At 48.4% G+C, this 60,948-nt stretch overlaps 7 protein-coding genes across 15 annotated transcripts; 4 read left to right on the top strand and 3 right to left on the bottom strand.

Moving 5' to 3' along the window:
* Window positions 1–263: 263 nt before the first annotated feature.
* On the top strand, window positions 264–4,398 carry LOC120957148 (E3 ubiquitin-protein ligase RNF25). Its single transcript, XM_040379196.2, has 4 exons — window positions 264–495; window positions 701–769; window positions 945–1,641; window positions 1,714–4,398. Exons 1-4 carry the CDS (start codon window positions 488–490, stop codon window positions 2,137–2,139), a joined length of 1,200 nt encoding a protein of 399 aa, XP_040235130.2. The 5' UTR covers window positions 264–487; the 3' UTR covers window positions 2,140–4,398.
* A 103-nt stretch (window positions 4,399–4,501) lies between these two features.
* On the top strand, window positions 4,502–17,620 carry LOC120957145 (differentially expressed in FDCP 6-like). 7 transcript variants are annotated; one of them, XM_040379188.2, is made up of 6 exons: window positions 4,502–4,689; window positions 4,798–4,914; window positions 14,642–15,238; window positions 15,727–15,915; window positions 15,984–17,240; window positions 17,310–17,620. In XM_040379188.2, exons 3-6 carry the CDS (start codon window positions 15,140–15,142, stop codon window positions 17,430–17,432), a joined length of 1,668 nt encoding a protein of 555 aa, XP_040235122.1. In that variant the 5' UTR covers window positions 4,502–4,689; window positions 4,798–4,914; window positions 14,642–15,139; the 3' UTR covers window positions 17,433–17,620. The 7 variants fall into 7 exon arrangements, with proteins under 7 accessions (XP_040235122.1, XP_049465158.1, XP_040235124.1 ...); XM_049609201.1 differs by lacking the exon at window positions 4,502–4,689 and having other exon boundaries at window positions 4,742–4,914; XM_040379190.2 differs by lacking the exons at window positions 4,502–4,689; window positions 4,798–4,914 and adding an exon at window positions 5,378–5,456.
* Window positions 17,621–17,626: 6 nt separating this feature from the next.
* On the bottom strand, window positions 17,627–20,854 carry LOC120957146 (dynein regulatory complex subunit 2). Its single transcript, XM_040379194.2, has 4 exons — window positions 20,696–20,854; window positions 20,373–20,625; window positions 20,079–20,302; window positions 17,627–18,661 (listed from the first exon to the last, which is right to left on the bottom strand). The coding sequence occupies exons 1-4, from the start codon at window positions 20,834–20,836 to the stop codon at window positions 17,636–17,638; spliced, it is 1,644 nt and encodes a 547-aa protein (XP_040235128.2). The 5' UTR covers window positions 20,837–20,854; the 3' UTR covers window positions 17,627–17,635.
* Window positions 18,875–20,081, top strand: LOC120957152 (general odorant-binding protein 71). The gene has a single exon (XM_040379199.2). The coding sequence runs from the start codon at window positions 18,962–18,964 to the stop codon at window positions 19,967–19,969; it is 1,008 nt and encodes a 335-aa protein (XP_040235133.2). The 5' UTR covers window positions 18,875–18,961; the 3' UTR covers window positions 19,970–20,081.
* A 1,383-nt stretch (window positions 20,855–22,237) lies between the features above and the next one.
* Window positions 22,238–23,792, top strand: LOC120957147 (dynein regulatory complex protein 10-like). Its single transcript, XM_040379195.2, has 5 exons — window positions 22,238–22,630; window positions 22,693–22,791; window positions 22,857–23,149; window positions 23,222–23,530; window positions 23,595–23,792. The coding sequence occupies exons 1-5, from the start codon at window positions 22,274–22,276 to the stop codon at window positions 23,776–23,778; spliced, it is 1,242 nt and encodes a 413-aa protein (XP_040235129.2). The 5' UTR covers window positions 22,238–22,273; the 3' UTR covers window positions 23,779–23,792.
* On the bottom strand, window positions 23,776–25,203 carry LOC120957150 (uncharacterized). The gene is made up of 2 exons (XM_040379197.2): window positions 24,908–25,203; window positions 23,776–24,833 (listed from the first exon to the last, which is right to left on the bottom strand). The coding sequence occupies exons 1-2, from the start codon at window positions 25,084–25,086 to the stop codon at window positions 23,933–23,935; spliced, it is 1,080 nt and encodes a 359-aa protein (XP_040235131.1). The 5' UTR covers window positions 25,087–25,203; the 3' UTR covers window positions 23,776–23,932.
* A 9,939-nt stretch (window positions 25,204–35,142) lies between these two features.
* LOC120958333 (protein midgut expression 1-like) lies at window positions 35,143–36,532 on the bottom strand. Of its 3 annotated transcripts, none has more exons than XM_040381049.2 (2): window positions 36,313–36,532; window positions 35,143–35,531 (listed from the first exon to the last, which is right to left on the bottom strand). In XM_040381049.2, exons 1-2 carry the CDS (start codon window positions 36,363–36,365, stop codon window positions 35,327–35,329), a joined length of 258 nt encoding a protein of 85 aa, XP_040236983.1. In that variant the 5' UTR covers window positions 36,366–36,532; the 3' UTR covers window positions 35,143–35,326. The 3 variants fall into 3 exon arrangements, with proteins under 3 accessions (XP_040236983.1, XP_040236982.1, XP_040236984.1); XM_040381048.2 differs by lacking the exon at window positions 36,313–36,532 and adding an exon at window positions 36,117–36,240; XM_040381050.2 differs by lacking the exon at window positions 36,313–36,532 and adding an exon at window positions 35,599–36,046.
* Between the last annotated feature and the right edge of the window lie 24,416 nt (window positions 36,533–60,948).

The following is a 60,948-nucleotide window of genomic DNA, read 5'->3' as shown; positions in this document are numbered from 1 at the left end:
ATTGGCGAGTCCTCCCTTGTCGATCAGACTGGATTTGCGGTTATATTATTTTGTCTCCTTCGATTCAAATCTTTATTGTGCGAAAAGAATGGGAGGAAAATAAGCAGACCGTTAATTACCACAACTGAAGAAATTGTATCGCCAGCAACGGCCGACAACGAACAACAACAGCTATTCAAATCGCGCATCTGTCAGATAAATGTCAAATCTGTACAATCACGAAGGATAGCTGTCAATCGAGCACGTAATGGCGTTACCTGGTCTTTTGCATGAGTTGAAAGTGCACACACATTCACCAGAGACGGGCAGGTTATTTTCGATACCGCTTGCCGTGCAGTATCGTCGGAAAAGTGTGTTTGTTTCTTGTGCTAGGCGTAGGAAAAGTGTATCCCGTGCTGTAATATCACCGACCGTTCCACCAGACCCCCTAAAACTGGTCGGTTTTGGCTTGCTTTGGGTGGAAAACTCGGCCTCGTGATTTTTCAGGATGGACGCGTAAGTATCGATCGGTTGCAATTTCGTCGAAGGCGAGAGTTCAATGAAGGGGCAATCACTTTCCTGCTAATCCTTGTGTACTGTTTAATTACCCGTAAAAGGGCGTAAACCGTTCGTGGGAAGGTTGGCAAAGCTTGCTGTTGGTAAAAGGAAACTGCACGTCCAGGTTTGATAAACATTTCGTATTTGTATTCTCTTTCCGCAGTCTGCTGGACGAAGTCGAGTCATTGGAAGCGATTCTGATGGACGACGTACAGATTACGAAGAATGCAAGGTAAGATGAGGGTGATATCCTGGAATTATTGATTTGCGCCAGTGTCCTTCCGCTCACTGCTCGGTGGAGAAGCCGCGGCACGACGGGTGGAGGTGCCTCGATTGTTGCACAACATGATTCTTTCTCATCTCATGTGTGTGTTGTTCTCTTTTTGCTTTCTTTCAACCTACTGAAGCGGATTTCCGGAGCTGATTGAAACGACCGTGTTTCCGACAGTCGGAGAAGAGCTGGAATCGCAGTACGTGTGCATCACGCTGCAAGTGCTACCCTCGGCCGGCTACCCGGATGTGCGCCCGAACGTGAAGTTGCGAAATCCGCGCGGACTGGACGATAACATTATCGGGCTGATCGAACGGGCCGTACAGCAGAAGCTGACCGAGTCGCTTGGCCAGCCGGTCGTGTTTGACCTGATCGACATCATCCGGGAGCATCTGACGGAGAGCAATCTGCCGTCCGGCCAGTGTGTGATCTGTCTGTACGGATTTCTCGAGGGCGACGAGTTCACGAAGACGGTGTGCTATCACTATCTGCACAGCCACTGCCTAGCGTGCCACATCAATGCCTCGAAGCGCAACTACGAGGAGGAGATCGAGAAGCTGCCGATCTGGAAGCGCAAGGAAGCGAAACCGTTCCAGGCCCAGTGCCCGGTGTGCCGGGAACCGATCGATGTGGAGGTGGAACCGCTGATGCGCTGCCGTCCACCGGCGGAACGGGAAAGTGCGCCCCGATTCCAGGTGACCGATGAGCTGAAGTCGCTGCAGGCACAAATGAACCGGCTGTTTATGCACCAGAAACGGCGCGGCGGTATCATCGATTTGGAGGCGGAAGAGGGTAACGTGATTGCGATCCGAACAGAATCGCCGAATGGAGAGGTAAGCAGAGCGTGCGGAGAGGGGAACAACACGGACTATGGAAACAATAACTGCTGCATCATTGACTTTTAGGTTCCGAAAGGCACGAACGACACTTCCAACAACCCTGGCAGTGTCATGCCCGAAGCTAGGGCGCCCGGAAATAATCACCCTGCAGGTAAGAAGCAGGGCACCAACGCACAACAGCAGGCCAAAAGCTCGTCCAGCTCGAAGGGTGCACGCCAGCGCAACAATGCTCAACCGGTGAATGGTGATGCGAATGACGATCCGGACGCCTGCGCTGGTCCGTGCTGCTCGGGACAGAACGATCATCACCGTGGTCGCAATAGGCGGCACAACAACCACCATCACCACCATAGCAACCGGCACCAGCGTCATCTGCATCATCACTCTCATCGTGGTGGCGGCGGCGGCGGAGCAGGCGCTGCCGGCCCTTCGACGGCAGCTGGTGGAGCGGCCAAAAATTTAGCCACTCCCTGCGCATCCGATGCCAGGTGACAATTGTTGCCGCGGGAAAGCAGCGATCCACACGCCGCGATACAGTGCAATTGGTACCAGCGGGATGCGCTGGATCATCTGTACCGGCCAGACGCCCGGTACGACTCGATGGAGCAGCAGCAGCAACAGCAGCAACAGCAGTGGACGTGTGCTATGCATCCCTATCAACATAATCATCTGTCGAAGCGGCACCAGCAGCAGCGACCGGGGCAGGATGAAGGTTGCGCTCGGTTGCCGATCCTGCTGATATAACATTTAATCCACTGGACACGTAAGCAGATTCTCGCCCGTCTCGTAACTACTCTTATTCGTACCACTATAATCTACCGTATGCATATTCGCAATGTTGTTCGCATATCTGCGAACGGTCGTAGAGTTTCAGATCAGTGTTGCCTCTCCCTAGTGTTGATCCCGTGTGCGGGCGGTAGTAGCAGGCCGCCAAACGATAGGATAGAACGAAGGCATTCTCAATGTTACCCTGTGCAAGCTGCTTGCCTGCAGCGACTGAACCGACACAGCCATGATACGCCGACTAGTAGAAAGCTGCTGCAGGTAGAGAGCGTGAAGAAGGAACCGTTGCAGTTCGCTACTGAGAGAAATCTGCCAGGATTAGTAGGTGTGCAAGATATGGGTGTAAGTTTTTATATGCTCCGTTTGCACTGCTACACAACGGTAGGGTTGAGTTTCTTAGTATGGACTCATTATTTGGTATTATCGAGAACAAACCACTTACCACATTCAGGTGTGTTCCATTTAGCTCGTCGCGTGCATGAAGATATTCTTCGCTCCTTAGGCGACCGTTTGGTGCTGTGTTTTTGTATAAGTTGTAGACTGCATCGATACGATCGGAGAAATGTGCTTCTTGGCGTACTGTCAATAGCATTATGCTTCGTTGCTCTTATCCTGCGACACCGGCTGTTTCTGACACCCGAAGGTGTCGGTTTGGTGGATTTAGTTGTACCGTTTACCGTGATTTATACTAAGTTTACTTCTAATACTTGCAAGCAGAGTGACAGAACGAAACGGAAGGTAGTGTGTGCATCTGTTTGTGAAGTTCGCGAACAGATGCAAAGATTTATATTTATTTGATACGGTTGTAAGTTGTGTATAACGCTTGTGTGTTTCTCAGTGGTGTTTTAATTGATAAAAGGAAGGGTTTTCTTTTGCACTAGGTTAGTTTAAGTTAGTTACGAACGTACAAAATGAGTGAAAAGTTGGTCGTAAATCCCAATATCCAGGATAATTTCCCACACTCGATAGCATTAGAAGCAATTCAAGAAAAGACACTACGCTAATGAATTAATATCCAGTTGTAACAACTTCCTCTATGCAGATTATTTAATTGCCAAGATGGGAAACCATTCCCTATGAACTATTTATTGCTTTTCCGTTTGGTTGACGATTATTTCTTATGAAGAAACGAACGCGTATCATGCGTGCCAAACGACAGAGGGGTAGACAACATAAAGAAAAGCGAGTCAGCGAGAGAGTTGAACCACAGGACTAAGTATAAAACGAAATCGCACACGCTACAGGAAAAATAGTTTTTAATAATATGTGTGTAGCAGAGAGAAATTATTGGTGTGTAAAACTTTCACGATGTTCGTCGTATGCAGGATTCTAAAATTTGATAACCGAACGCAACAGTTAGAAAGCAACGGAATACTAGAAAAGAACTCCTCCACTATTTTACACACATTCGCCGAATGCGACGCCGTACATTCTACTACACAAAAAAAATTAAAACTAAACATGTTAGAGGAATAATACAATCTTATCACAAATCAGAGAGAAAAAGCAACAAAAAAAAAGCGTTGGATGTAAGCGGAACTCCATGTACACTTAATTACACAAGAATTTAAAAATAACTCAGAAATAATCGTCTGTCAATGCACGTAGAGAACCGAATTATCGAACCGAGCTCGCGAAAATTCCCATTTGAAAACTAAATATGAAGTGTGAGACACACGGCGGAAGCCCACTTAATAGTGACGAACTCCCATTATCCCCACTCTCCCCCTCGGAGAGGTAGAGAGAGATGGCTCATGCGTCTTTACGTCCCCAAGAAGAAGCGTTTTCTAAGTCATTTGTAATTGTCCTGGGCGTGAGGAAGGGATCAGAATTGGGGAAAGAATGTCTCCAGTGTCTGTGCTCTCCCTTCTCCCAGAACGACGAGGGTCATCCAATATGATATGTATGTTATCTTAAAATTACAACAAATCAAAAGGCGAACGTTCGTCCGTCTCTGAACTAATGGAACGATTACCGCTCGTGTCCCGTGTGTGTGTGTGTGTTTTATGTAACGTTTATGAAAGAACCCGTCCGTGAGTCATAGTGTCGGCGAGAGCTCTGCATCTGTCCCACCTTTGCAGTAGATGTTCGTTCCGTGCCTGCAGCAGAGTGCGGCACGGGAAAATAATTAAAAATAATGCAAACATGAGCGCACATTTTGCATCCGCAGAAACCCGAAACGAAGGAACGTTTCGACCCACCTCGGCGCGGTATCAGTTGCGACATCCATTACCCACGTGCCGACGACCATTCCAACCGGTAAGTGTGCAGCGGGCCAGTTGGCGTTAGGTGTGCGCGCGGCGGCGGCGGCGGCGGCGGAAACAAAAACCTGTTTGTGATGGCTTTTCTCTCGGTTTTCTTTCGTAGAAGGCGAAACGGCTTTACCGGCATTCTGGTGCGACGAGAAGAGCAAAGGGAGAAGGGCGCACCCGCGGGGAACACCCTTTTAAGGGTCAAAACTGGAAGCGCAGACGCATATTAGAGGTATGTACGCGTTGGATTGATTGCCTTTTCGCTTCACTGTTTATCGGTCGTTATCTAAAAGCCCTACCGAAAGAGAGAGAGAGAGACAGAGGGAGGACGGAAGGGATTTAGAACGTGTGCGTCTCCGTTTGGATCGGTGCGTACATCCCGTGACCTGCCGCCCTCAAGGATGGGCCCTTGCGCTTAGCGGGTTTTGTGTTGTGGAGAACGTGCGGTATGACGCATCCATTTCGGTTGTCACCTGCCATACGTCAGCACCGAAGGGCCCGAAGGGAAGGCCCCGGCTTCGTGTGATCGATGATCGATGACGACGACGACGATGATGATCGTGCGACACGATCGTCACAAAGGACGGTGCGCGCACTTGCCGGAACGATCGTACCCGCGCGGGTTCGTATGATTCATACGCCTCGTGTGTGCGTGTGTGCGTCGCCGTGGCCGAGCGACCGTTGCAGGCGGCAGAGAACGCACGCGACATTTCAGTTTGAATCTGAGCGCGGTTTTGAACGGTTCGCACTTCTCGTTTGCCGCTGTTTAGTGTAGTGAGTGAGTTGGTGCGATAGGAGAAGAAGGAGAGAGGGTTGTTGAGCGTATTGTTTGTTCGTGCCAGGGGTGCGTTTTACGAATTGAAGTGCTTGAGCCGCCGGTCGGGGGCTTTTGGCTGGCTGGCGCTTGCTGCTCTGGTGTCGTTGCAAAAGTTGATGATCACTGCAAATTCGAGCCATTATTGTGTATGTGTTTTTAAACGGGAGGTGTTCCATGAAGGGGTTTTTCAAGCAAACAAAGCTCAGAACGGGGTGTGCGTGTAGTTCGAATTGAGTGTCACAAATTGACAAAGTCTCGTTAACTACTTACCTTGCCGCGTGAAGGAATGGCATTTTTATCTTATCATTTAAGACGTGTTTGTGTGTTTGAGTGTGTGTGTGTACTGTTTGTAAGATTGTGTCACGATCGATGAGAAAACATCGTAAGAACACAAGGAACAGATAATCAGTACGTGCAGCTAGAAGAAAGTGGCAATTACTCAATGTTTGGAACATTCTTTCAGCTAAGTGCACCGTGTACCCTGTCCGATTCGGAGCAATATCATACCAAGTTTAATCAACCTCGCAGCCATCGGCAAAGGCGATCTGAGTCAAGGCATGCCCACGGGGGTCAGCAAAAACAACATCACGTTGGGCGCGTCTGGTTTGCAAATTTCATAATTTCTTGACTAATGGGAACCGATCCGTGTACCTCTTCGCCCACACACGGGCACACGCGACACAACCGGGCCAGTCCGGGTCGGTGCTTGCAAAATGCAAATCCGTCTTGCGATTCTCGAATGAATTGCATTAAGATAAGGATGGCATGGAAAGCTTCTCAGCGAGCGCGTCGGGGGTTTCGTCGCTTGTTGTGAGTTTTTTTTCTTCTTCCATTCATCACGCTTATCAAAGAGGATGGGAATGTTGTTTTTGAATGAGTTGCTTTTTTGTTTGCTAAAAGACAAACCAAACTGTTGCTCATTCAACCAACAGCACTTGAGGAAGTTCTCCATTGATCGTGTAATAGCTTTCTAGCGAAACGTTCTAGTTCTCACTGAGGCATTCAAACAATTCCATTGGTTTGGGGAAATCTCTGTAGCTGTTGATTGATTTTATTGGACCAAAGTGTTACAGATTGAATCGCTTCCCCCTTCTCCGTACTGGTGGAGCCACAAGTGCATCAATTCCGCATCCGTTGTGGCATTTGTTCCGGCCCACCGAAGGACACGTGCCGTTTGCAGAAAGAAATTGCATTCGCAGAAGTGGCTTCGGGCTCGCCCTTGGGCCGTGAGTGACTGACATGGGCAAACACGGGCAAAAGCGTGGGGCAATTTATCTACCCCGGCGCTGGTGAATGGGGCAGAGCGCGCGGCACGATAAGAAAGCGCATTCCAACCACCGTTTCTTTGAGTCAGCCACAGCCTGTCATCTTCGTCATCTCGTGGGCACAACAGCAGGCTCAGCGGCAGAATGGCAGCAAAGGCCACCGCACGGTTCATGGCTCGATCCTCGACGATCATCATCGCCACCACCACCACCACCACCATCTGTTTCGAATCTCGCTCGCTCCCTTGCTCCCCTTACCCGAAAAGGGCAATGAAACCTCTGAGCGCGGTTATTCAAGGATGAGGGGATTTTCATTTCGCACCTCTCGCCGTTCGGCGATCGAATCATCGCGATCGAATCACTGGACGTGCAGCTCGGGGGTTTGCATATTGCGTGCGTGCATGTTTATTCGGCGCCTTGGTCAGAGCGTGTTCGTTTGTGCGATCACGGCGAGGCAGAGGCGGAATTGGAAACACACACGCTGGGTCCCTCCGCACGGCGGGCAGTGGACGGGAAGAAGGGAGTGCCGTCCTGTCTAGACACACCGTACAATGTTGCGCTGGTTGCAACCCGACAGAGACAGAGAGTGGTGCATTTGGCGGCGCACGAGAAGCAAAAAATGTCTCAAGAAATGAAATCGAAAGCAAATAAGCTTAAAAAAAGTCCGAACACCCGACAAAACTGCACATTGCGAGATTATTTCCTGCGCCGATGACGGGGTTTGGAATTTTGCATTGAGTCGCGATCGACAGAAACCGCCGCCGCCCGTCCTCCGGGCTGGGACGGTGCAGGAAGAAGGATCTTTTAAACTCTTCTAGACCAATCTTCAACAGAGAGAGAGCGAGAGGCGCGGGGTTTGTTGTCTGCGCCACTCCGCGTACCGCCGCAAAGCATCCTTTTAATTTGACAGGCCTGAGCGCGATCGACCGCGAAGCTTTACCTTCCCTCACCCCATCCAGGCTACTCTATAGAAACCGTTTATGCTAGGCTGTGCATGATAGTGACAAGGTAAACCGGAAAACCGTATGTTGATCAAAGTACCTCCACACACACACACACGCCGAGCTGCATACGACATTCGACCTGCAAATTGATTTATTGCGCACGGGCCAGACGGCGTACAGAGGCTGGCTGGTCAGTTTTTGTGTGTTTGTTTATCGTGTTGAATGAGGCCTGTTGCCTTCTTGTTGCCCCATTTCGGTTAATCGTTTCAGATACAAAGATCCACTCGAGTCGACGGACGGCGCAGAAAGTTGAGCCACCTTAATGGCAGGAATGGTATGGAATGTCCTGTCTGAAGAGGACGTGGAGTGCGAGACGGAGAACATTCCACACTTCAACGAATTAATAACCCATATCCCTCTCTAGACGGGTCCGGGAACAAAGACCAGCGACGGACACGGAACCAGCGGTCCATCCACAAGGATCAACATCCCCACCGTCGTACACCGGCAATGTGTGCTACTTCGGGGGAACTAGGCCTTGGCGGCGACCTTCGCAAAACGGCCACGAACGAGCTTTAATCGCGTTTCGCGTGCCGAAGAATGCCGTGTGGCGCGTAATTAGATCGCAAACGCCTGGCGTCTTTTTTTTTCTTCTCTGCATTCGCTCCATTCGCGCTGCTCCGTGTGATTCGCGACTGTTTGACTGTTTGTTTGTTGTGCTCGGAATTAAAAGATGCATTTACCCTTCCACTGGCGGCCTTACCCGGGAACGACACATTGCAATCAGCACCGAATGCCAGTGATTAAATGATTACTGCAATGCAGCATCGCCCTTATGCTGGTCAATTAAGGCGTGATCCTTTGGGACGTCAGGCCGTGTGTAACTGGGAGGATCCGATCATTAAGCTCCGGTCGGCTCTATGTCTTATTTTCACCTTGATACGGACGTGCGTAGTAGCTACAGCAAACAACTCGTTAAATGGAATTGGCGGTAAATGATAGTGTTTAGTGCGCAGGGACGCGAAAATGGTTTCCCCCCTCGACAGAAGGGTATTGATTAAATTTACATCGTCAGAAGTTGGCGGAGTCGTCGAGAGTGTAGAATCAAGCAGATGGAAAGTTTCTTCATTACTTTATTAAGGTTTCGCTTTGCTCCGCTTTTAGGCAACGCCGTGTGCAGCGACTTCTAAAGATATCTCTTTTTAACCTTGAAATTCCGTGCGCCTAACCTTTGACTAACGAGATGTCGCTCGAGACACCTTTAAAAAATGTCTCAAATACCTCCACCAGCGGGTATCGGAGAGGGTCAATCACATTCGTCGGAAGAAAAGTATCGGTTTCGGTTCAATGAGTTCATTCATCCGAGCGAAATGCCGATCCGTGACCGTCCGTGACACTCGCGCACCACAACACGAGCATTATGGCGGCCGCGGAGGAGAGAGAGCGAGAGAGGCGATCTTTGGACGAGCTGGAAATGGAACGATCGACCTCCAAAAGTGTGCTGTCGCCTCGCCACTCCAATCGAAACGTTATGCGGCGGCGCCTGGCTCGCTGTCACAACCGAGCCAGGCTCCGAATGTGTCACCGCGGTGTCACAACAAGTTGCGAGGCACCATCGCGCAGGCAGTGGTAGGCTTTTCGGGGGTCTCCTTTTTGGGGCCTACCGACGACCGGGGTGGCGCATGAATCACGCGCATTTTGGGGTTCGCCCGGTTCGAAGCCGTACTGAAGGTCTCTCCCTCGCAGGTCGTGCCATCGAAAACGGCATCATTTGTAGACTTCCTGCTGCTACCTTTCGGGGTGTGCTAGGTAGAAGATCGTGCCAGGGGCTGTAAAGTGTCTGATACTCTGGGGCTCTTAGCTGTTGGGCGACTATCCTACAAGCAGCAGTAAAGAAACGGACTGTTTGATTATGTTTTTTTGCCCTTAGAGAGGAGTTCTTTGGTGGGTCGCTTGCCGAAAAGACGCTTCGAGTCTCCCATGAACCTATGGTAAATAAAGACCCCAAACCAACACACACTGGCTTTGTGTTGTTGATTGGTTGAAACCGGTCGTCCCGAAGGTGGTGGTAGTCAAACGATGACTAGACAACAACAACACACTCCACTAACCTTCCCAGCAGGTTGAGATTACCTAATATGGCACATGGTTTATGATCCGCGGAACTGGGAACTCTTGTGTGCGGAGGCTAACGCCACGCAGCGGATCGTAATGTTTTGATCGTCGACAGATATCCGCTTCCTCCCCCGGTGCGGTGCTCAGAGTCTTGCTAAGGGGAACGCCACTAACGCCTGCCTTTGATTTGACGACGCGTGCATTGCGTGTCAGATAATTATTCAATTATCTCAGGTGTTTGGGAACGGTGATTGACGCGAGGTGTCTCGCACGACGGCGATAATGTCCGGTGGGGTTGTCAACGCTTCCTGGCGTTGATAAAAAACAACAGCAACACACTCAACCCAATCCCTGTGTTAGGGGGGAACTCTTGTGGTTGTCGTCGCTACTTGGGAGATAAGTATAGGGTGCGTGCGGAAGGCATTGAAGTGTGAGGCACTGATGGAGATCTTAATTGGGGGGAGTTGAGGAGCGGGTCTTAGGTGAACGATGTGATAAGTTGTGAGCACAAAGACCAGTTACTGTCAGGAATTGTCGTTTGGTGAAATTCAATTAACCTAGATTTAGGTAGCTCCACTGTTGTCTCCATTCTAGCACTTCCCCGGGTACAAAGACCCTAGTGCCCTTGTGTTCACGATCGTACGATCATCACCATTCATATTTCAACACATTGCATTGGATGCACTTGTGACAACGCGTAAGATGACGCGTGCTGGTGTATTTCCGTCCACTTTTCCCCCCCGCTCTGCTGTTGTACGAAGAAGCGCACACGACCTGTTGAATATCCCATCACCCAATCGCACTGGGTGCACTGGGGCTACAACTCGGATCAACTGTCTGACTGAGGTATCGTTTACGTTTAATGCTAAGATCAAGGTGCTTATCTTACCGACCATCGGGGACAGTAAACAAACACACACGCACACACGTGTGTGGACTTGCGAATGTCCCCGAACCGATCGGCAATGTTTAAGAACGTTCCCTGGATCCCTTGGAGCGGGGGCGCCTTCCCCGAGTCGGTCGTAAAACGGCGCCAAACGGCCGCGTGGTGTCGCTCGTTTGGTTTATGCTTTGGCCACGACACATCGTGATCGGGCAATTTATCTCACACGCTGCCTTCCGCCAAGGGAGCGGGCCGCCCGTGATACACCATCACCAAGTTGGCAGTTGTAACTTGACACTTGGGCCCTGAGTCTTGATCGGTCCGGTGCCCCGCGATCGTGGCAGTTGGTGCGCTTGGAAGAGTTGGTGGAATTCATAATGATCGGCAAGAGGTACTGCTACAGCTCCCCCTTTATAAAACCAAGCGGTAGAAGTGAAGAATGTGCCCCGAAGCGGAGGTGGGCGCGAGCATATTTGGGCATAAAAACTCGTTCCCAGCTTCAGCTTCGCGCGACAATGTGGCGGTGGCGTCGTCGGTCAAGGTCAGGAAGAGAACCCCAGCTTGTGCTTGAACTCCGACTCAGTCGCGCGTGCGGAAATTACGGAAGAGCGTTTGTTTACATTGACGTGGGGCGCGCGCATCCATTCATCTGGGCATACGGCGTCGGCGTTGTGCTGTCAGCCGCGTCCTTGGCCATCGTTCGCGGCCCTTTTCGGATCCCTTCGCCGGCAGGCCCTACTGCTGCGAACAAGGTGACCTTTTTTGGGCACTCTCTTCACGCTGCGGCGGCGGAGCGCCGTTGAGGACCCACCTCAGCTACCCGGGGAGTAGCCGTGTATTGTTCGGTCATTGCCATGGACGGACCTAAGCAAAACGGACAGCGACGGGCCGCCTACGGGGCACACCTTTAGCTGGGCACATTAGAACCGGTTGCTGGAGTGTGTACCGTATTCTATAGACGCTCTTGTGCCGGGGCGCACTATCGGTTTGGTTGGGCACTCGGCACTCGCAAACATTGCTCAAAACTGGATCGTTTTATAATTGCGCATTACCATGGGAGGGTGGCTGGGAGTTGACGGACACCACAAGGAAGTCGTTGTCGAGCGGGAGGAGAGGAGGAGGAGGAGATCTCATTAGAATATGGCCGCAGCGTAAAGGGGTACCGCGGCTTTACTATTAATCTCTACCGACCGATGTCGATCGGAGGGGAGGGATTAAGTTTATGATGCTGGAGCCGCCAGTTGGAGCCGCTTAATGTGCTGCCGCCGATGGGGGGAGCAGCCGTTTGTGGCTGCTTTATTACTTGTCTGCTGCACCTCCTTGTCCTCCTACTTCCCAGAGATTTGTCTGAAGTTGTCCGATTCTGTTGTTGGCGAAGCGCCGAGAGTCCGATGATGTGCGATGATGGGTCGGTCGCGTTTGCCAAGCCGCGAACGGTGAGTTTTGATAAAGAAATGTCCATATTTGGATCGATCCACGGCGGGGGACTCGTCGCTCTGCTCGGTGGCGCCTGTCTTACAAATGGGATTCCGAGCGGCGGTGTTTTATTAGTCACGAATGTCAAGTGCATTTTTATTGTCGACCACGACGTTGTAGATCGCGGCTTCTCTAGCGCCGACGCTTAAGAGCTCAGGTCCGCACCTGGAGTGTTTCCCAAAGTGGCGAGACATTACGATCGGCGGTATTTATGCTAATGACCCACCCGGTGGAGTTGATGAGATCGTTTAAGAGCATCCGTTTACAGAGGACAAGATTGTTGCCAAACACGCAACAGACTTGTGTCGTTCGTGATATCATATCATATTTAATCCTCGATTGAGCTGTCCGAATGTGCATAACTTGCCACAAGGTTACTACGCATCATTTGGACTGGGAGAGTTGGATATTCCGTTGGCACAAAAAGGACACGCGCCGCACGTTGATTGCAGCCGGAAATGGAAGAGATCATTTGTTTTAATTGCCTAACGATCAATTTTGCTCCTCGGTGGGGTTTGAAGGGGAGTATCGGTGATTTTGCATGCAAATAACACGTCCGAACCTTATTTGGTCCGATGGCGAACGTCCTAAATCCTAGACGTTCGGCAGTTCATAACCAACCCCGCTTGATATGAGTTGAGGGCGTGAGAGGAAGAAGTTCTGGCTTGATCGAATCTTGCGACGATCTTGTCGTTGTTAATATTTAATGCGAGCTAATTCTATTGGAGCTCCGCGGATGGGGGTAGAATCCCGTTTGCCGTGATACCAGTTTGTCATTCGATTTCAAAACAAAGACTCTTTCAGCGGAGCTGCCCAAGCGCACAACTGGGCCAATATCTTTCGCTCTTTTGTTCATTAGTTTCGAAGGTGTTTCGAAACGGATCGTCAACAAAATCGGGGACAATTTCCTCAATTGGAAATGGCCAGTGGAAGCCGATTGATGGCGCGACCATCGATCGATCGTTAATATTACAACGATCGCCCACGCAACGCGATCGCCATGAGGACGATGCGTCCTCGTTTGCGGGGCCCGCGGGGGAACAGCACTTTCTTTTTGCGCGTTTCTTGGCGCAAGGTGCGAACCCCGGTTCGATTCGCTTCCAAAATGGCGACAGAAAAGCACTGAAATTAATGAATCGCGTTGTGTCGTTATGTCGCCAGCTTGCGATCATTTCTTTTTCGGCGTGTGAATGGTCCGGGTGTTTTCTGGGCTTGCCACAAATCTGGATCAGAGGTCGGGCTCGTCCCTGGATTAACAAAAAAAAGCCGTTCTGTCCAAATAATGCTGCTCAGCTAAGGAGAACCAACCAGTGCTCGGCATGTCTCTCGCAATCTGTAAAGAAGAAAAAATCACAACAAAAAAACTTAACTGGGTACACGCACAACGGAGAGTTGAGTGAGTTTTATAATCACGGGTTTTGAGCAGCGCGATTGTCGTCGCGTGGGAGGAAATGTTGGGGACCACATGGACACGGACCGGGAAAGCGAACGGCGAATGGTCGGCGTGCGAAATGGTGTTTAGCAATTAAGAAGCGTTACGATTGAACACATCCCCGCAAGTTGTTGGCTGGCTGGCCAGCCAGAGCTCGCCTAATATGGTGTGGGTAGCGGGTTTGGTCGGCAGCACTAATCAGCACGCAAAAATCAAACATTGAAAACGGGACCGATTTGCGTCTCGGGAGCGCTGGAAAAGGAGAGAAAGGCGATCGATACCGTCCGAGAACGCGTCCGCGACTGTTTTCTATCGATCCGAGTTGGGCAAACCCGTGATTCATCGATGATCGCGGGGCAGAGATCGTTACAATGTTGGGAGATTAATTGCCTATAAGTGTTAGAATTAGTTCCGTACAGTGTAATTCCAGGACGCTTTTAGGGACATTCAAAGGGTTGGAGGATTTAATAGAACGACTTTTATGCTTCAAAAAGTGTTTGTAAACATCAATTTCAAGTGCACATATGACGCTAATTGCATGTTGTACCTGTTTGCAATGGGTAATCTCGACGACTCGCGCTGCCTTTGTCGCAATTGATGAAAACGCGCACGTGCGCGCTCACACGCGCCATTGTTTCGGTATCAAATGTCTCGTCAAATATGTGCGCCCTTGTGACATCATTCACATCGGCAATGTCTAAATATGCACACAAACACAGGCCGCGCAGGGGATGCAGTTGGCGCAGCTGCAAAACTGCAATTGCAACAGGGGCCGGCCGAACTCAGCTGTTGTTGTTATTGTGATAATCTCTTCACGTTCTTCGTGCAGCTGAGCCTGATTAGTGGCTATGAATGCGTGAAATTAGTAGCGCGCGCTTCTTCGCAAAGATAATGGGTGGGAAAAACCCCGAGGCACCGCACGTGGCGCCCACTGTTCGCGCCGTGGGAGGCGAAACAATCGGACGAGCGGGGTCTGGGTTGGCAAATCGATGTAATGTCTTCACCTCTAATCGTTTCAATCTTGCAGCCAGAGCTCGTGTTTTAGGTACGCATACGCATGAGAATAAGGGGTTGCGCTCGGAGTTGCCACCCTCTCTAAAGCAGCCGAAAGAACAGCAAAAGCACACTGGTGCCCGACCGACTGTGTTGTGACTGTGGCTGAGTTCTGCGCGAGGTTCGTATCGGCTGGCTTGAAGATATCGCCCCACTCGTCCGCCCGATTGGTGCAGCCGGAGCAGCTTCCAGCGTTGATCGGTGCTGCGAGGATGCGCTCGTCGGACAGTGTGCTGGTGCGTGGCGACGAGTGCGATACGCTGTCGGTAGTGCGCGCGTAGTTGGTACAGTGACACGATTACGGAACGATAATTAAGTCCGCCGAAAGAAAAGAGACGATTAGTGAACATTTTACTGCAAAAGAAGACACACCAAGTGTAGTTTGTGAAACGGTGCAGTAGGCAAAGGAAAGGAAGCTCAACCGACTCAACAATCAAGAACGGCGAGTGCTGACAACACACAGTGAATCATCATGGCGACCTTGCTGAAGAACGTTACCAACAGTATATGCCATGCGTTCAATGCTTTGCAGCAGAACCGGGACGGATTCGTGAGCAAATCGAAGCTGAAGGTGAGTGTTGTCTTCGAACTATTGAAACTAAAAGGCCATCCCTTCGTTTATTAATGATTGGATTCAATATACCTTCCCAATAACTTCTGAACTTTCCTACCGAAGTCATCCGAGCGTAATGGAGGTTGTAAAAGCTGTTTGAAAATGGTTTTTTTGTTTATTGTTGGCACCTCTAGGGTGTTGTAAAACGTCTAGCCGACCCACGAGGAAGTAATAAAAACCGACCGACAAACAACACCATTCACGGAGTTGCTAAAACTAAACGTTTTAGATTGTTTTGACTCTCCCTGGTTCAAAGCTTCCTAGTTCCGTTCCGTAGTGCTTTTTATTTTGAAAATGAACCGTTTAGATGCTTAAAAATAGGTTTTAGAAGTTTGTTATTTATTTAACGTTCCTCCTTTGGCTGTTGCCACCAACGTGTCACGTTTAATGCACACAACAACAAAACCTTGTCTAACGTTTCCTGCTCGCTTGGCTCTTCGCAACAGGTGCTAACGGCTAACATTGCAACGCTGCTCGATCTGTACGGTGTGGAGCGGGGACTGGACCACTTCCGGTCGACGGCAACACTGAACTTTGAGCACTATCGGTACTATCTGGCGCAGGAGGTGTTTGCTGGCGTGTCGAACGAGCTGCCACTGGCGGCGTTGCGCAATTATGAAACCAAAATCGATGAGGTAAGATAAGAGGACACTAAAGGAAGGCTGCTACAAGCTAAATGTACCCATTTTCCATCATCCGCTAGGTCTGTTGGTTAGTGTGCAGGATGAATTTCCCGGCCAACGATCAGTACTATACGGAGGAGGCCGTGTACAAGCTGTTCCGCATATTCTGTCTCGTGGCCGACCTGTCCACCGACGCGTCCGAGCCCGATCTCTACACGGTCAAGATCCACCCGATGGAGGCGCTGATCATCATCAAGCATCTGCTGAACGCGCTCGGGCTGAACTACGACGGCGACGGCAAGTACGACTACCTGCGCACGTCGGAGGAGTCGCTCGAGTTTGGCGAGCTGCTCGAGATGCTGCGCTTCAAGAACTACGACAAGGTGAACGACTACCGCGAATCGATCTGCGAAGCGATCGGCGACATGTACCAGACGCTGATCGAGGACGTCATCAAGAAGGGCTACCTGTCGCGCCGTGGCTACGTGCTGCCGACGTTCCGCGAGTACTTCTTCGTGCTGCAGCCGTGCGAGCTGTCCTACTACAAGCACCCAGCGGATCGGGAGGTTTGCGGCACGATCGTGCTGGACTCGCGCTTCATGGTGAAGCCGGCGGGCAACCCGAGCTCGGGCAAGCAGGAGAAGGTGCAGCGCTTCACGCTCGTGTCGGGCGACCGGACGTACGAGCTCGGGACGCCCGATCACAAGACGCGGCTGCAGTGGATCGCCGCCCTCCAGCTAGCGATCACGTACTCGACCGGGCGGGAAGGGTTCCAGCGCGACACGGTGAACCGGCGCAAGCAGCAGCGCGAAGCGGAGCAGCGCCGTCGCCGGGAAGAGGAACAGCTGCGCAGCCAGCATCTGCGCCGGCTGGAGGAAACGCACGTCCAGCTGGAGCGCGAGAAGCAGGCCCGGCTGGCGGCAGAATCACAGGCCCGCCAGTACGAAGCCGTCGCCCGGGAGGATTCGCGCCGCGTGGCCGAGCTGGAGGACGTGAAGCTGTGCCTGGAGAAGATGCTGGAGGACGAGATACAGGCCAAGCGGGACGAGGAGATTGTGCGGGCGCTGCAGGCGCGCGTGCTGGCCGAGGAGTGGGAAAAGCGCGAAGAGCTCGAGCAGCTGCAGGCGGAGCAGAAGAGCCTGCTGGAACAGGAGCGCCAGAAGCGGATGGAGTTCGAGCATCGGCAGCAGGAGAACGAGCAGAAGCTGCTCGAGGCGGAAGGGATGCTGCGGCAGCTGGAGGAGGAGCGCAAACGGCTGGACCGGGAGCTGAAGCTCGCCCGGCAGAAGATACAGCTGTCGGAGGACAACAAGGGCATCGTGGAGGCAAAACTGCAGGTTGGTAGCCGGAAGCGCTTGAGATTGTTCCGATTTATGTAAAAAACGTTCGCTTTCTTTCTCCCGCAGGCCATGTCTCCCACCTACCGGACCAGCGCAGGGGAGTTCATGATCCGCCGGACGCAATCGTTCGTCGCGGCCGATCGACCAGTGCTCGTAGCCGGCACCAGATCGTCCCATCGGTTTAGCTAGAGAAGAACCAAGTCATCCATCGCCCCTTGCAACACGCTTCAATGTATGCTTCGATGTATGCGATGTATATTTGGTACGGCGTCTACGTATTCTATAGTGTAAGCACTAATCACACCATTCCACATACACACACAAACCCTCGTAAGCTTAGGAAGAATTTATTTAATAAAAGTTTAACTGAAATCTGACACACTCCGGCACGCTCAGGCTCTGTTTGGGACCATGGAGTAAATTTCGGACGACTTCGCCCGCACCTCCAGCAGCCGCTCGTTCCGAATGGCGTTGCTGAGGTTCCCCTCGATGCAGGTCACCGGCCGCCGCTGCTGCTGTCCACCGGCTCGGAATCGAACCGCCTTGCGAGTTCCCTCCGGCACGATCACCTCCTCGTCGACGCGCACCAGCTTCTCGATCCTCATTGAGGTGGGACGTTTGGTAAGCAGATCGGCGTTCGATTCGACCGGCCCGCCGCTGTTCATGTTGACCGTGATGAGGTAATCCTTCAGGTGCGCCTTCAGCTGCTCGTTCCGATCGATCAGCTGCTGCTTTTCCTCCCGCAGGCAGGCCACATCGATGCGCGCTTTGTTGAACCGCATCCAGAAACTCTCGAACAGTTCCGCCGTGTCGAACACTTCGCGCTTGAACGATTCCATCGTGGGATCCAACGTGGCGACAGGGACGAGCGCTCGCTCGCCGGCTGCCGGCTGTTCCGATTGTGCGGTTTCGTTGTTCGCACGTCGGACGAAGGGCAGCAAATCTTCCGACTCGGTTTCATACTTTTTGCAGAAGCTCGCGATCTGGTAGATCGATTTCACCTTCTTCAGCATCGCCTGGAGATGCTTGATGGCGTCGTTACTGTAGACGGCGAGCGTTTTCAGCTGCTCGCGGTCAAGCCGGGTACCGAGTTCCATCTCCTGCTTGAGGTTCTGGACGCGTGACTGCAGCTCGGCCTTGCTTTTCTGCATCTGCTTCATGTTAAAGTCGTGCTCCTCCTTCAGCGTGGCCAGCTTGAGCCGCAGATCCGCTATCTGGTCGCTCAGCCGTGCTACCTCCGCGTAGTGGTCCTGGATGTTCTTGGTGTCGCTCGAGTCTTGGTCGCGCAGCGTGTTGTACTCGTTCCGGTACTCCTCCGTGTTGCGCAGGTAGACGTTGAGTACGCGCTGGAACTCTTTCCACAGACGTTCCATCTCCCGCTCCCGCTCTTTGGTGATCATTTCCAGCTTCAGTATCATCTGCAAGGTATGCAAGGTACAGCGGTTAGGGGGGGAGTTGCAGGTGAACAGTGTACATGGCATGATATGTGTGGCATCTCAAGGCTGACGGCAATTAACATGTCCACTCTGTAGGCATCGCATTGTTATCGCGCATTCTGACAGACCAATTGGCCGATGGATCTGTCCATCAAATGTGGGTCGCTCGGTGAGGTATAAAACCCGTACCGACTCGTCCAACTTCGATGAAGTAGCTCTAGAAATCAGGTATCAGGTAGTTCGGGGAGTCAGAAGCGAAATGTTGAAACACATTTAACGGAGATGGACGAGAACACACCGCAGAAAAGGTGTGTTGGCAGAGCAGTCACCGTTGGCATTTGTGGTGCGATAGTGCTTCTGCTGCTGGTGGGCACGTCTCCTGCGCCGGTCGAAGGTTTGCGCTGTCGCACGGGTGAAGGACCGAGCGCCGACGACGTGAAGCGTATCGTGCGGACGTGCATGAACAAGATAACGAACGCGGGGTCGGAGAATCGTAGCAGTGACGAGTACGCGGACTATGACTCATCGGCATCGGACGAGTCGAACGAGCAGAAAGACAACGGCGACGACAACGGCAGGCAAGGCAGCTCGCAGCCCAAAAGGCAGGGAGGATCGAACAAGGTGTACTACGATCGGCGCTACGATGGAAACGATCGAGGACAGGGACGGATGAACCGACCGGAGGAGGGTGGCCGATGGCAGCAGATGGATGGCAGCAGAAGAGAGCAGAGTCGCAACGGAGAGCCGGATCGAGCGAGAACGATGGGCGAGTGGGGACAGCGCGATCGCAACGACGAGGAGCAACAGATGATGCGCGACTACGGAAGAAGTCACCGCCGACGCAAACGGCAGTACTACGGAGGTCAAACGTCGGGTTCGTCGTCTTCCGGGTCGGCGGGTGAGCATTCCTACAACGGACGCGCTTCGCCCCAGTACGGGGAAGCGGGACAGGGTGGCAATGGAACACGGAGCGGTGGGAACTCCTCCTCCTCCACGATCGAACGCGATCGGGCCTGCTTGATGCAGTGTTTCTTCGAGGAGATGAAAGCAACGAACGCGGACGGGTTTCCCGAGAAGCACAAGGTGCTGCACGTCATCACGAAGGACATCCGGGAGCACGAGCTGCGCGAGTTTTACGTCGACTCGATCCAGGAGTGCTTCCACATGCTCGGGCTGGACAATCGGCTAAAGGACAAGTGCGACTATTCGATGCGCTTTGTCACGTGCTTGAGCGACCGGTTCGAGACGAACTGTGACGATTGGGAAAGTGTGACTTCCGCTATGTTTTAGACGATAGTTTGGCGAATCATTTTAAACAGCACACGGCGCACCAGCTTTTTTTAGCAACTCCGTTAGCAGGGCAATAAAACATTCATTCGATGACAGAATCGCTACTTACCGAGTTTTTCAGCTCATCCTTCTTGAGCATGTGCTCCTCCTCGTTGCGCAGTCGGTCGGTGCGCGCCTTCTCTGCCAGCCCGTAAAACACACACTCCAGGTCCTTCTGCAGCTCGAACTTTTTCTGCTTGTACAGCTCCATCTCGCGCTGGTAGTTGTCGATGATTTCTTTCTTATCGAGCTCGTACAGCTCCGTCAGAAAGTTGACACGATCGTTGTGAATGCCTGCGTACGGAAGGAAGGTATGGAAGGGTGGTCACACACGTTGGTACACGCGTGTCCAGCGCCTACTTACGTATGATCTTCTCCACGCGCTCCATGTGCGCATGCAGCATGGTGGAGTACAAATCTTCCGACTCGTCCAGATCGCACAGCAGCCGCTTGATGACGGCATTCTTGTTCTCGATGCACTCGGTGCACGTCTTCTCCACCGCTTCCACCTCCTCCTTCAGCTCTTTGCACTTGATGTTGCGTAGAATGGTGCGCCACTCTTGGTTGATTTTGGCCAGATTTAGTCGCGCAAACGCATCCTCCCTTTTCAGCTTGTTCTTTTCGGGGGTAAGTATAGTAAGTTATTGTTTAGTACGATTTTTTTTTTACTGAAAATCTGTGACTTACCTTCATGAATGTCGCTATAAGTTGTTGCTTCCGGCGTCTGGCCTCTTCCTCCATATCGGCCCGGTGCTGCAAGTACCTTGCCCGCTCTTCGTCGGACATTTTGGCCAGCTTATTTTTATTCCCTCCCTTTTTCTTTCCCATTTTGGATATATTTTTGTGCTAACTTTTAACTTTTTACTAAATAATTGAGCTTGTTTCGGTATGAACAGTTCCAATCACTGTCGTTGTTCCTCTAGGATTGTTTATTTGAAGACAACGCACAACGGAGCCACCTGGTGGGGTTTCCTTGGCGACCGTTGCAGGCACGCGCGGTGCACAGTTCAACAGTAGACGGGTTTGGAACGGTATTCTCCAGTAGTCAAAAACCATGTCCAGCTTTGACTCTATCCTTGATTTGAAGAACGAACCGGCATTAGAAGAGGATGTAGATTTTACACTCCAGAAAGAGCGCATCGAGGAAGCTTTCGAAGAGCTGTTGAACGATTTGGAAGCGTTTGTAAGGGTAGAAGCATATCTTAAAAAGAGTCCAAAGGATGGAGAAACCGCTTGGAGGAATTTGGTTGGATATGCTCAAGGTTATGAAAATTACACGATATTTCAACACATGCTGAGAGATTTGGACACAAAGTCCAAAGGAGCGGGATGCTGTGCCGATGATCCAATCACTCAGCTTGCAGGAGAAGTGATACGACATGTCCGGATCATTGGCGAGAGCTCACTGTTGCGTCCACCAAGCCCCAGAGTGACAATCAAGAACCGGGCCGAGTATGAAACGTTCCGCTGGAGCCGTATGATAGCCCTGCAAGAGAGTAAGCTCGAGTCACTCCAGCGCAAGATTGACGAATGCGAACGGAAAGCCAACGAAGCGGTGGCCCAACGTCGGCGCCTTCACCAGCGCAGTGCAGCGGAAATGGAGGACCAACTCACTGCCTCACAAAGCGTCCTTGTGGACATGAAGCTGGACGGCGACGGGATCATTCAACGGCTACAGAATCAGCTAGCCAGTAAGCCACACTTTGAGACCACGCCGGATTATCTCTCGCTGCTCGATAAGCACGAGCAGAAGAAGAAGCGCATCGCCAAGATGGACGCGCAGCTGCAGCTGTGGGTTAAAAAGTACGACAAGTTCATTGGCGAACCGATGCCTTCGCTGCGGGCGCTGGAGGAAAAGGTGGCCGGGCTGGACGAGTGGCGCGACACTGTGTTCCGGCCGCAGGAGGAACGGTTGCGCCAGCTGCGGGACCAGATTGGAGTGTTCGAGAGTATCGCAACGGAGGAGAAGGTGCAGCAAATGCGCAAACTGCACGCGGTACGGGTGCTGCAGCGGGCGTGGAAGCGGACGCTCGACATAAAGCACGCCAAGAAGGGAAAGAAGAAAGGCAAGGGGAAGAAGTGAGTCCTTTTGAGGGAGTTTTTTGTCGAATAAAGGTTCAAAATTTTAGTACGCGCATGATCCGTTGCTATAACTACAACCACGGCTGCTATGGAATTTGTAAACCGTTTTGTTGGGGGAGTTTTCTCTTCATCTAAAGACATTTCCAGTAGCTTCAGCGACGAGGTCCGAACAACATTAAAATTATGGGCGATAGCTTTGAGGCGGTTTGTGCCGGCGATTCCGAAGAGGATGTGGTCGCCGTGAGGGCAATGGTGGAGAAGATAACGTCGGAAATAATGGCACACGGTGAGGAGGAGTACGATTCGTACGATCCGGAAAGCCTCCAGAAGGTGGAGTTTAACATTCAGATCAACCGGGTCGGCATGATCCTGGGCGAAATGACGCAAACACTTGAGGTGCTGTTCTGTCTGCCAATCATCTGCCAAAATGAAGCCCTGCTGGACGCTTGCTTCGATGTGGACGACAAGAATGTGATCAAATTCCTGAGCCAGTACATTGCGTCCAATACTACGCCCGCGATGACCAAGGACGATATCGATGTAAGGAAGCAAGGGTCAGGAAAATGGGCTCAATATTGATTGAGGTGGCATTTAACTTGCAGGTTGAGGAGCTGAAGATTCCCTCCGGACAGTTGATAGAGCTGGCGACGCTTCTCTCCAAGAAGGAACTGCACGCAGCGACGGTTGGGCACGTGAAGCAGGTAATTGGTACTAAATAACCAGAAGAAACTGTACTCCTTTCACTACGATTTCATGCCGCCGACAGCTTCCCGGTGTTTATCGTCGCTTTCTTTCGAACATACGCGAGTTCAGGAAGTTCACGATCAACAAGATGAAGCTGACGGCGCAAAAGGACCTGGCGAAGGAGAAGATACTACACCGCCTGTGGACGCGGAACGAGCGCAACAAGAAGGAAATCCGTAAGATCGAAGACATACTGGTGATGAAGAAGGAAAAGTTGGAGGAGTCGGTGCAGGAAAAGTACGCCGTGATCGAGCGGTACAGGCAGGAGTACGAAGAGTTGGGCGAGAGGAGTCGTGACAATATCGTAAAATTCATGTAAGTACGTTTCTTTTGGGCTGTTCCCTAACGACCTGGAAGACCCATTTCTCCTTCACTTCTTTTCATTAGGGATGATTCCGATCGTGAGATGTACCATTACTTCGAACGAAGCGATCAGCGGTACGAGAATCTGCTTGAGGAAGCGGCCGGCACGCAAAAGACCTACCAGCAACAGTTGCAGGCCGATCTGACGGTGGAGAAAACGAATCGGTTGAAGAAACTGAAGCTTACCAATCAGCTTCAAATGTGGCTGCACAAGTATGATAAGGATGCGGGCGAAAGGACGCACGAGCTGAAGGAGCTGGTGGCCAAGCTGAACACGCGCCAGCAGGAGTACAACCGTTGGAAGCGCAACATCTTCGATCCGCAGGAGAAAAAGTACGGTACTGGGGAAAGTTTAGAAGAGATGTGTGTGTGTGTTTGAACTGTTTTTCCTTGGCAGGTACTTTGATGCAATGGAGGAGAAGCGTCAGATTGAGATACGCGAGCAGGAGGAACGGATCGAAGCGTTTATGATGAACCGGGCGGCAAAGGTACTGCAGCGTGCGTGGCGTTCGGTCGCGGAAAGGAAGCGCAAGATGCGTGGCAAAGGTCGTGGCCGGAAGGGCAAAGGAAAGCGGAAGTAATTTTGAGGAACCTACGAGTGTTCGCTTGAATATGGTTCCCTTTTATTGCTAATAAATATCCAAGTGTGTTTGTGTTTGATTTGAATACATTTTATGCCTCTCTATCTTCCTCTACCACATCGCACTATCACACGCGGGGGCACGCGTTAAGGGTTTATCTTCTAAATATTTTCAAACTGTCCTCGCACTTGAATATGCACAGTCGCAGAAAGGTAAGCCCGAGCAGCAGCGACTGGCCGAGAAACTCGCGCTCCGCACTGTCGTTCTCTTCGTAGATAATCTTCAGCCCGGACGGTATGACGAGCCGGGATTGGATCGATTCCAGCACTTCCTCGTTCGGTGCGAGCTGCCGCTCCATGATCGAGCGGATCACCTCCTCCGACGATACCCGCTCGTTGCCGACGAAGATACCGAACAGCCGGGCGGAGAGGTACTGCTTGAGGAAGAACACGTTGCTGCTGACGGTTCCATCGGTCGGCTGATTTGCGCCACTGTCCGTAAACGGAGACGGCCTGTTGGCCAGCATAAGCATCAGCATACCGATCAGCTGCGAGCGCTGCACGTTGATGTTGGTCTGTACGGCCGAGCCCATGGCGGAGGCTTGCGCGACCGGTGGGTTTTCCACCACGTACACGTCCGCCTCCGGGATGAGGCGATTGATTTGCGACACATTGCGGATTAGCTCGTTGATGTGCAGCTTGCGATCGCTGATGTTGTAACTGTTCCAACCGGCCAGTGCGGTGGGCTGCTCCTTCGCCAGCTTGAAGTGGGCCCAGGTCACGTAGTCCAGCCCGACGTACAGCGACACGCAGCTGTTGATTTTCGGCACCATCTGTGCGCTCAGCAGGGGCGTCGTGAACTTAACGTCCTTTTTGATGGCCTTCGGCGCCACCACGGCGTCCTCCTTTGGGCCGTGCACGATGGAGTCGTAAAATTTGCGCAACACCGTCACACCGAACCCGTCCAGCTCGAGCACCTGCTCCAGGGAGAGAAAGGTGCCGAACTTTTTGCGCCATCCTTCGATCTTCTTCAGCCGGTACTTGGAGATGTTGTACCTACAACGGCGACAACGTGTTTGCAATAATTAAAGAGAAGTGGTACAAATGAATCTAATGCGTTCAAAAATTACTTGTACAGCTCCTCCACGTCCTGTTCGTTGAGTGTGTTGAGAATTTTCCTCGTTTCTTCGTCGGTGTAAGCGCACGGGAACCCGAGCTTGGTTGAACTGTCCACTTTGATTGTGCGTGTATGGACGGCGTACACGCACCGGGGATACCGGCTGCCCCGGCGTACCAGCTGCCCAAGCATGGCCAGTAACACGCCGGCCTGCGGTAGGGAAATTATTTAACTTTTCACTTGGCAAGTGAAAATCTGCTGTTGTTTGTTGCGTTACGAGAGCGAATGTAAACAGTAGCTGTGATAGAACATAACCAGAGTGACCAGAAATACCGATTTATCTGTATTCCTACCGATTTTTCATATCGGAAACCAAATCTAATCCATACCCTAGATAAAGAATGCATATTCTCGTGAGATGAAACTTTCATTTTGCGCATCAGCACCCTCCCCCCTGCTTAATACTTCTTTTTAACTGAGTTTCGAGTTTTAACCTACCGAAAACTACAGATAAAATGTTGCTGCTCATACCGAAATTTGACAAAAAAATCTGGCCACACTGAATATGACAGCCGGGAGAAAACAGTAGAGCCGCAGCTGCCGGAGGGACTTGTTTTGGCTGGAATAAGTTATTTTCTAAAATAAATAAATTGATCCTTTTTGAGTAGTAAATTGAAGTCCAGGAAGTAATTTAATGATCAGTTAGTGTGACTAGGTATTCATACCTCAACATTATTCAACGAATAAATAAAACTATAATAACGTTCCTTGGTAACGTTGTTACGCTAGGAGAGAGTAACGCTTCTAGCAGGTTTGAGTCTTGGGAATCCCGATAGATGGCGCGAGTGCCGAACAAGGGGAGGAATTCTTTGAAACGTTGACGAAACCTGCTTGCAGACATAATTTTAAATGATTTTGTTCAAGATTTAGTCTTAAATAAACAACAATCAATGAACAAGAACCTAATTCAATTTTGAATCGCAATTGACGAACTTTGTTTAACAGTTTTAATTATTGTTGAGCTTCTGTAGGTATTTGCAGATACGTTAGACTGCTCATGCTATTATAATCTACATCTTATTCAATGCTTTCGTCTCCCATTGCGTCATGTCATAACTACCCACACCACTCTGCTGCAACAAGTCGTTCTCTAGGTCGAGGGTGTTGATTTAGAGCGATCAAGCCAAATGCGTGTAGTGTATTTAAGTTTGCCGTCGTAGGAATTCCGAGCAATTTATTTCACCGAATGTTTGTGGCTTTGCGTCATCGAACCCGGGATCCTTTCTTTAACCTATTTAACGCAACTGGGGTGTGGGATTTTCCACCGAAAGGACTGTTTTTCCCACATTGAGTTGGTTTGTTTTGTGAGACATTGCCGCTAGACGATGTGTGGGCGAGCTTTCCCTTGGTGTCGCTAAGCTGGCATGGTCTTGCACCTTCCCAAAGGATATAGTTTCCACTTTGGAGTACTATAAAAAACCTGGGGAAGGAGGCTGACCGATACCTACCTTCCTATTCCATTCGGATCGCACCACAAAGCTTGCTTAGATGCCTTACACGACTCCAGTGTGTGTGTGTGTGTGTTTTTTGCGAGTTTGTTGTTTCAAAAAGGGTATAAATAGTTTCGGGTTGACTTTTGTCCCAGAATTCGAAGTAGGAAATAGGTGGTTGCTGTTGCCTTGGTGTTTCTATTTTTGGAGATCAAAGATGAAAGACTGCGGCAATGGGAAGTAGCAAAAAGCTCCTCAACCCCTACAATTTGCATTGAGCTCGATGTGGCAAGGAGGTATGTTGGAGAGGTCGTAAACGTGCTGCAGGCACGAAAACAAGAAGAAAAGAAGAACGAAAGTTTTATTCGAATTCCACACGGCGTGGGTAGCAACGTTCGTTAGGAAAAGTCAAGGATGAATAGAGACGGGGGAGCAGCCAGAAAAAACATTTCAAACTAAAACATTACGGAAGAAGTTGGCGGTAGAAAAGTAAAACACACTCACTTTTGCATTCCAGGTTGGTTGGCAAATATTTGTAGGAAAGCATTCCACTGCGGTTAACCGTTCAGGTCAGGCTGGGCCGGGAGATGTGATGAAGTTATTTTCGCTTCAGTGTCGTCCATGTCAAATGATAAGCCTTTCGGAAGCTTACATATCTTCGCTTAAGCCGTTACAACGAAGGCGTTACGGTAAAAAATAGACGCAAAAGCTTTACGCAATGATTTAATAAGATGATTGCGCAACGTGCATTGCATATCTTTGGGCGCTTTTTGTCAGTGTTGAGCCGTCCCCAAAACGCACTCAATGCAGCTCGATACATGTTCACGGACAGGTAGTTTTGTTCCTATCCATGGTATTTTGTTGATTTTGTCGTTGACGTACTTTGCCAGTCGAGTGCTGTTAACATTCTGCCACACGTTGTGTAAGACTGATTGGGAGCGCTCGATGCTCATTATCGCCGACGCGTATGATTACACCGAGTTGCAAACCAACGTTTTAGGACCGTTGTAACCACGTGGCTGACGGTGGAGGCTCGGTTTTGGTAGCCTGTGCGTGTCCTATCTTAATCCTTCGATGGCACAGTGAGAACAACCGAAAGTTGGCGGGAAAAATGAGCGTAAAAAAAATATTGAAAAAATCTTACTTTTTTCTTCAACTCTTCCTTAATTATACTAAGTAATAACGTAATTTAGGTTATAAATAACACGCCTTTTTCCTCTCATTTTTAATCTACTGCGAGGAAAGAAGCCCATTGTGAGGTGCTGAAAAATGGGTTTTACGTAAGAAGACTGAAACGGTACGACACCTGCAACACGGCGACATCCGGTGGTAGCAAATTTCAGCCGGAAAAGCCTGCTTCCTACAAAACCCTACGGATACCAGCAACCATGGGATGGAGCGGGGTAACTGGGAGCTGATTTATCTGCACCGACACGTCACGTGCACATGCAGTTTGCGTTGGCGTGAGTGACGATCGCGCGACACAGCCCAGCCAAACGAAACCCGGCCAACCAAATGCGCGTCCGGAAGCAGCCTCGCAAATGTGCTCCTCCCCCTCGAAAGCCATTCTTTCCGTTGGGGTTGGAGACAAAATTTACACCACTGTGAGACGGGGATTAGTGCCGCTGCCATTTGGCGAGGAAAATCTGCAATCGGCACCCTCCTTCCGATGCGTTTTGATTGGCCAGATGGAATAACATTCGATAGTGCGTCGTTCGGAAAGGTAACGAGAAAGAAGCGATCAATCGATGTGCGCGTCATGCGGAAAGCGAGCACATTTTTGCAACGTGATTGAAACGCAAACGGGGCTGCAATTGATTCTCCTTTTCGGCGCTAAAACAATCTCCCCAAATTCCATAAACAAAATATTCATAATTGAATAATGACACAAACGTTTCTCTCCGGATTAAAACGAATCACAAATCCGGACAAGCGGTACACCCATCGATTGTGGTGGGATTTGAGAATCATCTCACAAACGACACAGGAAGCAAACGAAAAAAAAAACCAACAGCCAACCAACCTGCTCAAAACAACCTGCTAAAGACGCAGACGATCGGCAGCAATTTGAGATGATTGTAGTTTTCTTTTTTCTCACGCGCCCGTTCGTTGCGTTCTTGTACGTCCCGAGAGAGGGACGTTTGTTTTTCGCCCACCAGCGCCATGGCTAACCGCTGTGATTGTGTAATTACGTATAATTTCCAGATGGCCATTTAATTTAACGTTAGTCACAATGGTGCGAGGGAGCGCGTTTTTTGTGTGTGTTATCTCTTGCTGCCCATTTTATTCGATCCATTTTCGTTTTCGTTCGAGATTTCAATGAGCAGTTAATCTGCAAAAAAACAGAAGAGAACCATAAGAAAATCACCAAAATCGGACCAAACGGACACACATTCGAATGCTGCGGTCTTTATTAAATTATATGATGGGTGTGCGATTGTTTTAAAATGTTCTGTTTTTGCATCAAAAAGGAATAAAAGAAAGAAATTTTGTAGACGTTTTGGAAGAGGTAAGCACACGAGAGAAAGATTGCGAAGGAAGCGACCGCTTAGAACAGCAATTTTCGACACGTAACTCAAGCAGTTCGATTGGTTCTGGTGAAGGAATTTATGATATGCGTGTTGGCGAAGGAATCTTTCCCCTTTCCAGCCAATGCTAATGATGCTTCTCGTTTCAAGGGCACTTTTTCTAGCGGATACACTTTCTACTTTTTGTGGCGACTCTCTTCTTCTCTAAACACCTAAATGCCCGTTCCGTTAGCAAATGATACATTAGAATTGGGTTAGAATTGTCTGTCTAGACGGGTTTTCTTGTCATCTCTAAAGAGTGCAGAACGGGTGTAAAAAAAGAACCATAAATCGATTCGTTCTATGAATCTACCATCAAACGATCGATTGGCGCCTAAATGTAGACAATGCGGTTGCAGCAAAGAAGGTCCTTCAGGATTGATTGTTACATTCATTAATCAAGTTTATGACAATTTTTCAAGCTTCAAATGTACCATCCCGTGTGAGCATTCGGATGTCGAGCATAAATCCTGCTTGTTAGAGCGTTTTGCCGAAACAATCATTGGTCAACATGGGGGGAATCGGTCCTTAAAGGAGTCGTCTCCACGCCGCTACATAATTGCTTCTGTTCGCCATTTTATGCCCTACCCTACGCAAGCCATCAGGCCCGTACCTCGTTACGGAGCAAAACATTGGCATTAAAACCGTTGATTAGCGCGAGACTGAAGCGTCCCGCTCGCTCCGGTGTCGTTGTAGTGGAAAAGCGGAAAAATCGTCGTAAAAAACAAGCTCCACTACCATCAAACACGGCACACGGCTCATGATTAACTTAATACAAATAAACGGATTATGATTTTATGCTCGTGTCGTGTCGATGCCGGGCTGGACACTCGTTCCTGCTCAGCTCTCGGTTGATGATAATTGCAAAATATTCCTCTGCAGACCCTTTTCAGTGCATTGGGCTGTCAAAAAAGCTGCCAGCGGAAAGATTGAAGATGGGCAGCGGACAGTGAGTAAGATCAGCCGTGAAGATGAGTCGCGCCGTACCGTACACACATAGTATGTTTCATCGCGCGAAATGACACCATCGTAAAACCATCATCGTGTACACGAGCGAGTGGAAAATAAAAATAACATGCCCCGGTTATGAATGGTGGCCATTAGCTGTTATTATTATTATCGCCATACCAGTAGTCATCATCATGGGTCGTTCGAATCGGTAACGGTCGCGAATGTCGAAGTGTTTTGTGCCCATAAAAAGCGGTTGTCCTTCTGATCCCCCTCCCCCATTTGGTTGTGGATGTGGAAGCATGCCAGCAACTTTGGCAAACATTGGCCGACTGTCTTTGAACGACTGTCTTCGTCCTTTTTCCCGCGTCCCGGATGTTGGGGCTCCATGGAAACCCTTTCCATGGCGGGACAAGGGGAAGTGAATTTGACTGGTGGACATCATAAAATTTTTAGCTGAGTTTTGCTGCTTTGTAGCAAGAAGTAGTAGTAGCAGCAGCAGCTAACACGACAGGCGCTTGTTACGACCCGGGCGCCCGTCGTAATGGCTTTCGTCGAGCACGGAGCTAACGAGTTGTTTGCCACATGGCCCACCGTCCTTTGCCGCCGGGAGTCGCTATTTGCGACGCGATGCTGGTGCGTTGATAAGAAAACGGGATTGTCCCACTATCCCACAGTCCAGCTTCGATGCGCCGTATTGTTTTCCGTGGAGTGAATCCTTTTAATGGCAGCAGCAGTGAAACAAAAAAAAAACGAGGTTAATGGTTATTCGTTCAGAGAATATGTTCACCAGTATTTGGGCCTAAGGTAGCAGAAGGATGCGCATTCAATCTTTCGACTTCTCGACAAACACAGTTAGTTAAGGGGAAATTTATTGTACTTTTTTCGAAACAGAAAAAATAACACATAAAAACATATAAAAGCAATTTGCATTTTAGCAAACAGTTTAAAGTCTACAAATTTACTCACCTTTGGTCTGTTCTAATGTCAGTTAGCGAACAACATCCAGCAGCCTGCGGGTGTTAGACGAAATATTGCACATCATTCCTGCAAGATGACGTTTGGTGGCTCCATTAGAAAGCCTTCCCGGCAGTTCATCATAACCTTCGGTGGGCTTTTGTGGCCAAATTTATCTCCCGCGGGTAATGCGTTTGCGTGAGGCCGTTAAAACTTTTCCCATCAAATTACGCCCTAGATCGGGTAACGACGCGAGAGGTTTGGGCTTCTGTCGAAGCAAGCTTCTGGCAAGTGTTGGTAAAAAAACCGAACAAAACTATACACAGATTCTAGGAAGCATTTAACGAAAAGAATGATCTAATGCGCCTAAAGTTAGGCAATTTGTTCGACATCATTTCTTTAATAGGATCTCCAGCAGAGCTTTTCGTGTGCTTATTTTTCAAACGCTTTATATTGATCAGCATCAAACTATTCACAGCACAGGGAGCAATTTCCTGTCCGAGTGCCATAAATTTCCAGCTCCGTGAACTGCTTCTACTTAATACTTCAGTGGATCGATTCAGCGAATGAAGAATTAGTACGATTTGGCAGTTCGCGAGCGCGCCACCCGCGCTTGATTCAATTTTGTGCCGCCGAGGGATGAACCTCCCAGTTTGCAACAAGGACAGGCAAGCTCACAAAAGGCGCGTGGTAAGGCACCATCGGGGCACCACCGTACAAATTTATGGCACAATTCTTTCGGGTCATAAACTCGGCAAAGAAATACAACCGCCCACCTCTCTCCCGCGGGGAAGGTGTCGTCGCCAAATGCAATGCACCGGTGGTATCGGTGGTTAGGTTGGGGCAAACTTTCGGGCTAGGTGCGTGCAAAAAGATGCTTAAAAAAGACACCTTTCGCACGTTTTCGTGGAAATGCTGGTGAAAATTTACGACCAACCGACAGCTTGCGGATGACAACCGATGGCGATGGCTTCGGTTCGATCCAACAACTTTGTCCTGTGGTGGTGTAGTTCGGGGAGAGGGGGTGGCTAGTTGGTGCTAAAATTGATAAACTTTACTCCAACAGCCTCTCACCTGGCTGGGTTTGGGTTTGGTGATGGGTTCGTTTCCGACCGCACTTGTACCCTTACTCTCTCCTATCGACTACCGCCGTTGGGTCAGCTTTGTTTGGAAGTAAGTATTTTCCCACCGCTTCAGCGAATGGTAGGATGTTTGTAGCCTTGTGCTTCCAGTTGCAGGTTTGCAGCAGCAGCAGCAGCAGTATCAACGCCCCGATGACTTCCAAAAATCCGCTTAAAGTAGGTGCAGATTTTTATTCCACCGAAAGTTAGGCGGCTGGGTTTACGTCATGGTGCGTTCGTTCGCTCCAGCTTCTCGCTGAATGCCCTGCTGCATCGTTTTTTGTAAATAACCGATAGAGTGCAGCGACAGAAAAGTTCGAAAACCGATGACAGACTTTAGACTTGTTCGGCTGAAAGCTTGCCGGAGGGAAGTAAGAACCAACCAAAAAAAGAAAAAAAAGAAAGATATTATAATAATACCTTCCGTTCGCCACGCTTCTGACGGCTTAATTAATAACGGCATCATCAGCTTCGAGTTTGGGACCGGATGCTTAAAGCGCTTTCGGTGGCAAGGAGAAGAACAAGCTGTGCTGTTGCTGCTGTCTGTGTAACATTTAGGGGCTTATTTATTATAATCTTTGTAAAGTCTCGCTGTTGACGCTGTCGCTGGCGATGGTGACGACGAACCAGTGCTGTTAAATCCCTTTCGCGCTGCTGTCGTCGAATGTCTTCGCCAAAAGACCCCGGGCCCGGGATCGAAATGCGCATCGTTGCACCGGCGGCTTCGGCGCGTTACGAGGCTCGCTCGATGGGAGGTTTTTGAAGGATGGCGAAATATTTTTGACATGAGGCGTTTTTTCTGGGTAGTTTTGTTCGCTCATTCACATCGTAAGCGGATTATTGGATCAGGCGGGCAAATAAGCATAACCTGATTGAGCACATTTGTGAAAAAAAGGTGAATCAGCATCATCATCATCATCATCATTTTGGTTGCCAATAAAAAATAGGTTGAGCATGTTTTGGGTATAATGGCATCATTAGGGAAGGGAAATGATGCATTGCTGCAATCGATCGCACAGAGATGTAGGTCAAGGTGGATTAGTTGGTTTGTGTTTTTAAATTGTACTAATAAGCTGATTAAAATTGTTCTATCTCTGGATGAATGTTGGGTGATTTTTGTGATGTGGCAAGCTTAATAAATTGAAAAACGTATCGTTTAAAACACTTGAAAGCAATAAAATATTAATTGCTGCTAGCTTATCAATTACAGCACACGGGAAACAGGTTCCCATTACAGGATTGTTTTCAAAGATCATCCCATAAATAACGCTCCCATTGATGAGCGAAATTATCACCCACACTGCACCACACATATTGCTGGTTTCAGCTGCACACGTGTTAGGCAGAAAAAAAGAGCAGCGATTGCAACGTTAGCTGTGAACATAAATTACCACCTAACCGGTGCGTGCGATCGGTGCGGATGGTCATATCGGTGCGCAACACGCAGCAACAACGCAGCAGGATTAATTCGGCTGCATCCAGGCAGGACGGTTGATGCTGCCGCAAGTGACCGTTGCGTAATTTGATCCGCAAATGCTCGAGCACATGCACCGCAGAAGTTGCAAGTTGCTGGTTGGCTGGTTGGTTGGATGGTGTAAAAATAGATCCCGCTCCTGTTCGTTAGCACCTTTCTCGCGCTCCATAATCCATAATTTACGTGCTTAGAAACGCCTACCGTGGACCGAGGGCGGGCATGAAGCGGGCGTAATTCAATGCTGCGACATTAAGTAGCCCGGATTTATGATCGACCATTTGTTAGCGGTGGCACACACTTCAAACGCATCTCACGCAACCAGCACCGTGAGCGTGTACAGGGCGAGCGGTGTCGGCCTATGGGCTGAGTTGTGAAGAAAAACAAACGCATCGGCCGCCGATGCCAATAGATGAATGAAAAATAGGTACGACCGTGCCAAACGCAGCGTTGCAAATTGCATGCTCATTGACGCTTGACGGGGAGTTAGGATAGTTTGGGAGATAGGATGCGGCCAACGCCAACGAAAGGGTAGGCTTGTTGGGGCCTTAAGCTTCCGGATCCCTGTTTAGCTGGACCGAGTGACGTAAAATGGTGCGAAATCGTTCTCCTCGTTGGGCGATTTATTTACCGTATAGGACGGTTGGACGCTCAATGACGATAGCGTCATAATTTCTGGTCCGCAACATGAGCCGCAGTTAGCCGCTCAGACAAAGGACGCTTTAGTGCGTTTGCGGTTGAACGGAAGTAAGCAGGAATAATTTTACAATCTGATAGCTTCTACCCAGTGCCCAGACGGACTTGCGGGTGCGTGAATAAATTATCGCTGTAAAGCGTCACGACGCATTCCCGGAATTGAAAGACCCTTTTTGTAACATGACTTGAAAGCGCGAGTGTTGCTCAAGTCGTGCTTAGTTCCAGTGGAAGTAATTCCCCTCCTCATTTGCACCCTCATTTCCAATCACCCATTTGACCTTGCACCAGACCTGTGAGCTCGAATCAGCTGATACTTTCTTTCTTTTAAAATATCCTTCGGCTGTCACACTATCAGGTAGTGCCGATCGAAGACCAAGACCACGACGGTCAGTCAGTAATTAATCCTTCCATCAGCGCACGAATCGCTTCTCGCACGTTGCGTGACTGCGTGACGCTTTTTACACGCTTTTCGGCAGGAAGTTGTACTTTGAGGGAACAGGTCGTGTGTTTTGCAGACTGATTCGTTTCGGAAGAAACAGTTCCGACTGCCGGTTGGATTTCCGATAGCAGCTGAGGGGAGAGAGACAGAGAGAACTGTGCGATAATTTACATAAATTTAGGCGTACAGACACATCACGTCAACGGGCGGCATTGTTTGAAATTGTTCAAGCTCAAATTGCTTCACTTTTATAATTGCCAAAACGAGGGGGAAACACCAAACACGGGACAGCTTAATTTGTAATGGTCTTCTTAATTTTGACCATCCAATTAGAGCAACTTTATCGCCAAATGAGATCGCACACACCTTAACGCTCGTTCCGGGAAGGGAGTGCATCGTCTAGTCGCTGCTTGTCCGACGGCTTATCGCGGTACAACTAACAAATCTAGCGTTATCTACGACCGGTTGTGAAAGTAACCATTCAAACTGACACTGATAAAATGCAAGCTGCGTCAGCATAGACTTGGACAAACTGGGAAGGATGATTCACGCGGTTGGATGTTGTTCTTCTTTGCTTTTGGTGAGCATTGGTGAGTGCACCTCGATTTATTAAACGGGAAATTTTGGAACGAAAACACACACACTCACACTTGAGGCCGCAACACTATTTTCCTTGGTTCCTGCCTAAGTCTAATCACATATCACAGCGTTCATAGTGGATGCATTGTGGGGCGACTCTCTCATCAATACACCCAGGTGGATTCCTTTTCCTCGTGGAAGCCGTCCGGCATCAGTGCGTTTAGTATGAGACTTCGTGGCGTGGTCGTATCGGAGTCCGAATCTCGGTTGTGGAAGATGCCAAAGTAGACGCCCAATCCGATCGCCAAGCAGATGATAACTACCACAAACACCATGCAGCAGATCGTCTGCAGTGCGCAGGTACAGCAGCTGTTGAGGGGAGAAGATGAGTCGCATTAGACAATGAAGGTAAAGCACGAAGAATCTTGATCTCTACCAGCAAGCAATACGCTTGGTGCAATCGCAACAACACCGAAGTATACCACACATTTTAACCGTTTGTTGCCGGTAATCAATCACAACCGGTCGTTTGCGTGTACGAACCGGCACTGAGCAGGAAGTCTGCACCTAGCGTTAAACTACATAGAAAGCTTTGGAGATAACGCAAAAAACAATCGCTCGTTATCGGATATCTAGGTGCGGGGCTGTATACGTGTTATCGCCGAGATATTCAAATAGCACCGTGTGTTGATTCAGATGGCAGGTTGTGTGTGACTGTCCCCTGTCGTCACAGTGTACCAAGACACCAAGATTGGGAACCGGCGGCTGACACCGGAACTGATAATACATTTCAATCAAATCGAAACCCTGAACAGAGGTGACACACATACACCCCCCTGTAGATGGTACAATTCCTGGTGGGTTTGTCCCAATTTGTTGTGATTGTTTAGGGGGGGGATAAACACCTTATCGTCGTCGGTGTGATGACTAACACCGGTATTTGGAGCTACTTACTAGCACGCGGTTTGAAGAAGGCTTTTCACGCAGAACCAAATCGTTTTGATAAAACAACACATTTTCGAGGCGTCTTGGTGCGAGAAGCTGCACACCGTGCAAGACAGAGATTGTGGAAAAACCTCACTGCCTACTTGGGTGAAGTGGCAGAGATGCCTCGACTCAAAAACTTCACCATGTTTCCATGTCAACTTACCAGCAAGCAATCGAGGCAGCACAATCGCAACAGCATCCGATCAGGGAACACATCTTCGCCTTTCTGCGTCTTTGAACTTCCGAAGATCCGACACTTGTGCCTAAACTGGGGCTTTTAGCGCTCGAATGTGAAATACGGCAAGCAACGGGTAACCTTCGTTACAGATGTAGGTTGGCACGGAACTGAACTAAGGTACGATCCAACGTGCCTATGTAAACTACCCTGCACGATGGTGCCAAAACATACACATATCTCTCCAACGTGGAGGAGGGTGATAGTTTTCCAAAACCATACTCGTACCATCAACCGAAGGCTTCCCTATCTGAAGTGGTTTGATTACCGGGGGACCTGGGGGTTGGGACCAGTATCACGGAAGGCAAACAGAACAGCCTATACAGTGCTGGACGAACCATTTAGCGAAGTTAGTAGTTGATAAGCTTACTCTCCAAGGCAGTACCGTAGTACTCCTCCCTCAACTAGTACTAGTGAATGTGTGCGTCAGATTGTTCACAGTTCAAACAGTGCTCGATCGACGCTGAAGGTTTTTGGTTCGTTGTTGATTGCCTTACCGTACAGCGATAACACGATAATGGCGGAGTGAAGTGGCTTCCTAGGCATCAATCAATGTTTATGAGTCACCCGGTGATAGGGATTAGAACAGAAACCCGGCTGATAGCATTGTGATGTAATTTAATTAAAAATATCAAAACAAAGTACGAAAACGGGCGCAAGATGTGGGTCTTTAAGCAACAGCCCAAGGTTATGCAAATCGGAGATCTTTCTTTCCCCGGAATGATCGAAACCTGCACACCGTTTAATCCCAATATGGAGCTGCTCAAAGTTGAGGTTGATGTAATAAATAAAAGGCCCCATCGCCTCGTGGCATCCTTGCACGTTGTTTTCCTGCCCCTATCTTCTCACCCTTAATTGACACCGCGGCCATGACCGTGGTTATGCTGGAAAAATGGCCAATAAATTATTGGTCCAGGATGGCGTAAAGCGCGCACCAACACTATGCGGTATGTGCCGATCAATCGGCCGCACGAGATCGGGCCACGTATGTGTGCATGGGTACGAGGCGAATCGGGATATAAATTACACCAATTTTCATCTGCCATTTGTTCGCGCATTAAAAATCGGTTCAACCTTTGCCCGCCAAAAGCGTTTCCTCCGGAGCCGGCTTGGCAGAGGGCGAGGGAAGGATCGCTTGTTTTGTAAGGTGATCGGGCCGAGTTGAACCGTTAACTGTCACACGATTAACGCCAGCTTTCGTGTGCTGTTTTGCTGCCGGGTCGATCAAGGCCACAGCTGCGGCAGCGCCGGCGAGAAGATTCAAAAGCATAACACTGCCACACGGAGACGATCGTACGTGATCGTGAGGGGTGAAGCAACCGAGGAGGTGAAGCAACAACATATTCAATGCATCGATTGTTTCCATTGCGGCAAAGAAGGCAGTGGGGGTTGTTGTGGTTCTTGCCCATCCGCAGTCCTGCCTGCTTCGCCGCGTCGATTCATTTGCGGCGTTAAATTATATTGATTAACGTCGAATTGATTTGGGTTGATTTATTGGCGCAAATTACCGGTCGGTTTGGATGGGGTCGAGCCAATTCTTCTTTTGCATCCTTCCCCGCTCATGTGCCCGTCTCGCGCGTCAGGCCCGCGAGCCAGTTATTCAATCCTTTGCCCATTTATGGAAGGATAACATCAAACCGGTGGAATAAAACGCAAACGAAAGGGCCATGGGTAGAGGCCAGGTGCACGGTGTATGTTAATGTCTTCTGCCTGACCTTCCTGGCTTGGGAGCGGGAAAGGGCACGTTAGCGTGAAAATGATATCCCGATTTCGACACTTCAGGTATTTATCAGCGTGAAATGGGGATGAAAACGGGCCGATAAAGATAATACGCGGTGTTGTTATCGATCGAGGGGCGCGCGTTCGTTGCGTGATAAATGTGTAGCAATTTTCTTGCGCGATGCACGAAAGTGGTTGTTTTAGGGATGTGCATTGAAATTCAAGCGGAGCCCCAACCGTTTGAAGGAATCGTAATAGAGGGATGACTCCTTGGAATAAATTTATCTCGAACTTCGCTTTTGAAAGCATCCCTCTTTCGATGCATAGAGCAGAGCGGGTGAGAGATAATGAAGGGATTTGTTACCGGTCAAATAGAGTTGTTTCATTTTCCAATTTCCCACTAAACTCTTCTTCGATCCCAAACAAAACCCCATTTCCTCTGCATTGCTAAAGAAAATAAACTAGCTGCGCGAAAAAGAAAACAAAACTCTCCTAAGTGTGTGAGGTGTGATTTTGGACGAAAGATAATCGGGACGAAAAAAGGGGTTTTCCTTACTGGTGCTGTTTTTTCCCTCTCTCTCTCTCTCACTCTAAATTCCGCCCACATTTTTCCCGCTCATCAATATTCGAACGAGGTTGTTTGGCCAAACCATGGGGCAGAGACTGCCAGCCAGAACCCGATTCCAATAAATATTCATTATTTATACTTTGCAGCTTTGCAACAGCTTGTACAATCACATTTTACAACTCTTTCCGATGTCGCTACTCCACTACTCGATGTCCACCCGCTTTCTCTCTTTCTGCGGGCTCAGGGGCTTCGGGTCTGTTCGTTTTTCACGCTCATCTGCGGAGAAGCGCAGAAGGGCGGAGAACGATTTTTCACCAGCAGCCAGTCCGTCAAATGGGTTTATGCGTGGAGCGGGGGTCATGCCTAGAGCACCCGTCGTGGTGGGGGGGGGGAAGCAAGGGTTGGGTTCACCAACATGACCACCATCGCAGCGGGTGGGTGGTGCACGGGATGCCCAAACTCGCCGGGTCTTGATTTAAAATTCCAATTGCTGCACAAGGATGCTGCCAAGGATGAGATAGTTATCGTGCTAAAGGATGGCTACCGCTGGAGAAAAAAGGGTGGCATAACAGCGAGTGGTAGTGATCTTACACTAGTTTAGTTTCCTTTTTTTCTCATCATCCCCTTTTTGCTTCACAGCGTGAAAGGACCTGCAAAGTGTGTTGCTCGGTGCATAAAGACAAGGATCGATGGTGGAAACTGTCCGGTCTCGGTCCAGGATACACACACACACACACAAAAGGAGGTGGACAGTAAGAGATGGTGTAAATTGTTGTCTTCTCAGCAAAGCACAGTTCGGTCGTCGTCGAGAAACAACCGACTGGGCGGTGTCGGTTTCAGTGTGTATAAATTATTTATAAGATTAGTTCTAAAACTCAGCCAGCGGAATGTGTTTGCTTATGTTTTTTTTCTTCTTTCTTCTCTCGTAGTTTAGTGTCCGCTTTCCTCTAGTGACAGAGAGAGTTCGAGGCGAGGACGATATCCCATCCCTGGGCGGCTGGATTGCAACCGATCCGGCGACACTACCCGCACCGAAATGCGGGCAAATGCGAAAGGATTGATTTTTGCATTTAATTAATTATTTAATTGCCAGCTGAAACGAACGACCCCCAGGTCTGCGGTTTGGGCTGGGGTTGCGTTTGCGTCACAACAGCCCGCGCGGACACGGGACGCGCTGGCGCAAAAGGTAAGTGATGCATTAATTTGTATTTTTATGTGCTTTTCTCTGCAGACGCAGTGGGGAGCAGCAAGTCAACCGTTGGAATGGAATTTAATTGACCAAAGTGAGGCAAAGTAGTCGTTTGTATGCTTTTCTAATATCGCTAAGTACATGAGGGGTTTTAATTAAATATTTTCAGTCAAACGACACCACCATTGTGGAATGAGGAGAGCAGTAGTGTCTCGTTCAGATGTGTATTACTTATCGCTTGTTAGGTAAGGCCATTTAACTCATATTTAATGCGACAAAATAAGTTACACTTTGATGTTTTTTTTCCTGTGAGAGAAAATGAATAGGAATAGATTAACTTTGCTCATAATTAGAACGCTTTTCCACCGACACCTCATAATTTTCGCATTGCCAATCAGCACTTCTACACACAGCTCCGAACCATGTCTAGTTCAATAGAGTGGTTGGAAATTAGTTGATGCTCACCCCACGTACGCAACACTGAATAAATAAATCACCAGCGCAAAAGGGTCGGAAAATGTAAAATTAATAGAGTTCATTTTCCAGCTTCGTGCATTCACACACACACACACACACACACACACACACACACACACACACACAGACTACTGTCGCAAAATAACAAACAGTCAGTTCAAACGTGCAAGCTCGCGCCCTCGCCGAAATGAGCATTTCGCAACTTTCCCACCGGATGCGGCAGGATGTTGCAGTATGTCGACCACCCTCCGAACCCTCTCATTACGAAGCCGTGGAGAGCTAGGAGAATGACACTGGGAGCAGAATATTGAAAAGAAATTACACACGCACACAGGCTCACAAAAACTGCACTGTGTGAATAGACTGTGCGCTCGATTAAACCACGTGAGAAGGGCGGCGGCGGTGCACTAGAAACGATCTTTAGCGAGGATACGTGATTGGAGTGAATGTGACGCAGTCTGTATATGTGTGTGTGTGTCTGCGTATGCAGGTGGTCGTGGTTTTTCCAGTCGCCACGATGAAGCACAGAGTGTAATTAAAATTATTAGATTTTGCATAATGATAGTTAATTAGTGATTATAATTATTTTGCATACATTTCATCAAAGAGAAAATGGTGAAAGAGAACCCAGACAGGCTGACAAAAGGCAGGGAATGGGACGCAGGGCGGGTGGGTGCGGCGAACCAGCTGCGGAAGTAAATGGAATGCGTGCTGCAGTTTTGTCACTGCACTTTTCCACCCGCCAGATGTCGACGGTGGAATGTCAATTCTGGCGCTTAGTGCACGGCCGCAGTTCTACTATGGCCGCTGCGTTTACAGTGGCGCATTGAAGTGTTGCGCTGGAAGCCAGTCTTGTCGCGTGTGAATGTTGCCACGCACGTGTCAATTATTGGAAAGCGAAATGGACCATTATGGTTCTCAAAATACGGTAGGTAACTTATTGTTTTCCGAAAGGTATGTATGTGTACTATTGCTCTAGTGTGTGAGAATATTAGTGATTTAGTGCGTCCTGTGTGATTCTCCAGCTCGTGGTGTGGTGGTAAGGCGGTGTGAATGTTCGCACGTGATGAAATTGATAGCGGAGTTATAATTACTTCGATAATTACAGCTAGCTCGGGTCCATCCTGCGGCATTCGTTCATTCCTTCAGCCTTTTCCGGGTGCGCGACCGGGACGCGACGGGTTCGGGCTCGAATATTTCGATTAAATGCAGTTTAATTATTCATTCGCCGCGGCACCGTAGGTGTGGCGGAATGTGTGTGTGTGTGAGAGAGAGAGAGAAAGAGCGTGGTGGGTCGAGGTGTGTACGTGTAGGTAGAATATTCGTCCTTTCCAGGTGTGTATTTGCTAGAGGAGCGCAGAAGCGAGGGAACAGGGTGGCTGTTATCAATATTTTAGTCGATGCAAATGCAGCTTTCGCAGGTATTGGCGAATAGCGAACGGCGAATAGGCTCCAGCCGCACTCATAAAGAAGCTATTAACGCTAACTGGCATTGCATTGATTGGCATGCTTTAGCATTAGCTTTTGATGGTGTGCGAGTGTGAACATCCGCGAACACAAGGCAATAAATTTAGCGAAATGGGACTGGGGGTTTGCTCTTGGATCTCGTTTTAATTGCTTGGTAAAGGTATAGCTTTCAAATACTCGGTATCAATGAGGAGAGATGTTCTATTCCTTGTGGAAATGTTTCCTAAAATTGTTGATTCAGTAAAATTTTGAGTGGAGTTTTGTGATGAAACATTACATATATCTATGTTGCATGGAATTTACTTCACAAAAAAGCCATTTTGAGCCAAAGTTTTTTAATAAAATGTTGCCAACGAGATGAAAGCACGGTTGGATTAAGTTGACTTTAGAAAACTATGCCAGAACCAGGTGCGGTTCGATTGTAATTTGATTGAATTGAGCAGAAGGAAGGAAAGAATTTCCACTTAGACAGGGCAATATTGAATGCACACGAAAATAACACACGATGAAAGAGTTTGCTCTTCTAATGATTGGAAATTGGACCGAATACTTTCAAAACTCGGGCACAGGAAAGAACGGACGAGCTTTTCCCTTTGATGTTTGATGTAACATATTCCCTTTTTCCATTACCCGCACATCTAATAGCTTTTCATTTTCATTTCAAAGGCAATGAATACGGTTCAAACAGTTTGCGAAAGATTGTGCTTTGTGCGAGCTGGAAAATGTATTCGATTTTTTGACTGGAATGTTTTTTTAACAATGTTGTGTAATATGTTTGGGGTTATGTTTGGGGAGTACTGTAATTTTGCATTACAAATTGCATACCTTTAGGCGTAATAACATATCAATTTAGCGATTTTAAGGATCCTTCTTGCTTGTACTGGCCAAGATTTTTATTCTTCTTCGCAATTAAACGCACAAGATCTAAAAAAGATCAATCTTAGGGGGGGTTTGCATCCAACAATAATTGTATAAGCCAATCAGTAAATCAAAATAACCGTTTATTCTCAAGCATGTTCAAGGGTGGAAGCAAGTGCTTGTCTTCGCTTTATAAAGTTTCAACCGCTACCATGCTTCGAGAACGGATAGCATTGGGATTACGGTCTCGCTACTTGAACCAAGCACGTATGTGCAAAACGTAACGAGCTTTACCACGGGGCACGAGAAGCGAAGCAGCTTCCGGAAGTCCTCGGGGCAAGCCGAACAATAACAACAAAAAAAGCACGTTGCAAGATATCATAAAGCATCTTGCTGCTTCTTTCCGCTGGGAAGCAGCCGTAGCCTCTTAAGCGCAAACATGTCGGATCGTTATCATATTTTCGTTTTGTGCATGAATTTCCCAATGTCCGGCGGTGGTAGATGGGAGGGCAACAGACTGGGCTGCATCTTCGCATCCCAGGGAGGTAATTCGAGGTAACCCGTGGGCTTGCTTTTGACATTCATAAAGTGAGTGACTCCTTTGTTGACTGCTCCAGATTTGCCAGTTCCGCAGCGACCGTGCCTTTCTTCCGTGAATGTTTGGGAGTGTTTTATGGCCTTCGACTGTATTGCGAGGTAGAGGCGGTGAAAATAATGGTCCATTCCGGGGATCCTCCCGCCAACCCTAGCCGTAGCGAATGGGCTTGGATACCTCGTCCTTTTAACGGTGGCGTATTGTGTGAGTAGGTAATATTTATTTCACTTTGATCCTATTCTGATGCGAATGTCACCTTACGCTGTCCCAGTTTCGCTCGGAGTGCATGGCAACAATTCGCAACGAGTGCACACGGTTACCGCTTCATTGTTAAGTCGTGCTCCAATTTCCCGTAGGCGCACGGGATTGCTCCAGAGTTTTAATGGTTGTAAGTCATTTAGGTGCAGCTTTTTGTGGGGAAAAAGCGGAAGGACTCATCCGTACATGTAACTCTATCGATAAAGAGTTGAAGATGTTGTCAGCAACCATTCGCATAGGCCAATAACTCTGGGTGGAAATAAACCAAAACAAGATCCCCGTTTATGAGCTGCGAATGGTGCTTAAATGGCTGTGAAAATTATGCTCAAAATGAAATACGTACCATATCGCGGCTCGCGTGGCGCTTGCTCCATCCAACAGGCTGTACCATATTGGCCATAAATTACGCGGTAGTCTTTTTTTGCCGTCTTTTGATTATGACTGGAAAGTGTTGTTTATGGGTCTGTTTATGAACGCCGGTTGATTAATCAGTGTTGGGTTGCTTTTTTGGTTCTCTTTTTTTTTGGAAAAGAAAATCGTAAACCACTGAGGCATTGCGGTAATTAAGGCAATAGCCAAGACGAATCCTTGAGAGATTCAGTTGATAAGTGTCTCAGAGGGAAAAGTTTCTAGCTCCTCGGCGTTATAAATGCTATTGTCGCTATCAAGATAAGCTCATGCTGGATGTAGTTCATTTTTAATTGCAGCCTTTGGTGCTACTGGTCGTAAAGAAATCGAGTTGAATGTTGTAAAGCTTTGTGGACGTCTTTGTTATGATCTTACAACGTATCTTCGTAACTCGTTTGTTAATATAAGGACATTATGGTTTGGTCCATACTTTTATGTAAATTTGGAAGAACGATGCTCTTTCCGTAATTGAAAACAAAGGCTTAGCGCATGTCGCCATTTTCCCGTATTCAAACAGCGTTCCAATTTCCTATTTCCCGAATCTCATTTCCTTCCGGTGCAGATAGCACCGCACCTTTTGTCTGTGATGCAAGAGATAAGTTGATTATGTAAGAAGTAATTGCAACAGTGTCAAGTAGCGCCAAAGCCTTCGCCAAACTGACATCCTTTTGCAAACAGTTCCCCGCTTGTTTCCCCCCCCCCCCCCCCCCCCTAGTTCCTCCGGTTTCGGAAGCGAGAGCGACATAATAACCCACTGGCGGAAAGAAATTCAACGACGGGGCGTGCAAGTGGAATCGCAAACAAACTGAGCACTGAAGTCTCTTTTCACAATTCCAAGTTCCCTCCTGTACTGCCTCCGCAGAACATAGTGTGTTTGCGCGTATGCGTGTCAAAAAGTTGGTACAAAATATACATTTCGTCTGAAAGCACGTACACACGGTCGGTGAGGGTGGTACGGGTTTTGCGCAACGACTTGACTCGTGCTCGCTGCATCCGTCGCATGGCCCGCGTGGGCGCTTTTTGCCCGTGTTTGCCACCGTACGAATGGGATAACTCCATTAAAGTATTATTTTTCATATTGCACCGTGTAGTTGTAGCCGGTGGATTGTGGGGTTGCTTGGCAAGGGGGAGAGGGAGAGGACGCACAAAAAAGGGCCATATGACACCTCTTTTAGTCACCGTCTTCATTGTCACGGAAAAGATAACGAGCTTCGGGCGGTGGGTGAGAAAAGGATTCGAATTCTAGCACATATAGACACACACACACACACACATACAGATACAGATACTTACGTGCCACTTTGTTCGTCGGTTCCCTGTTTTGCCCCCGTCTGCCAATAGCGAGCAGTAAGTGAGTAGAAGGGAAGACAAGGATTTTTGCTCCGATTACCTCGCAGCTTGGTGAAAGCAATCGCAATCCGTACAGTGTGGAGCATGAAAGTGGAATATGTGTTTCATAGAAAAGCACTGCTTTCTAGGACTGTTACAAAGCTAATACTAGCTCAATTAATGCGCTTTATAAGCAATTTTAAAGAAGAAAATATAACGTTCACCATTTGAAGACATTTCATCCTGAAACTATGCAAATGCTCACACCAAAACGCGCCTGAAGCTATGCAATTCTATGCACAAAATCATTTTAAATATCCCTTTCCTGGTTCCGGGGATCGAACACTAGTTCAAATTAATTTGGCATGGATTTGCAAAACCCTTCTCAAGAGATTAGATCAACATTCCGTTACCGAAAGCTCCATTACCTTCCGAAGTAATGCAGTAATGCTTTTCCTGGCGTTGCACAAATAAACCATGCCACAGCTTTTCGATATTTTTCAGCAAACACTGTACCCTGCTGCGGCAACGGGCGAATGCATTCGACCGACTCGAGCTTTCCGTACGTTGCCGCTGTTGTAGCCTCGGGCAATATCATTCCCCGCCACACGGGGACGGTTTGTGTAAAACGATAATTTTTGCTCAAAACGACAAAACCGGGTCGGAGGAGATGTTCGGGTGGCGAAAGGGATTTCGCCGGAACTCCGGAATGCAAGGTTCCACACAACCCCCGGATGTGGGTGCTTTCCGTCCAACGCTGTGCGAGTGCCCAGACGGTGTTTCGGTGCAGGACCTCATCATTTGCCAACCGTGGAGGTACCGCTCAGCGCGCAGGAAGAAATACGGCTTCTCTGAGAGAGAGAGAGAAAGAGAGAAAGATGGGAATCGCAGGCAAATGTGATACGATTACTCACATTAAGGCAGACAAGAGTCATATCCTTTACCAAACACTTCCTGCAGCACATCCTGGCTTTGCTGGTTGCTGCTCCTGCACCCTTACTTATAAGGTTGGCTTTGTGTGCCTTAGTGGAAGGAGGTGAGGGGTGATTGCACTGGTTGCTGGTTGGTGGTCGATCTTGGAAGTACTGGACCGGAGTCCTCCGGGAGTGTGGTACTGTTCGGCAAGAATCTTCGGCTATCCATTTCCGGATATTTCGGGGTGTGGTGTGGGAGCAGAAGTTCCACGCGGTTCCATTACACCGTCTGCTGGTCTGGTGGTGCTGCGGTGCTGTTGCGGTTGATTTATCTGTTTTATTTAAACTTAAAACTTGTATAACGGATTCATTCTTCTTGCCGCTGGGGTTGGTTAGGTTTGATCGAAGCAAAAGTGGAAATACTATTTGCACCGGCAGTACACCGGGTGTGCATCGAATGGCAAAAACGGGGTTTGGAGATTGCGGAGGCCAGGCAAACCAGCGTTGAGATTAGGAAACGTCGGTTGATTACTGCAGGCAAATTAGCGGTTGCGAAAGCTGTTTGTTACGAGTTGTTGCTGGTGAAATAGTTTCTTGATGAGATTCTTCGAACCGACGGACTGGAGAGTTTGGGCGGTGTTGGGGCTGGAGCGTATAAGAATGGATTGCCTCGAGTGCTAGTTGAGTTACGAGATTAGAAATAACATATAGTTCAAGAGGAAGGCGAAGGTTTTGGTCGGAGAAGAGGAAAATGAGAATATATTGGTATGAAGTGTTGATAAGTTTTTGATAAATTTCAGTCTTGTTTTGTGAAAGAAGATCCTTTTCAAATGTTGCCATACAATAGGGACCAATGAACCCGCAATTCAAAATGGATGACACATTCATAATTACCCATGTCAAGCTTAAAGCAAACCCCGGCGCAATGTGTTTTGTAATCCACGGTAAAAAGTGGCGAAATAAAAATCCTCCTTCACCCCGGTGGGATTTAAAAGCTCCCAAAACAGCTTTCATCACAAGAAGGACTGTTAAAAGGATAACGAAAGGGCGCTTGCCTTTCGCTCCGTTTTTTGTTCTAATTGCCCTTTAAGCGTGAGTGGGTTGTAATGATGCAACAGCACACAGTTGGCACGGTTGCGAACGAGCCGGTCAACCGCTTTCATGTCACATTAGCAATCTGTAGCGAACGAAACAGAGCAGGAAAAAAGCAAACGGTAACACCATTCGTAAAGCTCAACGTTCACCCACGGTTCACCGTCCGGACGGAGTTGATAAGTAGCTGGTAAGAGTAGCACGAGGGAAAAATAGACAGCGAGCAACGAGTGTGTTTTCTTTTTCATCTTGTTGGGATACAACTGTACAGGGAAAATGTAAGGAAAAGTCCTCGCAGTGAGTATGTGTGGGTAAATGCTTTTGCCCGGGAGCTTTGCTGCAGACCGTCATTGAAGCAGAAATTAAAACCGAATCCCCTGGACATTGCGGAGCATGTGGTGAAAAGGGTCCATTTTATTACTTGTCTTTGCACACACCCACACACACACACACACGGAGAAGGACATTTGGAGTTAGTAGTACGGAGTGCATGGTAATCCTTTTGGGAGTCGAGATGCTGCACCCAACCGACAAGGGGAGATGGAGCGTAAAAGGAAAAGGATTTAAAATCCCGTTCCTGCTGGTAACCTCAATTTGCAGGACATTTTATGTTGTTTTAGTGCTTGTGTGTGTGTGTGGTGTTTTATCACAAATCCTTTACGTTTTCCCGACTCATACGCGAGTCTGACTTTTCGCGTTTCAATCCGTCTGGGATGAGTGAACGTGGCAATGGTTAACGTTTAATGTTTTTCTTTTGATTCATCTGCACGGCAAAATGTTTTTAATGTAAAGTTTTAAGTATCGAAAACTGGCGCAGTTTGAGGTGCCGGTTGAGGGTGGTTGTGGTTTTTATGTCTCGTAGTACGTAGTTGATCTTTATCGTGCCTTCTGTTGCTCAGTTTACGTGCAATGATAAATTTCACTCTCCGAAAGCTTTCACGGAATGCGGTAAAAATACCGTTTTTAGTGTGGACGAAAAATGGTCGTAAAACTGCGAGCGGTTAGTAAAAGTGATTGGTTTTTCTTCCATTTCTTTGCGCGAGAAACTGCTTCACACTTTGTTCCCCTTGAGCGAGTTTTATTGCTGGTCTGTTTATGTGTTTCGTTTAATGCCATATAAAGGTTGTATCAAGCTGATGGTAGCCCAGAAACCATAATTGAATGTTTAGTAAGACGAATTTGCTGTTCGTATTGCATAGTTTTAGGCGTTTTCTACCATACTTCTCCGAGTACTTGTTGCTTGGATGTATGGTCAACAGATTGCGTTGAAACTAATCAAAATGTAGTCGAAAAAATAAGAACACTTGAAGCACACAAACATCTCCCCTCTAATGAGATGGTGAACCACAAGTGTATGTGATCACCAGCAAAGCTTTTATGCAGCTGACTCGATAATTCGCCATATAATTTAATTCATTTAATCATGAACGAGTCGGCCCAAAGATGGGACGAACGAAATAAGACGTCAGGAAGCACTCATAAACTATGGGAACTTTCGGTGCGAGTTGGTAACGCCTTCGGGCAGAAACAAAGCATAAATACACCACACACACACACACGCACACATGAAAACCGGTCCAGGGAACGATTAGAGAACAGCAGAGGCTCTGGCAGGTTGGCATTCCAATGATTCGCGCCACGTTGCGTTTGTCTAATGCTTTTAAAATAACATACAGCGCCTTTGCCCGGCCCGGACTCGGTCAATCATGCAATTATCTGTCATTTCTTCTGCCGGATGGTTCGACATTGCGTCCGTCTTGTGCGATCGGTGGTGAATGAATTATTTTTATTACTGTAATATATTTTTCGGCCGTCCGCCAGACTTTTTTCCGTTTGAGAAAGTAGTGTTTTAAATATTTTTTATTCTGTCTCGCTAGACGTGAACACGGGTACGGTTGGCACGATTTAGTAGTTGAACTGTAGGCATGCAACAATCGGCCGCGCATGGAGAACGTGCGCCTTGTGCATGCATTCCGTGTGGAAACGTTCTTTCCGAACTGGTTGGATCCTTTTTTTTTTTGGTTGGTGTGAGCAGAGCGAAACGGCAAACCACGAAGGGTCTCAAAATTGTGCTAAATTATAACCGCCCGCTTGCATATTAAATGCTCGTTTTGCGGAATGATACGGTTGGGTAGCGTTTGAATTCAAGGTCCTTGGGACTATATTTTATCAGGGAGCCGGTGGCTGTGGCTAGGCAAAACGGAAGACCGAACAAAAAAAAAATCGGGTTTGTTCGCTAAAGGGAGCTACTTTAATTTGGGCGAAGAATTCACAGACAAGCAACGGGCAAGGCTTTGAAGTTGGCTAAGAATATTTAAGCCTCCAGAGAGCCTCTTTGTTCTTGTTTGTTTTAAATTTTCATTACCTAGACATGCCGTTGTTTGCCGCCCGGTAGAATCGGAAGACGTTGCCGAAAGTCTTATCAATAGAGGGCTAGGATTTTTGGGGCAAATTGCTTGCCCTGCCTAATCGGCCTTTGTGTCGTTAGCAATATGTGAACAAAAGTAAAAACCGGTAACCAAAAACAGGGAACTCCTCGCTCTTCAAATCGAAAGTAGTTCTTCCGAAAATTGCGATGTCGCATGCGTTCGGTCGTTTGGAGAGCGTAATTCGCGTGTTCTTCCACTTTTGTTCAGTGCTACGCTACTTTGGCCAATTAACATAAAAATGCTCTCCAAAAGCAAAGGAAGAAGAGAAGGGGGATAAAATCGAATCCGGGATCTTGGGCACCGGAAACGAAAACACTGGCAGGACCTGTGAAAGTAGGTCAGCAGTGGACGAAGAAGTGGACTGAAGTTTGTCGTAAGTCGATTCATTAATAGGGGATGAATACTGCTTTCATCTTCTCAGGGCTCAGCTCTAAGTCGGCGCCGGCAAAGCATAGACGGGACAGTCCCTCTGAAGGTTCATGTGCCTGCTCACAGCTCACAGCTAGATGATGATGATGGAGTGGGCGAGTTCTTCCCGATCCTTCCCCACCTTCACCACCACCACTACCTGCACCGGCCGGAGATTGTTGTTCCGTTTTTACGACCCGTCCGCGGACATTTTCGTCGCATAATCTGCCCGGCCCGGCAATGGAGAGAACAAGATGGCCACTTTGCTGGTTCGCTGGCAACTGCACGAAGAGCTGAGGAAACAAACAAGATGGTAGAACAAAAAAACAGCGAACGGTACAACCACACGCCCCCGGCACGGTGGACTAAAACAGTTTATGGCTAATTTATGGATCATCTTCTCTGATAAGAGGATTTATGGGCGACGGTGATGGCGATAGGGCGATAGGTTGGAGCGGGAGGCGTGAATTCTCCGGTGGCTTTCCTGTGGATCACCGCAACGGAGCAGTGCGAATCCTCCCGGTCCCGGTTTTTACGATCGGAGGATGAACGGAAGCGTCTCCTGATGGTTTCACGCACAAAAACAAACGCACGATCCCGGACAGCACTGTGTGGCAAACAGTGTGTGTCTTTTGGATACTTAATGATACGCAATCAGCGATGGCCGAGGCGTCGAAAAGTCTTCAACAGATTGCGGCTGGAACGTGTCCGGTGCTGGGAGGTAGGCATAAAGTGAGTGTGCTCGAGTTGGACTTTCATTTGGGGCGGGCGAGAAAAACAATTTTGTCTATTATGTGACGCAGAAGTAAAGGAAGATATAGGACGTTTTGTTATCTTTAAGTTATTAAGAACGTTATAGTGAATGCTACAACTATAACAATTCATCAAGGACAAACTTTTTAGACATGTTTACTGAACGGAACCACTCACAGAGGGCGCTTAGCTGTGTTATAAGAGGTTTTTGTGATGCAGATTGCATAATATTAGGCTGAATTATCTTAGTTTCTCAAAAGGGAGGACTTCAAGCTAACAAACATCACATTAAGCTACACATTTTTTAATAAAGGCTTACTGTAATCTTCATAAAGTCGTATCTCCACTGACATCTTCTTCAAATTGTCTCGTGCATAATGTTGGCAGGATCTTTTCTCGCTCATAAACGATTGTGTTGGAATACAATTTACTTGTCGTCGAAATCCTACCACATCCTCCAGAAAGCCTCCAGCTCATCGAGGTTTGTGAGTGCATTCCCGGGATTCTGTCAGTAAATGGCACACACACACACACACCCAAAGCTCCCTTTGTCCCTGCGGAAGGAAGAAAAGTTTAGCGAAACTGGCTTTTCCATTATGATGTCGGTGTCACATTACGCAAAGTAAAAGTCTGGCGCCCGTTTCTTCGGTGAGTGGATATTTTTGGCCCGATTCTTTTTGTCCGCCTGTCCACGGTCACTTTGTTAGCTGAGGGCTCCCTCGGGAGCGGGCAAAAATATTCAGAAAAATAGCTGTCAGTTTATTCATCTCATCCACTGTAACTCAACCGTCAGAGTGTGTGTGTGCGTTTTTTTATTATTCGTCTGCTTGTCTCTTCATGGATTCACGCAAAAATCATTCAAAGACACCAGAAAGGAGAAAATTTGATATTTATCTCGCCTTTCTTGCCGCCCTTATCGCTCCTAGTGTGGGTGTGGAAATTCGATTTCGAGTGTCACACAACATAATCAAATCGGAATATGACGATTATTAGATGTCAATCTGTGGCTTTCTTTGGCGGGGGTTGACGCTTGACGTAGGACATGCGTGCGTTGCAGGCGAAAAGAGTCAGCTCCATTGGGTGAATATTGATGCCCTGACGGTGGAATGGCGGTGGCGATGTTACCAGTGCTCTGGATATATTTCTGCAAACAAGTGCCTCCTGATGAACCGACCGTGTTGTCTGTGTGGAGCTGGAAAGCAAAATAGCACTCGGTAAATAGGTACAAGAACCGAAACTCCGTGTCGGGAAAGAAAGTGCTCAAAGGGGAAATTTATGTTCAATTCTTCTCGCTCACCGTCAGCCCTAACCGGTACATAAATAAATATATTTCGATTTTTCGCCGGCACGTTTGTTGCTCTGTAGTGGCGGCAGCGTTAAGATTCTTATCGGTGAAAGTGAGGAAATCATTTCCCCGTTCCAGTCGGCACCTGAAGTCTGCTGAATAGAGCCGCTTGATTTCGGAGGGCGAGTGAGCTCCGAGGGTTTCCGTGTCGGGTGAGAAAAGCGAGCTCTCAAGTGTCTGTTTATTATTCACCCATCATTCCCCCCACAGTGTGCCGAGGAGTGTGATCTTAATTTCCAATGCCTGCGATTCCGAGGAGTGTGATTCTTTGTGTGTGTATGTGCGCGCACCGGGACCACTAAAAGGGGGCGAAGCAAACCGAGCGCACGGAGCGGAGTTTGGAAATTTGATTATAAGTATATGAGTCATTGTCATGGGTCGACGGTGGCGGTGGGTAGGTGTATGGCAGAAGCAGCAGCAAAATTGTGCGCTCCATTTCCACGCAGAATGCCATTATTATTATCGTCATTCGGTGGTTTGGTTGATAAATATTTATGGTCTAATAATGCAGTGATTTTCACTTGTGGTGGTGGATGTCCTTTTTATGCTCGGTGTGGTTCCCTTTCCCGTTCGACCGGGGCTCTTTTTTATGTCACCTTTTTCTTCCACACCACTAAATGAGGGTATATTGTTATGCTATGGAGGGTTTTTTTTCGCGCGCTGCCATCGGAGTGAGTTTTCCGCCGGTGACAGCGCGTACGTTAGCCTCGTCGGGAAAGCTCACGCAGGCACACACACACCAGCAGAGCCGGCAGGCGGATGGTTCTTCAATTAGAATTTATTTTTCCACCGGTGACCGTAAAAATCCGGAACCGCCATGTGGAAAAATCGAAGCCACACTAGTCGCACGAGCGAGCACGAGCTACGCACGAGGTACGAGCAACAGATTCAAATTCCTTCACACTTTTGCAGTTACAGGCAAAATAAAAAGCGTAGACACGCGATAGAATAAAATAAAACAGTACCAGTACGGGAAGGGAAACGGTTTTTGTGGGGGGTGGGTAGCATTGGATGGGTTTTGAATTTATGATAGGTCAGAATAAATTATCATTACGCGTACCGGGAAAAGCTGGTTAGTGTCAGGTGTGTCACCGTTAGCGTCGGTGCCGGAAGCCGGGAAGGGGTTTTGGGTGTGTTTGAGTGTGTCGGAAGGACAGCGGGAACCATCGGTGGTCAGATAGTATTCGGTAAGGGGCAGTAGTTAATGGTTTACTGATAAAATTTATCCGAATTTCCATTTTGAGGGGATGGTATGGTGTGTTGTTTGACATATATTTTAATTAAAATGTTAATTTTTCCTACTGCAAACGATGGGTAGGAGGGAAGCTTAAGGAAATTGCTGTTAAAAAATCGTTCCATCGCGTTAACCATAACAATAAAATAATTAAGTAACATCGAAACAGCATTATCGTGGGTCGTAAAAACCCGGCAAAACCCCTTTCCTATCCAATAAAACTAATGGGTGGAATATGGAGCTCCACACTGCTGTCGTTAATCCTTTTCCGATGGTCTCCAGATACACGCCGTTTTGCTTCCATTATCGGGGTGGGAAGAGCGTTAATTTAGAATTATAATAATTTACTGGGTACATAAATTTGAAGTTGAAACAATCCAGCCCAAAAACCAGCGCTACTTTGTGCAGGAGAAATCTGATGAATCTTGGTGGTGGTTGTTTGGAAATCTGATACGCAGCTTGTTATTTTTTGCGTAAAGGAGGACAAACAGATGCTTTTTCTGACAAACGGAACCTCGGGTGTATTTCACCTTCACTGGGGAGGTGAGTTAGCCACCCATCCCACTCCCACTCTGTTCTGGGATGGTTTCTCTAGCATCTGGAGACGAACAAGATGAACCAGAGCTCGGTCGAAGGGGGAGAAGGTAATAAATTAACATCAAAGAAACATCCTTTTTTCTCTCTGCCCGCACTCTGCCCCCTTCCTGGCTGTAATCATCGAATTTACTAGATGATTCAAATTAGTCAAACAACTTTTCATTCGACGGTCAATGCTCGCCAGGACGGGACGGAGCATCCTCCAGAACGCAGCGATACGGAGCAAATTTTCATCTAATTAAGAAACGCTCCGGAATGGCTCCAGAGCGGACTCTATCGTTCCCTGGCAGTTGATTAAGAAATCGGTTCGCAAATGTCTTCCTTTCGGGTGGAGATTTCCCAGCCCTATCCGTTCCTTTAGAAAAAAGGGGATCATTTTAACGATTTCAAAACAAATGGAAAATCATCCCGAGTGGTGCGGCGAGATGGTGCGTTTGCCGGTGGTTGTTGAAAGATGAAACCAATAAACTCACACCTTTCGGCGCCTAATGAGATGTTGTCTGCATTTCGGGTGAGGTAAGCTGGTGGAACAGCGAGGGGAAGGAAGGCAGCGAACATTGATCCCTTTTTTTGGGGCGGCGGCAAGAGTTGGAGTAATTTACGGCCGTAGCTTATTAATTTTGTAACGTGTTTCGTCTTTGCTCCGTTGGACAAGCTCTTAGGAAGCCTTCACGGTGCAAAGTCGGCCCCCACCGAAAGGATAAGAAGTGTGTTTGGAGCAATGCCGCTCGAAGACAGAGCTGAAGCGAAAGTGGCTTCTTGAGTTTTTCGATGCCACTCAACCTTTCGACTTTCGGTTCCAGATTAAGGTTCTTGAGCGAGTCTTGATGAGTTGAAAGAACCTCCGATCCCTCGGCCCTCCGATCTTAGAATGGAGGTCCACTAGTGAGCTTCTCGTCCGACGGTCTGCAGCCGAAGGGGTTCGTAAGTCGTAAATTAAAATTAATTAAAAGTATCCTTTCATGGCCTGGCACAGGCTGGCGTTCGCCCTTTTTCGGACAGCTCGCCAAGGCAGCTTCACTTCCGGCCCAAGTGGCGCACCCCGCCATACTTGGTGCTTTTCTTTTTCCTAAGCAAAGGGGTAAAAGTAAAAAGAACGGAACATCCTTTTTTGTGGTGGTCGTTCAATCACACCTGGCCACCGGAAAGAGCGAGTGCGAAAGGGATTTTACCCATTCTCTGTGTTCTGTTGAATTTCGGGAGTCCGGTAGATCCGTTTACCCATTGCTTTTGCTCGATTGTCTTTTATTTTCTACTGCTACTACACACACACGGTTGAGGTCTGGGTGGGTGTCGACAAGGATTGAAAGTTTAACCCGGACCCGGTTGGAGCAAAAGTTTGGTAGCTGAAGAAAGCCGGGTGTGTAATGGGTGTACACCGTTTTGCTACAAATCACAACCCCCCCCTCCCCCCCCGCACAAGTGTGAGTGAGAACTGGACTCTAATTGAAATAGATCCTCGTTTCCGGCAAATGGAGTTGCCGAGCGTTCCGGCCCGCGTGCTGGGAGTTTGCGGAAATAAAACACAACTTTCCACAAACAGCACGACGTGCTAAGACGCTTTGGAGCAGCATATTGAAGAAAAAACGAAGGAAGGAAGTAGATAGTCCGATTTGTTATACAGTCCGACAGAGATTCTTCCTCCGCCGGTATCACAGCAGCAGCAACAGCAGAAGAAGTTTGGCTCGCAACGAGGTGGATCTTAGTTTGATGAGTTGAAAAATTAAATTTATGGGAAAAATAAAACTTCCACGATACCCATTTCCTTTCTGGGAAAGTTTTCCTCCGTAAGAACGGACGTAATTTCCGTAGCGATGGTGGGTGCCCGTGCGTCCGTCGGTGTCGTTCCACCTTGCGGTCCGAGCGTTCGTTTCCAATTTCCTCCGAGTGCAGTTGCATCCCGCGATCCCTGGATTGGACGAAGAATCGAACAATCAGCCGCGCGGGCAGGAGTCAGATAACTTTGCTCTGCTCGAAACGCAAAAAGGGCAGTGCGAAACAGAAATTTATGTCATCATCAAGTTGGGGGTATAGTTTTTTCTTCTTCTACTTCATCCTCGTTGTACTTGGTGGTCATACACACACACTTATTCACACTAATCGAGTTGAGTTTTAATGGAGAAAATCGAACCGCACTGACCCAGTTGGCAAACGAATGGGGAGCTTCCTCCTCTGTGTTCCCCGTCCAGAGAGCGTTCCTGCGACGCTGGTGATTTCTGTGCGGCACAACTTCTTCCGGCCGCTTAATAGCGTTTTGGTGGTCGGAAATGGTGGTCTTGGGTGCGTTGGTATGGTACCACCAACTCGGGGTAATCGAATTATTTCACTCGACAATGGGGTCCTTCGTCTCGCCTCGTCCCAGCATAGGTGATGGAAGGGAAATGTTTTAATGAACTACAGATGCCTCGGAGAGGAAATTGGATCTTCAGGGCGGTGTAGTTTTTGTTTTCTCGTTGGCCGTTGCTATTGCATCTTTATCTGGGGCCGCGAAGCGCAGGATAACTACGTTCATGAGTTTTAAATCAATTATTTTCTGAGCTTGCATTGAGAAAAGGGTGAATTGTGGGTGATGTGGCTGTTGAATGCAATATTCCTGGTGTATCCTGGCTTATTAATGGCGGAGAAGTCACTTAGTGCGCATTAATAGTTTTCACGATTTCCTCGACTCAGTAAAAGGGCTACCAGTGCGACAGGATTGAGCTGTAAATTAATGAATACACATTGCACGAAAAAGCACGACCCGTAGTCCATGGAAAGTCACATTCCACAGAATTACGTTCACGTCAACGGATGTAAGTGTATTGTTCTCTTAAATTCATTTTCAAACTTTCATCTTTCCCCCTTTCCTACTGTTGAGATGTGTAGACTCCGACTGCACTAGTAACGTGACGTTTGCTCACAATTATGCGCCCAAGGGTTTTTTTCCCCCGTAAAAAGTTTATCCATTCCTCGGAAAAGAAATGCGCTGTCATGCTCGTCATGCTTGAGACGGAAGAAGTTATTTGCAAAATACTTACCCAATGCCGGTTGCTACAAAGCCGTGTCAGTAGAAGGGTGAGTGTCGTTTGTGCTAAGTGTGGCACGATTCGATTGAAAATGGTGCAAAAAAGCTTACTTTCAGGATCATCATGAGCAGCAAAGGCAAAGTCATTCTCGGGAAAGCAGCAAATAAAAAAAAAAAAAAAAAGCTCACGAACGAACGGGGAGGCTGAGTGACGACTCTGTTTACGAAGTTAGTTTTTTACGTCATTATTATGTTTGGGAAGGAAAAACTGCCATAGAACTTTGAGCTAGCTGTAGCAACCCTGTTCTCAGTTTTGCACTGGCAAGTGCGAGCGAACTGGTTAAAAGAATAATTTTGTTGTGCAAATTGCATACTTTAAGGCGCGCTCTTCATGGTAGTGTTATGCAGTTTGTGTTGTGCAGAATTGATTTCTATTATTTCTGGCTCTTTCTGTTAACTTCACTGTCAGCGAGGTTAATGTGAATGAGCCAAAACTTCATGCCACTGCATGCTCATTCACTACACAAAGACAGTGACGTAAAGTTTTCGCTTTGAAATTGTGCCTTGCAGTGCCCGCCTGGAGAACGAACGAAATTTTCCCCGAATCGTTTCCCTATTTAGAGGATGTGTTTCCGGGTACAGAGCAAAAGTTAATTTCACCACCGGTTTAGTCCTAAAAAATAAGCCAGCGCAGGATTGTTGGCTGGCGATGCTAAAAAAAGCCGGTCGAGTCTTAACCATAGCAGGGCACGGCATATTGTTGTCGGCATGTCGGCGGCAACCGTGTTTCCGGCGAGTTTCGCATATCGTGCGCCGCTCGTTGTTGGTGGTCGCTTTTGACGTCAAAAACACTACCGGTTAGCACAGGTCGCACAAGGGTAAGTTGTCGCCGCTTCCGTGCTAGTTAGTCATGTTGTCCAAAAACTGTCCCTCCCAAGCCCGATTCAGAGAGAAAGAGAGAGAGGGAGCGACTGACGCCACTGGAGACTTCCTGCGAGATGGAGGCACGGCAGTTTTGTGGTTCCCGATTGGTTTGGTGTATAATTTTGCTCTCCTGCCTCTGGAAACAAATTGCTTTTATTCCTCCGACTTTTCGTCATTTCGCTCGAGTGTTTGTGTGTGTATATGTGTGTGGAAAACGTAGCATTCGTCAAATGGCTTTATTTTTCCATTTCCGGGATCCCGACGGCGACATATGGTGGCTGATTTAGCGAAAGATTATTACTATTTGGCTGCTAAATAAAGTGTCAACGGCAGCAGGATCCTTTCAATGGACCGGGCGAAATGGAGTTTAGCCTAAGGGATTGTGTTTCGGCTCGGGAGTGAATAATACCCACTCCAAGAGAAGCCTTCGGTAGAGGGTCAACTTCAGGGAACAGAGTCCGTCCATCTGTGTGGATCAATTTCGCCTCCTTAAACGATCATGCGTGTTGAATGCGTCCCCATCGTGTGCGAAATGGACCCAACATTGAAAGGGAGCGTTTCCTTGGGTGTTGTTTTTCCAAGAATAGATTCGTAGTGTCGAAGAAAATTGCTGACCACAAAACAATGGGCAATATATTCCTCGTTTAGCGGTAATGTTCTTCCGATAACAGTAATGGTCCAGCTGACGCCGGCAGACACTGCCATGGAAGTGGAGCTCTTGTTGGGGGGTTGGTTTTTTGTTTCTTGTTTTGCTTGCGCTGGTGTTGTTTGTGACTTAACTTCAACACGTCCGTCCATCGTCCACTGTTCGCGTATGCGTTGTTGGGGAGGTTAATTCGGAAAAGCTGACACCGATCTCATCCCTGCCTGCTTATGACATTAGAAGCTACAAGATGGACCGAGCTGACCAGTGGCTCCAAGAGGGGGGAGGGGCCCTCCTGGAGCATTTGGTAGGGGCTCAGATATTGGAAACTGTTTGAGTGCTGTAGAACATAATATGATTCTTTTGCTGTGGACACACATCTTCCCCCAGCAGAATGATCCGAGCACAAAGACGACAAAGTTGGGATGGCTAGAATTCGGAAGCGGGAGCCCCGAGGAGGCCAAAGTAATTTGCGGACTTCCCCTTCAGCTTCAATGTGTGTCTTCCGACTGTGGCATGTGGCCCGGCTGAAACGTTGAAGTGTGAAATGTAATTTCACCTCGGGCAGTTCGGCAGTTCGGAAACGTGTCAAGAATGTGCGCATTTGGAAGACGTTTCGGTGCGGTTTTGGCTGCGTACCGCCGCCGTTTTTTTTTGTTCCCTCCTAGGGGCAAGAAGTAGTACATTGAATTAAATTACTCTATTATGGGCTGATTCGATAAAAGCATCGAAAGGAAGTTTTTGCACGGTGGCGATTCAGATGGAGGAGATGATTCTACGGCTCCATCCGTGATTGGACTCGATCAGACCGGCATTCTGGCGGTAGTGAACGGTTAGGAGAAGACCGAGTGTTCTTCCGCTTTTTCTCGTCCACTTCCTTCCCTTCAGTAGGTGATGAAGATGATGAGCATAATTTCGATCGTGTCGAATGGTGGCACCTAAGTGAAGTGGACGACATTGATATGATATGATGGTGGTTTCTCAGCTGCGTTTTTTGGCCTATTCCTATATCGTATGTGAGTGTGTGTTTGTGTGTGTGTGTTTGTCTGGTGGGGCCCTCCCAGGATGACTCTAACAAAGTTACATTTGAAGTATCACTCACACGCGCACCAGAATGAGAATTGACTGAAGTAGATTATGCTATAGCCGGCGGCAAAAATGTGTCCCTAAGAATACGGGGAGACAGAATAGGCGGGGATGCTTAAGGATTCGTTATGCGTGCGTTAGGAACAGCGGTGGTTCATTAGATCGCATTATGGAAGGCATGAAAGGTGGTCTGACTGTTTTAGGGGCGGATGTGTTAGCCTCAGGCATGCAAATATTTCCTCTTGAAGTGGAAGCCGGCAAAAGCGTTGTTAGAGGTGCGTAGTTAAAGCATTGGGAGCAAAATCGCATTTCTCAGTCGGATTTCGAGTTTAATGAGCATACATTGATCTGATTTATGTTTCAATGCAAATTATGAAAACGCGATAGAACATTTGCATTACACAATACACGTGATTGCATACATTAGGGCGTATAATCCAGAATGCTCGTTTTATCGTCGTCGAAGCACTGTAATGGGAGAAAACGTACTCAACTGCACATATAAGCTTAATTTTCGTGGGATAAGGACTTTTTTAAATCATTGTTTGTATCCGCTTACAAGTAAAACTATAATTTCTTGCAACACCCTAGCATATCACCATGTCAAAAGAGCATAACATGTCTTCAGATTAACTCACCGGCTGCATAGCGTAAATTTAAACCAACTCTCCATTTGCCCGCTGCTTGTCGGGCTGATAAAAAGCGACGTTCATCCCTTTGGAGCTATCGCTGCACTATCGCAACACCTTCAGGCTCGGATGTTTGCATGTCTCCAAGCGAGGGAACGCTTTCCCTTTTTCGGTGGCGTCAAGTTTTCGTCCCCCCCCACTCCCATCCGTAAAGCGTCTTACAAGCCAGCAACTGACACGTGCAGTTATGAAAGTTGTAAAGTAAAGTTTTCCATTGTGCCAGGGACAACGCCACCTGCTGGGTGTGCGGTGGCATGCGGTGCAGGACACAGGATTCCAATTTCGTGTGCAGTTAGCAGTAATCTAGTGTGCTCCGGGTCGCCCGCTCCAACCAGACGGGCCAGACGGTGGCCCGGCCGGCTGCAACCACGACGACGATTCCCCGGGAGGAAGCCGTCTGTGTCGACAGCGCTGATGACAACGCGACAGCGCCACAAACAACCAGCCCGAGAAGCGACCAGGAGGGGGGAGGGAGCATGGGCCAAGATTTACGGCTGGGCGTTTGGGCGTAAATAAAATTGAAACCCCCCCTCGGCACTCGGTAGGGGGGGGTGCGAAGGGACGGGCAGAGAGTGAAA

Source organism: Anopheles coluzzii, chromosome 3, assembly GCF_943734685.1.
Source record: "Anopheles coluzzii chromosome 3, AcolN3, whole genome shotgun sequence".
NCBI classification, from domain to species: Eukaryota; Metazoa; Arthropoda; class Insecta; order Diptera; family Culicidae; genus Anopheles; species Anopheles coluzzii.
The sequence above is the reverse complement of the archived record's forward strand: the minus strand, read 5'-3'. Positions and strand labels throughout refer to the sequence as shown.

What these genes read in the sequence shown, in the direction of transcription:
- LOC120957148 (XM_040379196.2), top strand. An exon ending in CAGATTACGAAGAATGCAAG is followed by an intron (nt 770 to 944) that starts GTAAGATGAGGG and finishes AACCTACTGAAG; the next exon opens with CGGATTTCCGGAGCTGATTG. An exon ending in CAGAATCGCCGAATGGAGAG is followed by an intron (nt 1,642 to 1,713) that starts GTAAGCAGAGCG and finishes ATTGACTTTTAG; the next exon opens with GTTCCGAAAGGCACGAACGA.
- LOC120957145 (XM_040379188.2), top strand. Translation starts at nt 15,140, where the DNA reads ATGGCGACCTTGCTGAAGAACGTTACCAACAGTATATGCCATGCGTTC. An exon ending in TGAGCAAATCGAAGCTGAAG is followed by an intron (nt 15,239 to 15,726) that starts GTGAGTGTTGTC and finishes TCTTCGCAACAG; the next exon opens with GTGCTAACGGCTAACATTGC. An exon ending in TCGTGGAGGCAAAACTGCAG is followed by an intron (nt 17,241 to 17,309) that starts GTTGGTAGCCGG and finishes TTTCTCCCGCAG; the next exon opens with GCCATGTCTCCCACCTACCG.
- LOC120957152 (XM_040379199.2), top strand. Translation starts at nt 18,962, where the DNA reads ATGGACGAGAACACACCGCAGAAAAGGTGTGTTGGCAGAGCAGTCACC.
- LOC120957146 (XM_040379194.2), bottom strand. Translation starts at nt 20,836, where the DNA reads ATGGGAAAGAAAAAGGGAGGGAATAAAAATAAGCTGGCCAAAATGTCC. An exon ending in GCGCGTGGAGAAGATCATAC is followed by an intron (nt 20,303 to 20,372) that starts GTAAGTAGGCGC and finishes TTCCGTACGCAG; the next exon opens with GCATTCACAACGATCGTGTC. An exon ending in AGGATGAGCTGAAAAACTCG is followed by an intron (nt 18,662 to 20,078) that starts GTAAGTAGCGAT and finishes CATACCTTGCAG; the next exon opens with ATGATACTGAAGCTGGAAAT.
- LOC120957147 (XM_040379195.2), top strand. Translation starts at nt 22,274, where the DNA reads ATGGGCGATAGCTTTGAGGCGGTTTGTGCCGGCGATTCCGAAGAGGAT. An exon ending in CGGTTGGGCACGTGAAGCAG is followed by an intron (nt 22,792 to 22,856) that starts GTAATTGGTACT and finishes TGCCGCCGACAG; the next exon opens with CTTCCCGGTGTTTATCGTCG. An exon ending in GACAATATCGTAAAATTCAT is followed by an intron (nt 23,150 to 23,221) that starts GTAAGTACGTTT and finishes TCTTTTCATTAG; the next exon opens with GGATGATTCCGATCGTGAGA.
- LOC120957150 (XM_040379197.2), bottom strand. Translation starts at nt 25,086, where the DNA reads ATGCTTGGGCAGCTGGTACGCCGGGGCAGCCGGTATCCCCGGTGCGTG. An exon ending in GACGTGGAGGAGCTGTACAA is followed by an intron (nt 24,834 to 24,907) that starts GTAATTTTTGAA and finishes TCGCCGTTGTAG; the next exon opens with GTACAACATCTCCAAGTACC.
- LOC120958333 (XM_040381048.2), bottom strand. Translation starts at nt 36,178, where the DNA reads ATGTGTTGTTTTATCAAAACGATTTGGTTCTGCGTGAAAAGCCTTCTT. An exon ending in CTTCTTCAAACCGCGTGCTA is followed by an intron (nt 35,532 to 36,116) that starts GTAAGTAGCTCC and finishes TCCCCTCAACAG; the next exon opens with CTGCTGTACCTGCGCACTGC.